At 38.4% G+C, this 67,564-nt stretch overlaps 1 protein-coding gene and 3 long non-coding RNA genes across 13 annotated transcripts; 2 read left to right on the forward strand and 2 right to left on the reverse strand.

Annotated features, from left to right (window-relative positions):
• On the forward strand, nucleotides 17,575-27,459 carry LOC107609177. Of its 10 annotated transcripts, none has more exons than XR_002351531.1 (11): nucleotides 17,575-17,764; nucleotides 17,866-18,895; nucleotides 19,069-19,269; nucleotides 19,539-19,881; nucleotides 20,009-20,904; nucleotides 21,003-21,281; nucleotides 21,372-21,487; nucleotides 21,597-21,663; nucleotides 21,921-22,147; nucleotides 27,049-27,156; nucleotides 27,262-27,459. It is a non-coding gene; the product is annotated as an uncharacterized LOC107609177 (long non-coding RNA). The 10 variants fall into 10 exon arrangements; XR_001613090.2 differs by having other exon boundaries at nucleotides 17,576-17,764; nucleotides 21,372-21,454; XR_002351530.1 differs by having other exon boundaries at nucleotides 17,576-17,764; nucleotides 20,009-20,208; nucleotides 20,344-20,904; nucleotides 21,003-21,454.
• On the reverse strand, nucleotides 22,356-25,713 carry LOC110265196. The gene is made up of 3 exons (XR_002351537.1): nucleotides 25,288-25,713; nucleotides 25,042-25,188; nucleotides 22,356-22,496 (listed from the first exon to the last, which is right to left on the reverse strand). It is a non-coding gene; the product is annotated as an uncharacterized LOC110265196 (long non-coding RNA).
• On the forward strand, nucleotides 23,830-24,542 carry LOC110265197. The gene is made up of 2 exons (XR_002351538.1): nucleotides 23,830-24,248; nucleotides 24,285-24,542. It is a non-coding gene; the product is annotated as an uncharacterized LOC110265197 (long non-coding RNA).
• On the reverse strand, nucleotides 56,963-57,566 carry LOC110264611 (transcription initiation factor TFIID subunit 4b-like). The gene is made up of 2 exons (XM_021106729.1): nucleotides 57,530-57,566; nucleotides 56,963-57,325 (listed from the first exon to the last, which is right to left on the reverse strand). The coding sequence occupies exons 1-2, from the start codon at nucleotides 57,532-57,534 to the stop codon at nucleotides 57,010-57,012; spliced, it is 321 nt and encodes a 106-aa protein (XP_020962388.1). The 5' UTR covers nucleotides 57,535-57,566; the 3' UTR covers nucleotides 56,963-57,009.

Below are 67,564 nucleotides of genomic sequence, written 5' to 3' on the forward strand. Positions count from 1 at the left end.
GAAAAGTAATCGCCAATAACGCCCTCGAAGCCATCATAGCCCACGTTAAGAGTTACGTTAACTAAGTTAACGTGAACTCTAATGTGGAAGAAGAAAATGAAGCCAACGTTAGTGACACTCACCTTTGTCACTAAGGTTAGACCAAGCTCATATTGGCCACGTTAAGAGCCACATTAACTCAATTAACGTGGACTCTAACGTGGGGAAGCAAAAGAATGGCCAACGTTAGTGACACTCACCTTTGTCACTAACGTTGGACTAAGCCACTTTGAGCCACGTTAACTTAGTTAACGTGGACTCTAACGTGGAGGGAGCAAAGAATTGCCAATGTTAGTGACACCCACCTTTGTCACTAACGTTGGAATGAGCCACTATGAGCAATGTTAACTCCCACGTTAACTTAGTTAACTCCCATTATTGCTTTCTTGATGGCTTTACTGGTTACTTCCAGATTCACATTGCTGCTGATGATTAGGAAAAGACCACATTCACTTGTCCTTTTGGCACCTTTGCTTACAAAAGGATACCATTTGGGCTATGCAATGCACCTGCTACTTTTCAGCGGTGTATGACCAGTGTCTTTTCCGATCTATTGGAGAATTGTCTGGAAGTCTTTATGGATGACTTCAGTGTTTATGGAACTTCATTTGATTATTTCTTAGAGAACTTGGCCAAGGTCTTAGCTAGATGTGTTGACACTAACCTTGTCTTAAATTTTGAAAAATGTCACTTCATGGTAAGACAAGGTATAGTGTTAGGACATGTAGTATCTAATGAAGGCATTTCTGTAGACCCGATGTTATCACCAATTTACCTCACCCCTCATCTGTGAGGGAGGTCCATTCCTTTTTGGGGCATGCAGGATTTTACAGGTGCTTTATCAAGGATTTCAGCAAGATTGCTTTGCCATTGTCATGCCTGCTCCAAAAGGATGTGGATTTTGAGTTTGACAGTGCATGTGTGAGTGCATTTGAGGAGTTAAGGAGAGTTCTTACCACGGCACCAATTGTGCGAGGGCCCAACTGGACGCAGCCATTCGAGATAATGTGCGATGCGTCAAACCATGTTGTAGGTGCCGCGCTTGCACAACGCGATGGTAAACTCCCTTATATCATTGCTTATTCTTCAAAAATATTGGATGCGGCACAATCCAAATATATCACTACAGAAAAAGAACTCCTAGCTATTGTTCATGCTTTAGATAAATTCAGATCTTATTTGCTAGGGTCCAAGATAGTGGTATACACAGATCATGCAGCTTTAAAGTACCTATTGACAAAGAATGAGTCGAAACCTAGGCTCGTACGTTGGATCTTGCTCGTTCGACATTGAGATTAGGGATTGAAATGGGTCTCAAAATTTGGTTGTGGATCATTTGAGCCACCTTGAGAATCTGAAATATGACCCATTTCCAATTGATGACTTATTCCCTTTTGATAGTTTGCATGCTGTGTCGGATAGCCTTCCTTGGTTTGCACCAATGACGAACTACTTGGTTGCTAAGATCTTCCCTCCTAACTTTTCTAAACACCAAAGGGATAAGTTGAGGAGTGATTCCAAATACTACATTTGGGATTACCCTCACTTGTGGAAGAGGAGAGTGGACCAAGTAATTCGAAGATGTGTCCTAGAATATGAAATCCAACCCGTTCTTGAAGCTTGCCATTCGTTCGAATATAGCGGCCACTTTGGCCCACAACAGACAGCTAAAAAGGTGCTGGATTGTGGATTCTAGTAGCCAACCTTATTCAAGGATGCTAATCGATTCTATGTGTCGTGCCACCAATGTCAGAAGTCGGGAAATACGTCCCAAAGGGATGAAATGCCTCAACAACCGATGTTGTTCTGTGAGATATTTGATGTGTGCGGCAAAGACTTTATGGGACCATTTCCCAACTCAAGTGGGTATCTATATATTCTGTTGGTGGTTGACTACGTGTCAAAGTGTGTAGAAGCAATATATACCCACCTTGATGACGCAAATACCGTGATTTCTTTCATTAGAAATAACATTGTATGCCGCTATGGGTCGCCACGAGCAATCGTGAGCGACCAATGTTCCCACTTCTGCAACAGGAAAGTAGAGGCACTGCTCAAGCGCTATGGGATATTGCACAAGATTGCAACTGCTTATCACCCCCAAACCAACGGACAAGCAGAGGTATCCAACCGGGAGATTAAGTGAATTTTGGAGAAAGTAGTGAATCCACAAAGGAAGAATTGGAGCTTCCGGTTGGGAGATGCACTATGGACGTATAGGACCGCCTACAAGACTCCGTTGGGGATGAGTCCCTTCCGGATCGTCTATGGTAAGGCATGCCACCTTCCGGTGGAAATTAAGCATAAAGCCTATTGGGCGGTAAAGCAGTGTAACATGGATTTCACCAAGGCGGGTGTAGCCAGAAAATTACAACTAGAGGAGCTTGAGTGTCTTCGGAACAAAGCGTATGAGAATGCCCGGATCTACAAGGAAAGGACTAAGGCATTTCATGACCACCATATCCGGAAGAAGGATTTTCAAGAAGGTGATGAGGTTCTCCTATATAACTCGAGGCTTAGATTCATGCCTGGCAATCTCCGTTCTAGATGGGAAGGACCCTTCAAGGTGAATAAGGTAAAGTCCTATAGAGTGGTGGAATTGTTTGACCCTAGAAGCGAGGCAACTTTCAAGGTGAATGGACATAGAGTGAAGAAGTACCATGGCTACAAGTCTCTAAAGGAGCTAGAGATGTTCCTACTTACAGATGCACCTAGAGGAGGAGAAGCTTAAGTGACTGACCGTCCAACTTAAGGACGTTAAAGAAAAGTGCTCGGTGGGAGACACCCCACCGTGGTAAGATCTTCCTTGTGTATACCTTCTTGCTTCTAGCTTTAGATTCTTGTGAATTTTGTGATTCTTGGTGTTGTTGAGTTCTTAGGAATGCTAGCTTTGTTGATTTTGTTGAATTGTTAGGATATTCATATAGGTTTCATTATTCTTGGTATGGATGAATTGTTAAAGTTAGAGAAAATGCTTTGTTTGAATATTGCATGAATTTGTGAGTGTTTTATTGACTATCTAGCTTAAACACCTACCAAGAATGTGTTAGAATAGCTCTCTCTATGTTGTATATAAAAAAGGGGGATGCACGCGTAAGCGTGCAGAACGTGCGCGCGTCCCTTGCATTTTTGCAAGTCTGGGCATCTGACTCGAGAGTTGCGCTCCCAATGCGCAATCAATGCACGAAACGCGCAGGAACCTACTCACGCGTACGTGTGAAGCGCGCCCACGCATCCCTTGACCCCAACCCTGTCCACGCGTACGCGCATACGATGCATATGTGTCGGTTGGTCTGCGTGCCATTCTTGGTACATTCGACCCAAGAGTTACGCAAACATTGCGCAAGTATTGCGCCCAACGCGCAACTCCTCGTCATGCGTGCGCGTACTTGATGCTCACGTGTCGTTTTGCCATCTTCCATTCCACGCATGCGCGCACATGACGCATACGCGTGGGTCGCCAAGCATGCATTCCCTCAGTACTTGGCACCCGAGACTTGCGCGAGCATTGCGCAAGTATTGCGCGAAACGCGCAGTCATTCCACCCTTGCGCGCGCTGTGACGCGTACGCGTCCCTCGCCTGCTCCCCTACCCATGCGTACGCGTGGGTGGCACTCGCGCGTCTCTCTCATTTCCTTCATTCCACACGTACGCATGGTGTGTGCGTGCGCGTCGATCTTGCGACGCAGATAATGAACTAGCGCGTCCTATTTCAAACCATTTTCCCCTTCCTTCCTTTTTCCTTCCTTTCTTCTTCTTCTCCTACTTTCTTCTTCCCTCTCCATCATTTCTCTCACCCACCACCATCAGTGACTTCACCCACCGGCAACCACCACTTCCGGCGGTCCCATTTTCTCTCTTTTCCCTGTTTTCTTTCCCTCTTACTTGCACTTCATCTTCTCTACTCCACTCAAGGTCATATTCTTTTCCATTCTTTTTGTTTTTATTTTATGCTTTTCTTTCTTCATTGAATATCTTTACTTTCTTTTAATTCTCTTAGTGGCATTTTGTTAAATTCTCTCTTGTTTATTTGCTTTCTCCTTTTACCTTGCTATTTTCTATGGATGATGAATTCTGTTATTACTTCTTGCTTTGATGGGTTAATTTGTTTGTGAATCCATTGTGATTATGTGATGTTGTTTGATGATTGGGTATATCTATTTGGGGTATTGCACCTTTGAATTCACTCATTGTGCTTATGATTTGCATGTTGCCAAGTAATTGTTGAATTGCACCTATCATATTTTTAGTCAATTTTGACACTATGCTTTCACATTGGTGCTCTTCTATCAATACGCTTGCCTTCTCATTACGCATTGCCCTCTTTGCATTTCATTTTGCCATTCATAGGTGCATACCCATGACTTGCTTCTTTGGATTATATTGCAAGAATTGAATTTCACCCCTCTCCAACTCCACTTCATTCCTTTTGTGTGCCTTAATGTCTTAGAGCTAGATTGGGTATTTGAATTCTTCACGCTCTTATCTTTCTTGCATATGTCATTTGGGGTTGTTAGCAATGCTTGAGTTTATTCCTCTCATGCCTCATTTGCATGCCTTTTTCACTCTTGCATCCCATGCTAGTGCATTGCTCTGTTTTCACTAGTTGTCTTGCTTGTATGTTACAGATGTCATGTTTGCACGATACCTTTTTTTTGTGGCACTCTTTCTCACTAGCATGTTATAGTTCAAGTGTGGTCTCTTTGAGTTTAATATCTTCTTTTTTCTCACCTTTTTCAGATGGTCATAAAAAAGGATAAGAAAAAAGCACAGAAGAAGCCGCCTTCCAAAAGGTCACCTCAAAAAGCCACCACCAAAGCGCAACATGCGCTCAAGGCCAAGCCTCTCCCCAATAAGGCGCGAAGCATCATTAAGATTGATGACCAAGAGAAGGACAACCCGGTGAGAGATTCCACTAGGTTTTCCAACCGCTATTACGAGCTAATGTTCCCCATCGTGATTGCACGGAATTACCATTCTGAACCCCTTCTCAACCCTCCGGGTCATGTAGTTCAGTTTATCATACCTCGCATTGAGCGATGGGGATGGGGCTTTCTCATGAGAAAACCACAAGAAGCTAATCTCTCGTGGGTGGTAGAGTTCTACACCAATTACTTTTCACCTTCTCTTCAGACTGTCTTCATGCGCCGGAAGCAAGTTTCAGTTTCCGAGAAAGCTATTCAAGAAGTACTCCGAGGCCCACCCGTACCGGATGAGATAGATGGTTACCAAGAGACCCTCCGACAGCGCGATGAATTTGATTATGTTTTTGATTGGGATGCTGTCTGCCGGGTTATTGCCGAACCGGATGCATTTTGGACCCAAGGACACCTCAAGCCCTGACCCAAGGGCATTCTTGCGTGCTTTCTGACCATCGAGGCTCGAGCATGGACCCAAATCTTGTCTCATTGTGTGTTTTCCAGCACTCACGAGACTGTGATCACCGCGGACCTTGCCTTGCTAGTTTGGTGTATACTCACAGAGCGGCCGGTCAACATTGCTCGCCTCATCCACCAAGACATGGGTCATGTTCATGCCAAGGGTAACCTACCCTTCCCGGCCTTAGTGATGGAGTTAATTGCTGCTGCTGGTGTTCCCCGAGAGACTAAGGATCGGAGAGCGATAATTCTGGTAGAGGGTGACTTCGTCCCAACCAAAAAATATCTCAAGCCTCCAGTAGAACACAGCACCCTTGAGATAGTTGCCCCCTCGGTTACTCCCACCACTTCTTCTACATCACAAGGATCTTCCCATCAAAGGCTTGAAGACCTCCACAAGAAGATAGATAGATATGAACGGCGGATCCAACGCCGATATGCTTACATCAAGAAGCTTTTGAGTTGTGTGACTTCTTCTGTGGAAGAACCAGAGATCTCCACATCCACCTCGTACTTAAGTGAAGAAAGCACTCACGAACAGGATAGTGGAAGTTCCAAACCCGACCACCCCTTGCACCTTGCTAGTAGCACGGAGGACCGTGCTAATTCTTAAAGTGTGAGGAGGTCGTTCGACCGATCTCCGTGGGTAATAATCTCCTTTTCTCAACATCCATGGACTTTATTTCTCTTTTGTTTTGTTAATTATGACACCTTGCATGTTTAGTTAGTCTTTCTTGTTAGGACTACTTGGTTAGGGTGATGGTTTCTTTTCCAAGAAATTGTATTTTCAGGGTACCCTACGAATTTTGAAAAAAAAAATTTCATGATAAACTTGCTTGAAGAATGTATTTTGGAACATAGTGTTTGAGATAAGAACACAAGCATGTGAGTTTTGAGCCTTATTGTGTGGTTATATCTCCTAACCACTATTTCCCATTCTTGTGTGCATTATTCTCTCTCTATGATTGCAATCCTTGCTTTGTCTAATTCTATATATCCATTACTTTGTGTATGAATGCATTTATATGATTGAGGCCATCATTTAAATAGTCACTTTTTCCAAACGGCCTTAACCTTTTTATTTACCATTTCTAACCAATTTTGAGCCCATGATAAACCCTTTTTGTTCTTAAATAAAGCACATCAACACCCTAAGTAAAAAATAATAAATGTCCCTGGATTTGGATCCTTGATTAGCTTAGGTAAGTGAGGGTATGTATTATTCAAATGGGAGGGTGTAATTGGGAACTTGGGTAGATGTAAAGGTGTGTCTTTGTAGTTGTAATCAAAAATTCTTGGAATTAAGAACATACTCATGTATTGAATGATTGAACGATATGCATTGACACTTTTGTACATGAAACCCCAAAAAGGGGACAAACAAAGAAAAAAAAAGAGAAATTTGTGTATATATGAGAATGAAGGAAAAAGAATGTAAGAAAAAAAATGTAAGAAAAAGAAATAGAAAAATAGAAGAAAAAAAAATATGAAAAAAAAAAGAGAAAACAATAAAAAGGGGACAAAAATGCCCCAAGGTAAAGTAATAATAACAATGCATATAGGTTGTGAACTAAAGAGAATACATGAGTATATGAAAAGTGAAACCCATGGGTAGCTAGGTATTGTATTAGAATTGTATAAGTTGTTTTATGTGTTTGGTGAGATCTTAGGTTAATCAAGGATTCAAATTTTAAGCTCACTTGACCATATACATCCCTACCTTTACCCCCTAGCCCTATTACAACCCACGAATAAAACCTCATGATACTTGTATGCATGCATTGAGTAATTGTTGATTGTTAGATGAAAGATAAATCTTGAGCGAATAGAGCGGATACACTTCAGGTGAGGGTTCGATGCTCAAACCCTAGTTATCGGCTTTCACAAGCGTTCATCTAACAAGTTATATGCACTTCATATTGATGTTCAAATTGGTAGGATTTATGGACTACATGTCATTTTCACCCTATATGCTCATATGTGCTCTTGGAGGATAGATTTACCCTTAACCAAGTAGGTAGATGCCTTTACATTAGTTGCATACATTCATCTAGGTGATTTGCACTTCATGAACCCTTTCTTCCCATGGTTTTTGGTTATTTTATTTTTAGCATGAGGACATGCTTAATTTAAGTGTGGGGAGGTTTGATAAACCCCAATTTTGTGGTTTATATTGTGTAGAATTTGAGGGGTTTTGTCAATATTTTCCGCACTTATTCACAAGAATTGAATGGTTTTGTGTTCTCTTCCTAATATTGCTTCACGATGAAAAACATACTTCTTTTGCCTTAAAATTTCCATATTTTGATCCTCTTTTATTACCATTCGATGCCGTGATATGTTTGTTGAGTGATTTCAGAGTTTATAGGGCAAGAATAGCCTAGAAGAGAGAAAAAAAGCATGCACAAGTGGAAGGAACATGAAGATTTAGATTTTGGGGAATTCAGCTTCAACGCGTACGCGCACCTCACGCGCACGCATGGGTGCGGAAAGTTGGGAATGGCGCGCAAAGATTGGCGCATCCGCGTGGATTAGGAAAATACCCAAGAATCCTAAGGGAAAAGGGGGGGATCATCCATTACACACTTAGACATAATTTTAGCTAGTTTTTGGTTCTTTGTTCTTCTAGAGAGAGAAACCTCTGTTCCTCTCTAGATCTAGTTTGATTTGATCTTCTCTTGTTGAATTCTGAATTGGATCTTGTTGATTTCTGGTTTTGATTACTTAATTTGAATTCCTTAGTATAATTTTGTTAGATCTTGTGTTAGATTCATGTTTTCTTGTCAATTGTCATTTTTTACCCATTTTGTGAATCTTGTGGATCTTGAATTGTTAATATTACATTGATGATTTCCATGATTAATTGGGTTGCTTGAGTGATTTTCCGTTGATAATTGTTAGTGGGTATCTTTTAATTTCAATTTAATTGTATTTTGAATATGTCTTTTAGTAATGCTTACCATGTGTTTGATGAAATGTTTCCTCTGATTATGGAGTAGTTTTCTTTACTCTTGGCCTATGCTAAGGGAATTGGGAAAACTTGAGTCATTGGGTCTAATGGATTTGATGATTTGAGAACCCTTAGTGGTCAATTTGATAACCATTGACACTAGCCTACTACTAAGTCAATTGGTAGCTAGATTGGACTTTATGGATTGATGTTGACCAAACCATTTAATATACTTTAAGTATAGAAGTAAACCTAATGAGTTTGGTTCCTTATGATTGTCAAGATATGGTTATTAGACATGGATAGTGATCCCAATTCCTATGCCTAGCCAAGAGTTGCTTTTATTATTCATATTTGAAACCCAAAAATTCCAATTGATTTGTCTTAGTTATAGTTACTTGTTTAGTTTTAAAGTAGAATTATATTGGATGTTCTCTTATTAGTTTGGATTTGCTTATACCTTGCTTTAGTTACTTGAATTAGTTTCTTGCACTTTAAGATTTCTTGCTTGTTAAGTCTCTTAGTTTAAATTTCTTGCTCATGACTTGCGACCCCGGAATTCTAACCAATGTTGATGCACATATTTGCCCATTCCTTGTGAGACGACCCGAGGTTTGAATACTTCGGTTACTTTTATTGGGGTTGAACTTGTGACAACTAATTCCTTAAAATTTGATCCGAGGGTCGATTATCGGTTTGAACTATACTATTATGAAATCGATTTGAGAAATTCTAGACCGGTATAACCCTTGGCCCATCAGCTGTTGATTAATGGTTGCGATTATGTTGACTCCCGGGGTGATGAGTCCCAGGCCGCCGTGAGGTTGGTAATTGATTAAGAGGTAAAAAGAATTGAATTAAACACATGTTAGGAGTATCATGTTGGGAAGGAAACGATTAAAAGTTTTAACAAAATAGGGGAACATAGGGAATGTAGACAAAGTTATTAAGTCGGGGTCATGAAAGTAACAACTTTAAACGAAATAAAGGAACAGAAACCAAGTTACTAGATCAGGGACGTGTCAGGTAGTCAAGTCTTGTTCTAGCCCTTATGAATAGAACCTCTTCAAGTTTGCCGCGTTCCATGTCCTGGGCACCTCTCTCACGTCCAGACGTTCTAACTTGTAAGCCCCTTTGCCAATCATCTCTCTTACCCTGTATGGGCCTTCCCAGTTGGCTGCTAGTTTCCCTTCTCCAAGGTTAGAAGTCCTATATCGTTACGTTGCAAAACCAAGTCGTTTGGTTCAAAGCTTCTCTTTAGCACCTTAGAGTTGTACCTTAGGGCCACTCTCTGCTTCATTGTTATTTTTGATAAATGAGCCATTTCCCTATTCACGTCAATCAGGTCCTTCTCTACTACTTCCCCGCCTCCACCGAGGAGCAACCGTGGGCTCGGATCCCCTACTTCCACAGGGATCACCGCATAGACTCCATAGGTGAGCTGGAAAAGCATCTCCCCAGTGGAGGATTGTGGCGTCGTCCTATAGGACCACAGGACCGAGGCAAGCTCGTCTACCCACACCCCCTTCTTCTGGCCGAGTCGCTTCCTGAGGCCTTGGATGATGACTTTGTTCGTTGTTTCTACCTGACTGTTGGTCTGTGGATGCTCTACCGACGAGAACCTCTTCTCTATCCCCAGACCGAAAAGGAACTCTCTAAACTTCTTATCGGTGAACTGCATCCCGTTATCCAATATCACGACCTCTGAGATTCCAAACCTGGAGATTACCTGCCTTCACATGAATTTTTGGTAGTTTGGCGATGATATACTAGCCAGTGGTTCCGCCTCAACCCACTTAGTATAGTGGTCAATGGCCACGATCAGGTATTTGACCTGTTAAGGGCCTACCGAAAAGGGTCCTAGTAGATCAACTCCCCATTGACAAAAAGGTCGGGGGGCCATCAGTAGGCTCAACTCCACTGCTGGGGTCTTGTAGAAGTTAGCATTTTCTTGGCATTTTTTGCATCTCTTTACTAATTCTTGGGCATCCATCATCATCGAGGACCAATAGTAATTGGCCCTGACGAGCTTCCTTGGCCAGGGCCTTTCCCCCAATGTGGTGGCCGCAACATCCCTCGTGGACTTCGCTCAGAACGTAGTCCATCTAGTCGGGACATAGGCATTTTAATAGGGGCTGGCTTAGCCCTCGCTTGAACAGCTGGCCTTGTATTGTCACATACTTGGCCGCTTCCCTTCTTATTGTCTTTATAGTGTTCTCGTCGTCAGGGAGTTTACCGACTTCCAGGAAGTTAAGGATTGGGTCCATCCATGAGGGGTTGTTCGCTGCTCGAGTCACGTACAGGGTCACCGTAGGTTCCTTTATCATCCCTTGGATCAAGGACCGATTTCCCAACCCTGGCTTCGTGCTCACCAGCTTTGATAAGAGGTTGGCCTGCACATTCCTTTCTCTTGGGACATGCTGTACCACGACCTCGTCAAAGTCCCCATTCAAGATTTTAACCCTTTCCAAATACTTCTGTAACAAGGAATCTCTAGCTTGGTAGGTCACGTTAAATTGGGAAGTGATGATTTGAGAATCACTGTTTACCTAGACTCGCGTCGCCCCGACTTCTTTTGCCAAGAGCAGGCCTCCTATCAAGGCTTCGTACTCTGCCTGGTTATTCAAGACCGGGAAGTCGAACTTAATGGACTGCTCGTAAACCACCCCCGTGGAGCTTTCAAGGATTATTCCCATTGCCTTAAATGTTTGGTTAGAGGCTCCGTCGACATGGAGCTTCCACCGCATGTCCGGGTTCTCTCGGGAATCCCCAGTCACCTCTACTAGGATATCTGCCATTTTCGGAGCCTTGATCGCATGCCTGGGCTCATACTGCAGATCATACTGGGATAGCTTGATTGCCCATGTCATCATCCACCCTACCAAGTCGGGCTTCTGCAAAACTTGGTGGATTACTTGGTCAGTCCTCACGGTGATCCGGTTCCCCTGAAAGGCTAAAAGTACTGCCTCAACCTTCGAGACGAAGTCAAGAGCGCATAAGCCAACTTTTCCATCTTGGTGTACCTTAACTCTGCACCTTGTAGTGCTTTGCTAATGAAATAAACCGGTTGTTGAACTCTGTCTTCCTCCTGGACGAGAACGGCTGCAAAGGCCTCGTCCGTCACCGCCAAGTACAAGAATAGCACCTCCCAGTTTTTTGGCTTGCCCAGGACTAGTGGGATTGAGAGTATCTTCTTGAAATGGTTAAAGGCTTCTTCGCAGGCTGGGGTCCATTCGAAGGCAATCCCTTTCCTCATGAGGTTGAAGAAGGGGAGAGCTTTTGCTGCCGATGCACCAAGGAAACGAGATAGGGCCGTGAGCTTGCCGGTCAATCTCTACACGTCTTTAACGTATCCTGGTTGTTATTCGCAGGACGGCTTCGCACTTGTCTAGGTTGGCCTAACCCCCTCTGAGTTATCATGAAGTCGAAAACTTTCTCGCCTCCATGGCAAAGGCACATTTGAGGGGATTGAGTCTCATATTATGCTTGGGAAGAAACGTGAAGACGGTCTCTAGGTTGTCGACTAGGTCCTCTGGTTGGCTGGTTTTCACCAAGATATCGTCGACGTAGACTTCGACCGACCTGCCGATGAGGTCCCTGAACACCATGTTTATTAGCCTCTGGTAGGTTGCTCCTGCGTTCTTCAGTCTGAACGGCATCACCCTGTATTAGTAAGTCCCGCCTGGCATTATGAACGCCATTTTTTCCTCATCAGGTCGGTGCATCGGTATTTGGTTATATCCAGAGTATGCATCCATGAAGCTCAGGAACTGATATCCTGCCGCCGCATCTACCAGGGCGTCAATGTTGGGGAGGGGAAAGGAGTCTTTGGGACAAGCCTTGTTGAGGTCCGAATAATCAACACACATCCTCCATTTCCCGTTGACTTTTTTGACAAGGACTACATTCGACAACAATGTCGAGTATTCAAGTTTCCTGATGTAACTAGCTTCTAACAGGCCGGCCGTTTGCTTGGCCACCTCGTTAGCTCTCTCTTGGGATATCTTCCTTTGCCTTTGAGCAAAGGCCTTGGCATCTGGCTTTATGGCGAGCCGGTGAGACATGAAATCGGGGTCCACCCCAGGCATGTCGGCTGGGGCCCAGGCGAATAGGTCATCGTTTGCCATAATGGCATCCATGAGGGTTCTTTTAGATTGTGGGGGAGGTTCCTGTTCACAAAGGTAAATTTGTCCTCTATGTCCCCGAGCCGGAACTTCTCCAAATCTCCTTCGGGCTCGGGTCTCGGCTTATCGTCCACTCTAGCGTCTAAGTCGGCCAGAAAGACCCCGGATGCTTCCTTCGACTTCCTTCTCAAGGAAAGGCTGGCATTGTCACATGCAACTGCCATTTCTAGGTCTCCCCTGAGGGATCCAACGGACCCGTTGTCGGCGACAAATTTCATTAAGAGAAGCTTGGTGCATATCACGACGGAGAACTCATTGATCGTCTTCCCCCCAGGATGACATTGTAAGCTGTGGAGTCTCTTAGGACTACAAACTCGGCCATTACCGACCTCTTTCTTTCTCCTTCACCGATACAAATAGGGAGGACGACTGTCCCGTTGGGTTTTATGAAGTTGTCTCCTAGGCCGACGACACCGTGCTGGTTGGTTTTTAGGTTGGTCTCATGGAGTCCTAGGGCGTTGAACACATTTCTGAACATGATATTAGAGTCGGCCCCAGTATCCACGAGGATCCACTTGACCAGACTCGTTCCGACCCTTGCCGTTATCACCATGGGGGGATTTTCTGAGATGTTGTTAGTCTGCTGGTCCTCTGGTCCGAACGAAATCCTCAGGAATTCCTTGGACGAGGGTCTATGGTTCTCCGACGACACGGCTAAGACTTTGGCGTCCTTCTTGGTGGCGGACCTTGACTTGGGGGTTCCGTCTCTCCCAACCACCACGTTTATCATAGCGAGGGCGTTGTCGGTGTCCTCGCTAGGTCCCTGTTTCTGTTTCATGGCTCGACCACAGATCTTCCTCGGAATGTTCTCGCTCCCTTCTCTTGGGCTCCCTTATGAACTTGGAAAACTCGATTAGCTTTCCTTCGTAGATGGCTTGCTCCAAGGAATCTTTCAGGTCAAAGCAATCCTGTGTTTTGTGGCCAAATCCTTTATGGTAGTCACAGTACAAGCTATTGTTCCCGCCTATTCTATCTTTTAGTTGCCTGGGCTTCGACAGGATGCCCTTGTCAGGGATCTGTTGATAGACTTCCTCTATTGGGGCTGTAAGGGGATATAGTTTGTGATCTTTTCCACTCAAGGGAAAGGTTTGAAAAGTTTAGCTGATCCCCCGCCCTTGGAGGGTTCTTTTGCCCTTTCCCCGTGTCCGGGTTGACAGGTGGGGGGGGGGTTGACCGGCTATCGCTTATTGGCCGCCACGACCTGGCTAACCTCCTCATCATCAATATACACTCTCGCCACGTTCTAGATCTCTTGCATTGTCCAGACGGGCTTGGTAGTGAGGTACTTTCTAAAGTCCTCATTTAACAAACCATTCGTCAGGCATAGACTGGACACTGAATTGGTCAGGCCGTCAATTTCTAGGCACTCATCGTTGAATCTGTCGAGAAACTTCCTAGTCGGCTTACCGGCTCTTTGGGTGATCCCCAAAAGGTTAATGGGATGTAAAGCTTTGGCGATGCGTGTGGTGAACTGTGCTAAAAAACTGCGAGTTATATCTGAGAAGGTCGTAATAGACCCTTGTGGAAGCACATTGAACCACCGAATTGCTGGTCCTGCCAAGGTCACGGGGAAGAAACGACACCTCACCGCATCGCCAACACCCTCGAGGTTCAACCTGGCCTCAAAGGCTATTAAGTGTTTCTGAGGGTCTTGGATTCCATCGTATCTCATGTCCGTTGGCTTGTCAAAGTGTTTCGGTAGCCAGACCTTGAGGATGGAGGGGTGAAACAGGGTCGCTCCCTTGATTATAGGGTCATGCCGCCTTCTCGGCCTCTCTTTGTTCTCGCCTTAGCCCTCCGACCCGTCATGGGTTGAGGGAGATCGAGCGTCTGCTCTGCGCCTAGTACGATTCCTCTGGGGGCTTCTTCCCCGGGCTTCCGATCTCCTAAAAGGAGATCGGGTACGGGAGATGCTCGGGCTAGGTCAGTAACGATCCTTGGCCGCCAGCTCTCTCTCAAGATTTTGCACTCGGTGGCGTAATTCCTGCATGATCCTTGCGTTGTCACCACCCGTACCACCGAAGGGGTGTCTTTCATGGGAGCTGGAAGGAAGGTCGTTCCTATGAGAGGGGGTCCTCGTACGCTCGCGAGAGGAAGCCATAGAGGCTATTCTACTAATCAAGCGAGTTCCCTCCTCCTCGCGCACTTCCTCCTCTTCCTGCTAATCGACTGGGCCCAACAGAAAATCCATTCACGCCAGGCTTCTCCACAGATGGTGCCAATGTTCGGTAGCTCGGGGGCTCAAACGGGTCAGATCTCAATGTAGTGAGAGAGTGGGCAACTGAGAGGTGGATGCTAGAGAGCTCAGGTGAATGACTCCTCCGGTCCAGCGGGTTGAAGAAAAGGTGGGGCCACCTGTAAAAGGGCTCCGACACTCAAGTCAGTATTTGTACAAGAAGTGGCAATTAGGGTTAGAGTAGATGACGTATCTCTTGGAGGTAGAGCCCTCGCCTTATATAGCCTGTATGAAGTGGGTCCCACGCGAGCAGACCATCTTTCTTGGAAGTTTCCTTTCCAGCTGTCAGGGTTCACGCAGGAGGGGTGGCCTTTGGGTCACACCCCGGCTCGAGTTGCGATAAACCGCCGAGTCAGTCGGACGCCCAGTCCTGGACCCTTGGTTACCGTTGAACTAGGCCGGAACATATTTAATAGTAAAAAATGCAGTACATAGATAATACAGCGATAGGAACATGGCTTGCATGCATAAAATTTTGATAAATAAAAAAATAATAATAACACTTGCTAAAATAATTGTGGTCAATTGATTGGAACTTAGTTGATTAATCAAAAAATTCTAATAATTATTATTACCTCTTAATAATTGACTTGTTAAAATAATTTACTTTAACTCATTAACATAGATTAAATAGCAAACGATAGATAAACCTAGCTAGGAAGTATTTCTAAATTAAACTTATTTAATTGTCTTCACTTTGTTGCTTTAGTTTTTTAAATTTACTTCTTTAATTTCATTATTAAGTTGTTCTTTAAATTCATTTTTTTTCCTCAAAATCTCCGATCCCTTATTTTCATAATCAATTTATATGTTCTCCTTATAAGAGATAATTCAAACCTTAAAATTCTCAGTTATACATTTTTAAAGGTTTAAAAATCTTTCACTTTTTCTAATTGATCGTAAAAATTTGGTATTTAGAGTGTACTATAATAATATGAAATCAATTTAAAGATTTAAATTCTGAATGACAAATTTTTAGGTTTTAGAAATGGTGGTTTTTTTAGGTATTTATGGCCATTTGAATCGTCATTATTATCAGAAATGGCGGTTTTAGAAAACGACGTAATTCTGGGCGCCATTCTGGTTATTACGGCGGTTTTTAGAAAACCGCCACAATTTTTTTGGGTTAAAATGGCAGTTTTTAGATAGGTTAAAACAGCGGTTCAAACCACCATTATTTTCAAATAAAACGGTATTTTTTTGTTGGTTAAAACGGTGGTTCAAACCGCCGTTATTTCCAAGATTAAAACGGCAGTTTTGGTTGGTTAAAATGGCGATTCAAACCGCCGTTATTTCCAGAATGAATATGACATTTTTACCCTCATAGAGTAGCATTTTGGTTGGTTAAAATGGCATTTTTAGTTGGTTTAAATGGCGGTTCAAACCGCTATTTTTACCGAGTTAAAATGACATTTTATGTTGTTTAAAATGGCAATTACAAAACGCCCTTTTTACGGATAAGTGAAATTTTTTTATCATTTACAAAGACAAATTTTAACCGTCATTTTTATCGCATTAAACAAATAATTTTTTTATTAAACTTTTTCAATAACAAAAAATCAATACTCATAAACAAAATATTATATAACTCATAAATAATGTATTAAACATAATACATTATTTTTTAGTATTAAAAATTAAAAGTAGTAACCCCTATACAAATAAAGTATCTAACATAACATAATTTTTTAATTATAAATGTCTTAACATATAGCTCTTAATACATAAAATCTCCATCATAACTTTTGGTACACTTTGTCATGATAATCTCTGTCCTCACTCCAATCTCTCTTTTGTCTTTGATTATTTGCTTCTAGAGTGATTATTTTCACGCCCAACTTTTGCCTGAAAGAAAATCATGTTCATTTTAATTAATTTTCATTTCACAGCTTGGTTTATTATTATTATTATTATTATTATTATTATTATTATTATTATTATTATTATTATTATTATTATTATTATTATTATTATTATGCCTAATTTATTATTACCAGCTATCTAGGAGATTCTGGAATGAAACACAAACTAATCAACAAGCAAATGCAAAGTGCTAACCCTTCAAAATTTTCAAGCAAAGCCAATAGAATTAGACTATTTTTCTTCACAATTAAAGCAAGATTTATATATATAAATTAATGATATTGTTACTTAATTACCTGATAATTCTAGTTAAATATATATGCAATTAAAGAGAGAATATTAAAAGTAAAAGGGACATTGGATAGGGGAGCTATAAAGCTACACAATATATATGTAAAGTTACAACAACTCTAGCAGCAAAATATGAAAATAAATGACGACAAATGTTTCAAAAAATGGGTACGAACAAAATTTCCAAACCTGTATATTCGAATAATTGCAGACTGGATCAGACTCTAGTTCACTCAAAGTAGTCAGTCCAGTAGCTATGACATGATGAACATGAGAATTGAAAACTGGTAATGATTTATGATAATTATATCTCTTTTTTGATATTTATATAAATAATTAGTATCTAACCTGAATACCTCAAAGTCCTGTTACAAAATAATACTTTAATAAAATTATCAATATAATGAAGGAAACAGGTCTACAATTAATTAGTGATCAGTAGTTATTCTTGTTCTTCAAGTATACTGAGTCTAAAAAGCCAAAGTCATATCTTCAAGTATATCTTTTATTTACAGAAAAGGAATCTATGGACTAGTTAGTGCATTCAAAATGTTCCCTCAATCATAGTGCAACAACAATGAATGCAAGCATGAATTGAGTTAATTAGCTAAATAATCAGCAATTCAGTATAAAAAAAGCCACAACACTTACTACCTGGCATTTGATGGTGACATTTTGCACCCTTGATGTGGCTCAACGCTTGAATCTATTTGTGAGCAAATCCATTGACATGAAGACGGTCATGCTCTTTGGCATTCTAAATGGCATCTCCATTGGATTTCTCAATTTGAGCCTTGGCTTCAATTCCATTGGATTCTACCAGGTTAATTAATTTAATTATTTCAATATATTAATTAATACCATAAGTCAATAATAATATTAAGTTAAAAGTCATAAACACTAAAATATGATAATGTGTTGCAGATGACAACACTGACAATAATACCATTCACAGTGCTACTAGAAACTGTTTTCCTAAAGAAACAATTCAGGTATTAAAAACTGATAGTAAAAAATAATTGAATTTGGAAATTAAAGGGCAATTAATGCTTAATTTACTTACTGCAAAACCTTATGATAACATTGTGCAGCCAGAAAATAAAGTTCTCTCTATTCCTATTACTTGTTAGAGTTGGGATTGCTTCATACCAGATTATGTCACAACGGTTTCTTGAAATTGATGCGGGACGCTACAACAAATCCAGCTAAGCTATTAACACAAAACAATTACATGTCTTGAAATAATGTTTAAAAAAATTATCTAAGATGAAATGAAGTGAAATGAAATAATTGCATCTCACTTTTTCTTCTCATGCTGATCCTTGACAAGAAGTGCAGAACCAAAAGCACCTTTTTCAATTTGCTCAAGTATTTTGTACTGCTTGATGAACGGACTCTTGACGGTTTAGAATTTCACTAATGAAATCTCGTTGTAAGTATAGTTTCTAAACCAACAAATAATCCTTTCATATAAAAGATTGTTTGTCACAAGTACACTACAAGAAAAAAGATTTTTACCGACAAATTTTTAGCGGCAATAATATTATTGCCGTAAATTCTCTTCTCAAAACCAATTTTTAGTGGCAATTATATATTTGCCATTAAAACTACAGATTATAATGGCTATTTCAACTATTGCCACTAAAAAAAAAGCTAAAATTTTAAAAATAAAATAACCTAAATCGTAAAATGCAAAATCAACTCTCCGTGCCTCGCCACTCTTTCTCACACAAACAACTCTCTTAGTGCCTTATTCTCTCTGAGAAATGATAACCATACACCAATCTTCTTCTTCTCGCTCTTGCTCTCGCTCTCACATCTGCATCATTTCATGTTCTTCATCCATCAAATCTCTTTCTAGTATTCATCTCAATCTTAATCGTCCTCTGATTCCTTTTCTCAGACAAGCCTGTGTTGATTTCGATTGAAATCTCAATCGCGCTCTAGTAATTAGGTATAAGTTCCTTAATTCTCTCTCAATTCTGATTATTGTGCTCCCAATTCGTGTTCTACTGCATCCTTTTCCCGTATCTCTTATCAATTTTTTGGTTTATGTGAGTTAACTTTTCTCCCACATTGGATTCTACTATTCTTAGTTTTGATCCCTATCACATGCACTTATTGCAGGTTGAACTCGTCATTTAGAAAAATAGCAGCGGTGGTGGAGGAGAATGGGAATCATGGCGGTAGAGGGAATAAGAATTTGAGCTTGAGTGGCGGTGTCAATGGTGGATATCAGAAAGGAAAGAAGAAAGAGATGCCGGTGAAGAATCTCATGGCCGAGAGTCGGTGTAGGAAGAAGCTTAATGATAGGTTGTACATGCCTAGGTCTGTTGTGCCAAAGATTAGCATGATTTGTGATTTGTGAAGCCTTTTGATATTTGGACTATTGAGTGAGAACAATAGTTATAATTGTTGATTTGTTGAAGTGTTATATCAATTAGCTGATGTCAATGCCTTGGTGTCTTGTTAAATTACTGGTGACATAGATGCTCATGACAAGTTCTAGCTCAGATTATGCTGTTAATTAGTTAATGCATTCTTTTGATGTGTTAAGGATTTAGGGATTACATTCTAATGTATTTCATTGTTTATAGATGGATAGGGCTTCGATACTTGAGGATGCAATCGACTACTTGAGGGAGTTACTGCAGCGGATTAATGATCTTCACAATGAATAGGAGGCAACTCCACCTGGTTCTTCGCTACAATTTTCCACCACAAGCCTTCAACCTTTGACACCCACACCTGCAATTATTATTGTTTGACCGCAAACTTTCCCAGCAAATTGTATTCAAAGGATAATTCTGGTTCTGGTAGATCGAACATCAAAAATAACAGACCCCTGCTCTTTTCAGCCTTTGGTTTATGATTTTCAACCAAAAGACCCTGAAGATCCATATGATGCACTAGCAGTTCTATCTGGTAGATCAGTGTCAGGTCAGATTTTTACAACTTTATATTTGATTGTTCTTTATTTCATCACATGTTAATGTTATCATACAAGATTGTGATCAGTGTTGAACATAAACTATCACAATATAAAGAGTCTTATCCATACTCTTAGGAGCTGTCCTGGTGAGGAAGCTGAAAAAATTGCCAAGAAGCAAATGTCGGCTAGTTGGATATTCAAAAGAAGATGCTGAAAAAGTAGCAACTGAATTCAACAAAACATGGGAAACAAGTTTGAGAGTTGGTGTTAATGATTGCCATCACTATACCAACGCTAACACTACATATCTTTCCAGAAGTAGTTCATTTAGATAAGTTAAACATCATTATTTAATCTTGTCTTATTTTTTTCTATTAAGGTGAAAGAACGTATAAGAAAATATTTGTTGAATTGATTTTATGTAGAGTTGAATAATTAATTTGACCATGAAGTATATAATATTTTGGTAGGTTTAGTGACGTAACTGACCGGGGAAAAATATGTGCTAAAATGTTTGAAGAACATCGTCACTTAAATTGGCACGGTTAAGGAGGTGCATCAGTTGGGCTTGGGTGTATTAATTAAGCATGTGCTTTGAACATTGAAAACTCAAAAGTCTGAAAGGAATGAAGCTGATAGCGCTTGCCATAATTAATATCTTGGGAATGTCACTAATTAAGTTCAGTCAAAGAGAAGCAATTATGGTTATAAGCAATGGCTCTAAGCTTAGACAACATTTACTATAATACCAACACTAACACCAGCTTAAACATAATTAGAATATCTCTCATGAAGAATTTATCACCCCCAAGACAGCTTCATTGAAGATGATTCATAAGAAACCTTTTCAGTTCACAAGTCACTAGTGGTTTCAGATTTTGGAAGTGAGGAATCAGAAGTAGTAGTAGTAGAAGTAGAAGAAGAAGAAGAAGAATTGTTTCCAGGAAGAGATGCTGATTCTGTTCCAGATTCTGTCCCAATTGAGATAGTGACAAAAAGTGACATATTAGATAGAGACAAAAACTCTGATGGTAACATCTCACGTCATAGCTATAAGACTATATAGTTTAATTTGTTACATCATTATTATTCACATGCACAACATAGTTCTTGATTCTACTTTATGCAGAAGATGATGAGGTTGGTGTTGGACTTGTGAAGAATAAGAAGGTGCAAGATTCAAACAAGATCACAAGGGATGATGATGAGAGATTTTTCTATGTGCATGCTGGTCATACTATTACACAATTGGACAGTACTAATAATAAGAACCTTATTGTTGAGGAAAAGGATCATAATAATAAATATGATGAGGCAATATTTGGAGATTCTTACACATGAGCCTGTTGCTCAATTTGGTGTTATCTTTTTGCTTTTTGCATTGGGATTAGAATTTTCAACAACAAAGGTTGACTTGTATACTTATATATTCAGTTAGTTTATACTCATAATTTTAGCTCACCATATTTTTTATGAACCTGTCTATTTATGTTTATAGCTTCGAGTTGTTCAAGCGGTCGCAATTCTTGGCAGTCTACTTCAAATTTTCTTATTTATGTGCTTGTGTGAATAACAGCTACGGTATGTTTGATATTTTCACAATACTATTCAAAGGTGATTTGATTCTAATTAAATACACAAACTAAATTTTGGATTTGGGTCCATTTGCTAATATATAGTTGAAATTGTTTTGTAAATGAATTCACTTAAATCTTTCTTGCAGCTATGTGGTGGTAAATCATCTGAAGGAATATTTGTTGGTGCATTTCTTTCTGTCTTCGACAGCAATGGTAATTTCTTGAACACATTATTTCTACTTGTGTTAAATTGTCAAGGAGAAATTTATGTGGTATGACCTGGTGATTGGACTAGTGTAGTATAATGAAGTTACTTATTTAATAAATTTTGAAGAATTTAAGCTTTATTTATCACTTTAATTTTTATGGTATTATTCTCCCTGAAGTAACACCAAGACTTCTCTTCAGATATTTTATTTCTGCATTAAAGTACTGCTACTTAACACTTTTATTTCTTATTTGACACATAGATCTTGAAATTCTTGATGGAAAGGAATAATTTAACATTAGAAGAAAGTGGAAATTAGGACTGTCCAAATCAAAATTGTATTATATGAGCATACAACCCCCTCAATCTCAATCTTGATTTCATCAAGAACAAGAACAAGAAGATGGTTTCTGGTTCCTCAATATCTCCAAGGATTAAGGCTGCTACTTGTAACGACCCAACCTCCAGAACGTCATGATCGTACTGAAAGTAAGGCGTTACCAACCTACTTTCCTTTATTAACTATTTTCTATTGAGCCTTTAGTTCGATATCGCGATTTAGTTTTATAGAAAATTCCAGAAAATTTTGTTTTTGTTTTTTAAAAACATATATCAAGATCACCAGATGATAATAATCACAAAATTATTAATAATAATATCTGTCATACAAAAGATTTCAAAAATAAAACTTAGATACAAATCCTATCCCTCAGTACAAAATAAAAATCTTAAGCAATAGGGGCGAGGGAACTCTATGAAAGCAAATTAACTCACACTTAACTCATAAACAAATTCTATAATCGCCCCAGCTTCACACTGTGTCTTTGAACCTGTGTCACTGAAAGGGTGGAAAATTTTGGGGTGAGAACAAACCACACGTTCTCAGTAGGGAATGAGAATGTCGTAAAAGTAATGATTAATATGCAAATAATTAACTCTAGTTTCCAATGTAGTTTTCTTTATCAAACCTTTTCAAAATTTCTTAAGACTTACTTGAAACCGTTTAAATCCCTTTCTTTAAATCATATTACTTAAATAAAGTCTCAACCGCATTAGCAATTCTTCAGCTACAAATAGCATTCCTCAACCATCACAATAACTAAGTACATCAGTAACATAAATAATATACCCAAACCTCACTTCACAAATACCATTCCTCAATACTTCACTAAGTTCAAAGCATCAACAAAATATCTAATCAAACACACAAACAAGTCACTAAGACAAGCAGCACAATCACAAAGAAACAAGAATAGCAACACGATCAAATGCATATGCACAAACAATATGATGCATGTCTGTCCTAAGCAGGCCATGAGCTCACGTGTCGGTTGGCTGCCCGCAATCCCGACATTTACCCAGTCACGAGTAATCCCGATTTTCCGGATACGATTTTCCGTTCCTAAATAAATGCGCATATAATAATAGCTGCTCATCTGAGACAGCCTCTGCTTACTGTAGGAAAATATATATATACTCTGCTCTGCTTTGGGGAAGCGGAAAATAGCTGTAGGTAACTTAGTTTCTCTACAGAAGCTCTGGGTTGCATGAAGCAACTAATATATATTAAATATAACTCTGGGTTGCATCAAGCAACTAATATATATATATATATAAATATAGCTCTGGGTTGCATCAAGCAACTAATATATATATATAAATATCTCTTTATTATATTACTCTTCTCTTTATATCTCTTTACTCTGTTCTGGTTTCTCTTTTCTCTGTATCTCTTTACTTTTCTCTTTATCTCTTTCCTTTATATCTATGTTACTCTTCTTCTCTTTATCTCTTTACTCTACTCTGATTACTCTGTTCTTTGTATTTCTCTATTCTGCTCTGATTTCTCTGCTTAACGTATATATTTAAGGCTTATGTAAATTTTGGTATGAATAGTTAGCCTGTCCCAAGTATAGGTTCATTAAGTCTATACTGAAACAGTTTATCTTTTTATATTATACCTAACCCTAGTCGCAACTCAAGAACTAACTATGTTGCCCTAGTTCATTCACTAATCTCTGTCTATTTTTCTGTCATTAAAATTTTACAGACTTTTCTTTGGTAAATCGAACTCAAAATATTATAATTCCTTTCTTAACTAAATAAAACTCAAGTAATATAATTTTCCAAATTCAAAGCTTCTAAAATAACTTTTTAAATGAAACCTCAGATTTTCATAAAATTTCGGCAGCACCTCCCCTAAAACTCGGACTTAGCCACCCTTACGGGTTCCCTCTTTCTCAACATCTCATCGAACCTTTCTCAACAATTATCACAATAAATCAATCAGAAATTTAACAATCCGCAATAGTTAATAATTCAGCCATAATCCGCAACTTCCATATACTCCATCTACCCAACTTCAATTTGATCAATTCATAAATTATTTTAACCAAAGGATTAATAATTTTGCACTTTCCAAACACCCAAAACACATTATCACCTAACTTAAGCAGAATCTTAGCAATATTGATACCAAAACACATAGTATGTATTATTTACATAATTCCAGTTCTCTTATAATATGTTCACCCAAAAATTCTGCTCCATATAATTCCCAATTATCACAAGTTATCCTTATACTTTTAGAGTTACTGTTCTTATCTTTAAATTTAGATTTCATAAGATAAATTTAATAATCAAGCTTCAATCTGTTAACAGTTCTCAAACTTAATTCTAATTAATCATGAACCAACATTAACAACTACCAAAACCAGTTCCAACCAGTCACAAGTCAATTTCATAGCCATTCCGATACATCAAATAACTAAAAACAACAACAAGCACTTACTCTCCATAACCAGAATACAGCCACATAACTCAACTAATTCAGTATAATCACATAGAATCAGAACTTTTCAACAATCCCATCAAAATAAAAAAATTCAAGATCAAAATCTCAGCCAACTCATCACAAGAAAATCAGTAATTCAAAATACAATTCACAACCAGATTTCAACCAATTCAGCAATATCACATAAGATCAGAATTTCCAACAAATCCACTACCGTTACACTATATCAAATAACCAGCACATCATTCAATTCAATATAAATCCGTCAAAGATCATAATTTCAGTCAGTTTCCAACCATCAAGCAAACCAGCTTATGGCAACCAGCTCAACATAATCAAATAACAGGATTCTCAAGAATTCCAAACAATTAGAAAATCGGTAATAGTTACAGCCTCAAATCAAAATCAATATTACCAGTTTAATCACCGTTCACAACCACATTTAATTCGAATCATCGCAATAGCTAACCATTCTCAAACACATTTCAAGTCATTCTTGTCAATTAAGAAATTCTTAACTATTATTAACCATTTGCACTTATCCAATAACTTTGTAGGCATTCTAAATTAAAAACGTTAAATCCCCTACCTCAAAGTATCGAAATCCATAGAAATTGGGAATGCTGCACTCATGAACAACAACCTTAATAGCAGCCATATCATCTCAAAGTAGTAGCAGCAATAGTTTGGCATCTCCGATCAACGGCAGCAGCATTATTTCTGATCATTCTTCACTCTTGCAGTAGTAACCACGGTGGCAACAAAATAGAGTTCAAATTCAATGGAGTTGGAAATGGAAATGAGTTAAATAGAATTGGAACTACAAATAGCTTACAATAAAATAACGGAGCAGCAACAACAGGATTCAGGGCAGCTCCAGTGACGGTAATGGCTGAGCCAACATAAACAGTAGCAGAAACAGGGGCTGAGCAAAGGACAATGGTTCCAACCTTCGTGAACTCTCTCCCACCGCAGATGGGCTTTCTAACAGCAACGGCTTCTGATCACAGCACAACAACCTGGCGCGGTGAAGATCCTTTCTTCCTCTACTCTGCGTGTATTCCGCGATGTTGGTTATAGTAGCATCCAGCAAACCCTCCTCCAGCGGCGGCTCCTTCGACGGCACCAAGGCACGACGGCGACGGAAGGCCCGACGGTACAACTTCATGCCACTGGGTCGCACTCCTCCTTGCATCACTGATTCGCGTCCTCCTTCCTGAACGTCGTGCGTTCTCTCTCTCCGCTGGTCCTTGACGGCGACGGCTCCAAGGGAGATGACGAGCAAGGACGGCGGTGGCTCCTCGTGGTGGTCGCCCTCCTCTATTCGGTGACGTCAGTGGCGGGACGGGCTTGGTGGGAGGCAGAACGACTTCTGTGCAGCGACGATCGGCGTGGCTTCGACGGTGATGCTCCTCGCGGTTCCACAAACGGCAACGACGAATCCGATCGTGACGGGAGGCGCGACAGCGCGGGCGGAGCTGGACGGTGGCAATGCGACGGTCACGGCAGCGGCGGGGCAGCAGCTCTTCCTTCTCTCTTTCCTATGCTCTTCGTGATCTTTCTCTCTGCGTTTCTTTCTTCTTTTGTGTGTGTGTGGTGTTTAGGAAGAAAGGGGGGTGGAGGCTGCGTTCAAAAGCTGAGGAAAGGGAAACATTAGGGTTAGGGTTTCTAGGATTTAGGAATTAGGGTTTATGATTCAATTTGGGAATTAGGGTTAGAAATTAGGGATTTTATAAAAGAATATAGATAGATATGAATAGATATTTTGATAAAATTGGAGGGTAGAATAATTTTAAAATCAAATGTACTCTATTAAAAATATTTAGGAACATTATTTATCATCATATTGCTAAGTTCAATCAATTCTTTCTAATTTAAAATATAAAATGAACATATTAATCACATTTTTATAAAATATAGTTGAAACTCAATATTAATTATTCAAATTGAATGATATAATTTTCTATTATTTTTCTATCACCGAAACTTTAATTTCAATTTATAAAATAACTAATTATGATAAAAATTGTGCATAAATATTAACTAGCTTAAACATAAAGTATTTATAAAAATTAATCGTTACAATAAAGGTACTTTCTTAATTATTTGGGTAAAGTATATTTTTTGTCCCTGAAGTTTGGAAAAACTTTCAAAAATACCCTTAGGTTTTATTTTGTTTCAATTTTGTCCCAGAAGTTTTCGATTTGCATCAACTATACCCTGGCCACTAATTTTTCAAAAATTGTAAGACCAATGCAACGACAATTTCATAAGAAGAACCTTCCAACAAAGCAAATCAAGCATAATTTTCATACATTTTTGTTGGATTGATCTTAATTTTTTTGAAAATTTAGCTATAGGGGTATATTTGATGCAAATAAAAAATTTTTGGGACAAAATTGAAACAAAATAAAACTTAGGAATATTTTTAAAACTTTTGTCAAACTTCAGGGATAAAAAGTATACTTTACCCTAAATATTTTATTTTATCAATAATAATTTTATCATGTATTTTTAAGATATAAATTAGAAAAATCTTTTAGATTTTAATTTAATTTAATTTAATAATTTTTTATTTTATTTTTGTAAATGAAAGTGGAGAATAGAATAATGAGGATTTAAAGAAGACTGAAGTGACATATGACACCTTTTCCTTCTTATTAAGTCAAGATTGATGATCAGAATTTCCGCGGCCATGCAAAAGGTTTTAAATTTTTCTTTTGGCATATTGAAGTAATTGATTTTTGTATTTTTCGTATTTTTTTAGGAGTTTAATACTTACAGATTACAAATCCTGTTTCTCATGTAGCTCATCCGGATTGGTTGCATAAGAAAGTTTGTGCAAAAGAGGACAAGTTTCGTCAACGAAAATTAGTTGATGTCTTTAACTCATTTAAATACTTATATAGGCATTTTTTGTTGTTTAGATTTGTAACATAATTTATTATTTTTTAAGAAAAATTTGTGTATTACTATTTTGAATTTAATGAAATATATCATTTTGTTGTAATTAATTTTAGTATATTTATATTATACATAATAATAATAATTGTTAGCATAAATAATTGAGATTTTAGAAAAAAAAAGTAGTTTATTGCTTCTAAGAAAATGAGTATAATATAACTAAAAAATGTCTTAAGATTTAGTGGCAATAGTAATGGCAATTAAAAGTAAATAACATTACAATTTTAAAATTATTTTTAGTGGCCATATAAATTGCCGGTAAAATGGGTTTTGGCGGCAATAGTAATAGCTGCTAAAAATGAATAACATTGTAATTTTAGGATTATTTTTTGTGGCCATATAAATTGTCAAAAAAATGGCTGTTAATAGGTATATACTTTTTGTGGCCATTAAAAAGGTCTTTATCGGTAAATGTTATAATTACCGCTAAAACCTTTTAGTGGCAAAGCATAAGACGGCTGATGTCTAATTGCTGGTAAATGTATTAGCGGCTATTTTTATTGCCGCTAAAAGCAAAATAAATGGCCGCTAAAAGTAAATTTTTTTTAGTGGTAACAAACCCCTAAATTTATAAACCGAAGTATTGAACCTCGGGTCGTTCTACCTAGGAATTGCAATAAAGTGTCTTGTTATTGGTTATGAGATATTTTAGGGTTTTTGAGATAAGAGACATAAAATGTAAATGGCAAAGAAAATAAACTAACAACTAACAAGGTCTTGGCAAGGTTTGGTGGTCAAGGATCTCTATCCTAATCACTAACCACAACATGAGAATTGGCAAGGATCAACCCCATTAAGTCATCCCCTAACTAATAAAGGAAAGTTAAATGAGCTATGTCAATCCAAGTCCATAAGTCCTAGTTCTACATTAAATCAATTAGTGAGATCTAGTGTTAATGGCTCCCAATCGTCAATCACTTGGACATTAGTAACTCAAGAGTTCCTAAGTTACCTTCCCAAGCCAAGAGCATAAAATTCTATTCTAAAATCCAACCAAGCATTTCATCAAACACTTGGAAGGCATAAAAAGAAAGCATAATAAAATTGCAAGGAAAGTAAATCTACACTACTCAATTGCAAGGAAAGTAAATCTACACTACTCAATTGCAAGGAATTAAACAACAACAAATCAAATGAACAATAAAACGAACATGAAAACATAAATTGCATTAAAGAGAAATACAACAACAACAAAGCCTTATCCCACTAAGTGGGTCGGCTACATGAATCAAACGACGCCATTGTGCTCTGTCATGTGTCATGTCTACAGAGAGACCATTTACATGTAGATCTCGTTTGACCACTGATGAGCGGATAATTTATATGCTTTTTGGCATTGTTTTTAGTATGTTTTTAGTATGTTTTAGTTAGTTTTTATTATATTTTTATTAGTTTTTAAATAAAAATCACATTTCTGGACTTTACTATGAGTTTGTGTATTTTTCTGTGATTTCAGGTAATTTCTGGATGAAATTGAGGGACTTGAGTAAAAATCTGATTCAGAGGCTGAAGAAGGACTGCAGTCTGCAGATGCTGTTGGATTCTGACATCCCTGCACTCAAAGTGAATTTTATGGAGCTACAGAACCTCAATTGGGGCGCTCTCAATTGCGTTGGAAAGTAGACATCCAGGGCTTTCCAGCAATATATAATAGTTCATACTTTGCCCAAGTTTTGATGACGCAAACTGGCGTTTAACGCCAGCTTTCTACCTTATTCTGGCGTTAAACACCAGAAACAAGTTGCAAAGCAGAGTCAAACGCCAGAAACAAGTTACAAACTGGCGTTTAACTCCAACGAAGACCTCTACACGTGAAAGCTTCAATGCTCAGTCCAAGCACACATCAAGTGGGTCCGGAAGTGGATTTCTGCATCATTTACTTAATTCTGTAACCCTAGTAACTAGTTTAGTATAAATAGAACTTTTTACTATTGTACTAGGGGTCTTTTTCCCTATTTTCGAATTCATATGCCATTTGGGGAGGCTGGCCATTCGGCCATGCCTAGACCTTGTTCTTATGTATTTTCAACGGTGGTGTTTCTACACACCATAGATTAAGGTGTGGAGCTCTGCTGTTCCTCGAGTATTAATGCAAAGTACTATTGTTCTTCTATTCAATTCATGCTTATTCTTATTCTAAGATATTCATTCGCACACAAGAACATGATGAATGTGATGATTATGTGACACTCATCACCAATCTCACTTATGAACGCATGATTGACAACCACTTCTGTTCTACATGAAAACAAGCTAGAGTGTGTATCTCTTAGATTCCTGGTCCACGACGCATGGTTGCCTTTCCTGACAACAGAGCCTTCCATTCCATGAGATCAGAGTCTTCGTGGTATAAGCTAGAATCAATTGGCAGCATTCTTGAGATCCGAAAAGTCTAAACCTTGTCTGTGGTATTCCGAGTAGGATCTGGGATGGAATTACTGTGACGAGCTTCAAACTCGCGAGTGTTGGGCGTAGTGACAGATGCAAAAGGATCACTGGATCCTATTCCAACATGATCGAGAACCGAAAAATGATTAGCCATGCGGTGACAGCGCATTTGGACCATATTCACTGAGAGGACGGGATGTAGCCATTGACAATGGTGATGTCCAACATACAGCTTGCCATGGAAAGGAGTATGAGTGATTGGATGAAAGCAATAGGAAAGCAGAGGTTCAGAAGGAACAAAAGCATCTCCATATGCTTATCTGAAACTCTCACCAATGAATTGCATAAGTATCTCTATCCTATTTTATTTATATTTTAATTATCTTAAATCCCATAACCATTTGAATCTGCCTGACTGAGATTTGCAAGATGACCATAGCTTGCTTCAAGCCGACAATCTCCGTGGGATCGACCCTTACTCACGTAAGGTTTATTACTTGGATGACCCAGTGCACTTGCTGGTTAGTTGTGCGAAGTTGTGAAAAAGAACTAAGATTATGAACGTGCGTATTAAGTTTTTGGCGCCGTTACCAAGGAATGAACAGTCACGATTTCGTGCACCAAGTTTTTGGCGCCGTTGCCGGGGATTGTTCGAGTTTGGACAACTGACGGTTCATCTTGTTGCTCAGATTAGGTAATTTTATTTTAATTTTAAGCTTTTTGTTTTTATTATTCTTATTTTCAAAAAATTTTCAAAAAAAAAAAATTTAATTATTCTATGTTCTTCAAAATTTTTAAGAATGAATTCTAGAGTTTCATGAGATATGTTGAATCCTGGCTGGCTGTTAAGCCATGTCTAATCTTTTGGACCGAGGTTTCAACTATCCTGAGAAGAGCTTCTTTATCTTTCTCAGCAATTTAGCTGTTGTATGTAATGTTCTGCTGAAGTTTGGCTGGCCATTGGCCATGTCTAGTGTTTTGGACCGGAGCTTTCACTGAAAGCTTGGCTGGCTAGTAAGCCATGTCTAATTTCTGGACCGGAGTTTTAGACTAACATTGCATGAATCCTGGAATTCTCATTAAGAATTTTGAAATCCTTATTTTTATTTTTCAAAATAATTTTCGAAAAATACCAAAAAAATTTACAAAATCATAAAAACCAAAAATATTTTGTGTTTCTTGTTTGAGTCTAGTGTCAAGTTTTAAGTTTGGTGTCCATTGCATATTTGTAATTTTTCTTTTTAATTCTCAAAAATTCATCATATGTTCTTCATGATCTTCAAGTTGTTCTTGATGATCTTCTTTGTTTTGATCTTTGCATTTTCTTGTTGTGCATCTTTTCTTGTTTCTCATATGCATTTTCAATTTGTTAGTGTCTCAACATTAAAAATTTTTAAGTTTGGTGTCTTGCATGTTTTTCTTTTCTTAAAAATTTTCAAAAACATGTTCTTGATGTTCATCTTGACATTCAAAGTGTTCTTGGTGTTCATCTTGACATTCAAAGTGTTCTTGCATATTTTTCTTGTTTTGATTCATAATTTTTATATCTTGTGTCTTTTTTGTGTTTTTCTCTCTCATTAAAAATTCAAAAATAAAAAAAATATCTTTCCCTTATTCTCTCATAAATTTTCGAAAATTTGAGTTGACTTTTTCAAAATTTTTTAAAATTTAGTTGTTTCTTATGAGTCAAGTCAAATTTTCAATTTAAAAATCCTATATTTTCAAAATTTTTTCATTTTTCTTTCATATTTTCGAAAATTCAAATTGATTTTCAAAAATCTTTTTCTTATTTTATTCCTTATTTTTCAAAATCTTTACTAACAATTAATGTGATTGATTCAAAATTTTTTTTTGAGTTTGTTACTTGCCTATTAAGAAAGGTTCAATCTTTAAATTTTAGAATCATATCTTTTAGTATCTTGTTAGTCAAGTAATCAATTTCAATTTTCAAAATCAAATCTTTTTTAATTTTAAATTCAAATCATTTTCAAAATGATTTTCAATCATATCTTTTTCAATTTCAATCATATCTTTTTCAAAATCAATTTCAAAATCTTTTCTAACTTCTCACCCTTTCAAATTTGATTTTCAAATCTTTTTCAATTAACTACTTTAATTTTTGGTTTATTTTTAAAAGTTTTCTATTTCAATCATATCTTTTTCAAAATCACCTAACTGATTTTCTCTCTCTAATTTTCAAGAACTCCTATCCACTTTTTCAAAATTCTTTTTAATTAACTAATTGTTTCAAATTTTAATTTTAATTTCATTTTTCTTTTTAATTTTCGAATTCTAACTAAATTTTAAAATAAAAACAAAAATATTTTTCCTTTTAGTTTAAATTAAATTCGAATTTTCTCCCCCCTCTCTCATCTCCTTCTATTTATTTATTTATCTACTAACATTTCTCTTCTACTCATAATTCGAACTCCATCTTCTTCTCTGTGTTTGAGTTTTTCTCTTCTCCTCCTTCTATTCTTCTCTTCTTATACTCACATAAGAAATCTCTATACTGTGACATAGAGGATTCCATATTTTTTTTTCTGTTCTCTTCTTTTTCATATGAGCAGGAACAAAGGTAAGAACATTCTTGTTGAAGCTGATCCTGAACCTGAAAGGACTCTGAATAGGAAGCTAAGGGAAGCTAAAGCACAACTCTCTGGAGAGGACCTGACAAAAATTTTCGAAAAAGAAGGAGACATGGCCGAACCTAATAACAATGGTGGAGATGCAAGGAAGATGCTTGGTGACTTTATTGCACCCTCTTCTAACTTCTATGGAAGAAGCATCTCACTTCCTGTAATTGGAGCAAACAACTTTGAGCTTAAGCCTCAATTAGTTTCTCTAATGCAACAGAATTGCAAGTTTCATGGACTTCCAATGGAAGATCCTCATCAGTTTTTAGCTGAATTCTTGCAAATCTGTGACACTGTCACGACCAATGGAGTTGATCCCGAGGTCTACAGGCTTATGCTTTTCCCTTTTGCTGTAAGAGACAGAGCTAGAACATGGTTGGATTTACAACCTAAGGATAGCCTGAACTCTTGGGATAAGCTGGTCAGTGCTTTCCTGGCCAAATTCTTTCCACCTCAAAAGATGAGCAAGCTTAGAGTGAAAATCCAAACCTTGAGATAGAAGGAAGGAGAATCCCTCTATGAAGCTTGGGAAAGATATAAGCAACTGATCAAAAGGTGTCCTACTGACATGCTTCCAGAATGGAGCATCATAAGTATATTCTATGATGGTCTGTCTGAGTTGTCAAAAATATCAATGGACCATTCTGCAGGAGGATCCCTTCATGTGAAAACCCCTGCAGAAGCTCAGGAACTCATTGAAATGGTTGCAAATAACCAGTTCATGTACACCTCTGAGAGGAATCATGTGAACAATGGGACGCCTCAAAAGAAGAGAGTTCTTGAAATTGATACTCTGAATGCCATATTGGCTCAGAAGAAAATATTGACTCAGCAAGTCAATATGATTTCTCAGAGTCTGAATGGATTGCAAGCTGCATCCAATAGTAATAAATAAGCATGTTCTGAAGAAGAAGCTTATGATCTTGAGAACCCTTCAATAGCAGAGGTGAATTACATGGGAGAACCCTATGGAAACAGCTATAATCCTTCATGGAGAAATCATCCAAATTTCTCATGGAAGGACCAACAGAAGCCTCAACAAGGCTTCAATAATAATGGTGGAAGAAATAGGTTTAGTAATAGCAAGCCTTTTCCATCATTTTCTCAGCAACAGACAGAGAATTTTGAACAGAGCCATTCTGGCCTGGCAACCATAGTCTCTGATCTATCCAAGACCACACTAAGTTTCATGAATGAAACAAGGTTCTCCATTAGAAATTTAGAGGCACAGGTAGGTCAGCTGAGTAAGAAGATTACTGAAACTCCTCCCAGTACTCTCCCAAGCAATACAGAAGAAAATCCCAAGAGAGAGTGCAAGGCCATAACCTTACTTGGTGTGGCCGAATGCCCAAAAGAGGAGGAGGACGTGAATCCCAATGAGGAAGACCTCATGGGACGTCCTTTCGACAGAAAGGAGTTCCCCTTTGAAGAACCAAAAGAATCTGAGGCTCATACAGAGACCCTAGAGATTCTATTGAACCTCCTTCTGCCATTCATGAGCTCTGATGAATACTCTTTCTCTGAAGAGGATGAAGACATCACTGAAGAGCAAGTTGCTAAATATCTAGGAGCAATCATGAAGCTGAATGCCAAGTTAATTGGTACTGAGACTTGGGAGGATGAACCCCCTTGTTCACTAATAAACTGAATGCATTAATGAGGCAGACATTACCTCAGAAGAAACCGGATCCCAGAAAATTCTTCATACCTTGTACCATAGGCACCATGACCTTTGAAAAGGCTCTATGTTGGGGTCAGGGATAAACCTCATGCCCCTCTCTGTAATGGAGAAACTGGGAATCTTTGAGGTACAAGCTGCAAGAATCTCACTAGAGATGGCAGACAAATCCATAAAACAGGCTTATGGACTAGTAGAGGACGTGCTAGTGAAGGTTGAAAGCCTTTACATCCCTGCTGATTTCATAATCCTAGACACTGGGAAGGATGAGCATGAATCCATCATCTTTAGCAGACCCTTCCTGGCCATAGCAAAAGCTGTGATTGATGTTGATAGAGGAGAGTTGGTCTTTCAGTTGAAAGAGGACTACCTTGTATTTAAGACTCAAGGTTCTCCTTCTGTAACCATGGAGAGGAAGCATGAAAAGCTTCTCTCAATACAGAGTCAAACAAAACCCCCACATTCAAACTCTAAGTTTGGTGTTGAGAGGCCCCAACCCTGGTCTGATTATCTGTGAGGCTCCATGAGAGCTCACTGTCAAGCTATTGGCATTAAAGAAGCACTTATTGGGAGGCAACCCAATGTTATTTAATTATATCTATTTATTTTCCATTGTTATTTTATGCTTTCTTTAGGTTGATGATCATGTGAAGTCACAAAAACAATTGAAAAATAAAAAAGAGAATGAAAAATAGCATTAAAAATAGCTCACCCTGGAGGAAGAGCTTACTAAACGCCAGTAAGAGTAGCAGAATGGGTGTTAAACGCCCAATCTGGCACCATTCTGGGTGTTTAACGCCAGAAACAGGCACCAGACTGGCGTTAAATGCCAGAAACAAGCACCAGACTGGCGTTTAACGCCAGAACAGAGCATGGAATTGGCGTTTAACGCCAAGAATAGGAGACAAGCTGGCGTTAAATGCCAAAAACAAGCAGCAAGCTGGCGTTTAATGCCAGACATGCATTCTAAGGGCGTTTTGCACACCTAAATGGAGCAGGGATGCTAAATCCTTGACCCCTCTGGATCTGTGGATCCCACAGGATCCCCACCTACCCCACCTCTTCTTCTCTCCTCTTCACACCTTTTCATAACACTCTTCCCCAAATACCCTTCACCAATCACCTCCATACTTCTTCCCCAAATACCCTTAACCACTCACCTCCATCCACTCTTCCCCATAAACCCCACCTACCTCCAAAATTCAAATTCTTTTCCCTCCCAAACCCAACCCTAATGGCCGAAACCTACCCTTCCCCTATTCCTATATAAACCCCTTAACATTACTCCATTATCACACATCACAAACACTACTTCCCCCCATTGGCCGAATACACTCTCTCACTCCATCTCCTCAATTTTCTTCTTCTTCTACCATTTTTCTTCTTCTTTTGCTCGAGGACGAGCAAACATTTTAAGTTTGGTGTGGTAAAAGCATTGCTTTTTATTTTTTCATAACCATTAATGGCACCTAAGGCCAGAGAAACCTCAAGAAAGAGGAAAGGGAAGGCAGTTGCTTCTACCTCTGAGTCATGGAAGATGGAGAGATTCATCACAAAGGTCCATCAAGACCACTTCTATGAAGTTGTGGCCAAGAAAAAAGTGATCCCTGAGGTCCCTTTTAAGCTCAAAAAGGGCGAATATCCAGAGATCCGACAAGAGATTAGAAGAAGAGGATGGGAAGTACTCTCCAATCCTATTCAACAAGTTAGAATCTTAATTGTTCAAGAGTTCTATGCAAACGCATGGATCACTAGGAATCATGATCAAAGTATGAACTCGAATCCAAAGAATTGGCTTACAATGGTTCAGGGGAAATACTTTCAGTGCGGAAAATGTAAGGTTGGCGTTCAACTTGCCAATGATGCAAGAAAATGCACGCCCCTACACTAGAAGGGTCAACTTTGATCAAAGGTTGGACCAAGTCCTCATGGACATATGTGTGGAAGGAGCTCAATGGAAAGTTGACTCAAGAGGCAACCCGGTTCAATTGAGAAGACCGGACCTAAAGCCTGTAGCTAGAGGATGGTTGGAGTTCATCCAACGCACTAGCAACCAATCCGAAGTAACTGTGGATCGGGCCATCATGATCCATAGTATCATGATTGGGGAGGAAGTGGAAGTTCATGAGATTATACCTCAAGAACTCTACAAGGTGGCTGACAAGTCCTCCACTTTGGCAAGGTTAGCCTTTCCTCACCTCATTTGCCACCTCTGTAATTTGGCTGGGATTGACATAGAGGGAGACATCCTCATTGAAGAGGACAAGCCCATCACTAAGAAAAGGATGGAGCAAACAATAGATCATGGACCTCAACAAGAGCATGAGGAAATTCCTCACCATGAAATCTCTGAGATGCCTCAAGGGATGCACTTTCCTCCACAAAACTATTGGGAACAAATCAACACCTCCCTAGGAGAATTAAGTTCCAACATGGGATAACTAAGGATGGAACACCAAGAGCACTCCATCATTCTCCGTGAGATTAGAGAAGATTAAAGAGCTATGAGGGAGGAGCAACAAAGGCAAGGAAGAGACATAGAGGAGCTCAAGAACATCATTGGTTCTTCAAGAGGAAGAAGACGCCACCCTCACTAAGGTGGACCCGTTCCTTAGTCTCCTTGTTCTTATTTTTCTATTTTTCAGTTTTTGAGCCCTATGTTCTATTTATGTTTGTGTCTTTACTACATGATCACTAATGTCTAAGTGTCTATGTCTTAAAGCTATGAATGTCCTATGAATCCATCACCTTTCTTAAATGAAAAATGTTTTAATTACAAAGAACAGGAAGTACATGAATTTCGAATTCATCCTTGAAATTAGTTTGATTATTTTGAGGTGGTGGCAATAATTTTTGTTTTCTGAATGAATGCTTGAATAGTGCATATGTCACTTGAATTTGTTGTTTATGAATGTTAAAATTGTTGGCTCTTGAAAGAATAATGAAAAAGGAGAAATGTTATTGATAATCTGAAAATTCATAAAATTGATTCTTGAAGTAAGAAAAAGCAGTGAATACAAAAGCTTGCAAAAAAAAAAGAAAAAAAAGAAAATGGCGAAAAAAAAGAGAGAAAAAAAAAGAAAAAGAAGGCAGAAAAAACCAATAACCCTTTAAACCAAAAGGAAAGGGTAAAAAGGATCCAAGGCTTTGAGCATTAATGGATAGGAGGGCCCAAAGGAATAAAATCCTGGCCTAAGCGGCTAAACCAAGCTGTCCCTAACCATGTGCTTGTGGCGTGAAGGTATCAAGTGAAAAATTGAGACTGAGCGGTTAAAGTCGAGGTCCAAAGCAAAAAAAGAGTGTGCTTAAGAACCCTGGACAACTCTAATTGGGGACTCTAGCAAAGCTGAGTCACAATCTAAAAAGGTTCACCCAGTTATGTGTCTGTGGCATTTATATATCCGGTGGTAATACTGGAAAACAAAGTGCTTAGGGCCACGGCCAAGACTCATAAAGTAGCTGTGTTCAAGAATCAACATAGTGAACTAGGAAAATCAATAACACTATCTAAATTCTGAGTTCCTATAGATGCCAATCATTCTGAACTTCAAGGGATAAAGTGAGATGCCAAAACTATTCAGAGGCAAAAAGCTACTAATCCCACTCATTTAATTGGAGCTAAGTTTCATTGATATTTTGGAATTTATAGTATATTTTCTTCTTTTTATCCTATTTGATTTTCAGTTGCTTGGGGACAAGCAACAATTTAAGTTTGGTGTTGTGATGAGCGGATAATTTATACACTTTTTGGCATTGTTTTTAGTATTTTTAGTATGTTTTTAGTATGTTTTAGTTAGTTTTTATTATATTTTTATTAGTTTTTAAATAAAAATCACGTTTCTGGACTTTACTATGAGTTTGTGTGTTTTTTTGTGATTTCAGGTAATTTCTGGCTGAAATTGAGGGACTTGAGCAAAAATCTGATTCAGAGGCTGAAGAAGGACTGCAGATGCTGTTGGATTCTGACCTCCCTGCACTCAAAGTGGATTTTCTGGAGCTACAGAAACCCAATTGGCGCGCTCTCAACTGCGTTGGAAAGTAGACATCCAGGGCTTTTCAGCAATATATAATAGTCCATAATTTTCCCGAGTTTAGATGACGCAAACTGGTGTTTAACGCCAGATTTCTGCCCTATTCTGGCATTAAACGCCAGAAACAAGTTGCAAAGCAGAGTCAAATGCCAGAAACAAGTTACAAATTGGCGTTTAACTCCAACGAAGACCTCTACACATGAAAGTTTCAATGCTCAGCCCAAGCACACATCAAGTGGGCCCGGAAGTAGATTTCTGCATCATTTACTTAATTCTGTAACCCTAGTAAGTAGTTTAGAGTAAATAGAACTTTTTACTATTGTACTAGGTGTCTTTTTCCCTATTTTCGAATTCATATGCCATTTGGGGAGGCTGGCCATTCGGCCATGCCTAGACCTTGTTCTTATGTATTTTCAATGGTGGTGTTTCTACACACCATAGATTAAGGTGTGGAGCTCTGCTGTTCCTCGAGTATTAATGCAAAGTACTATTGTTCTTCTATTCAATTCATGCTTATTCTTATTCTAAGATATTCATTCGCACACAAGAACATGATGAATGTGATGATTATGTGACACTCATCACCATTCTCACTTATGAACGTGTGATTGACAACCACTTCCGTTCTACATGAAAACAAGCTAGAGTGTGTATCTCTTGGATTCCTGGTCCATGACGCATGGTTGCCTCTCCTGACAACAGAGCCTTCAATTTCGTGAGATCAGAGTCTTCATGGTATAAGCTAGAATCAATTGGCAGCATTCTTGAGATCCGGAAAGTCTAAACCTTATCTGTGGTATTCCGAGTAGGATCTGGGATGGGATTACTGTGATGAGCTTCAAACTCGTGAGTGTTGGGCGTAGTGACAGACGCAAAAGGATCACTGGATCCTATTCCAACATGATCGAGAACCGATAGATGATTAGCCATGCGGTGACAGCGTATTTGGACCATTTTCACTGAGAGGACGGGATGTAGCCATTGACAACGGTGATGCCCAACATACAGCTTGCCATGGAAAGGAGTATGAGTGATTGGATGAAAGCAGTAAGAAATTAGAGGTTTAGAAGGAACAAAATCATCTCCACACGCTTATCTGAAACTCTCACCAATGAATTGCATAAGTATCTCTATCCTATTTTATTTATATTGTAATTATCTTAAATCCCATAACCATTTGAATCTGCCTGACTGAGATTTGCAAGATGACCATAGCTTGCTTCAAGCTGACAATCTCTGTGGGATCGACCCTTACTCATGTAAGGTTTATTACTTGGATGACCCAGTGGAATTGCTGGTTAGTTGTGCGAAATTGTGGAAAGGAACTAAGATTATGAATGTGCGTATTAAGTTTTTGGCGCCATTATCAAGGAATGAACAGTCACGATTTCGTGCACCAACCACCTCATGGATGGTCTTCTTAGCTCTTTCTCTGCCTTTCGCCCCTTGTCCATCTTCCATCTCATCCACCTTCCTGAATGGATGTTCTATCGGTCTTCTTCTCACATGTCCAAACCACCTAAGATGTAATTCAACCATCTTTTCTACAATGGGTGCTACTCCAACTCTCTCCCTTATATCTTCATTCCTTATTTTATCCAATCGCGTATGACCACTCATCCATCTCAACATCTTCATCTCTGCCACACTCAGCTTATGTTCGTGCTCCCCTTTAGCCGCCCAACACTCCGTACCATAAAGTATAGCCGGTCTTATAGCGGTGCGATAGAATTTACCTTTAAGTTTTAAAGGTACTTTTTTGTGGCATATAAAACCAGATGCACTCCGCCATTTTGACCACCCTGCTTAGATCCTATGATTTACATCCTATTCAATCTCTCCATTATCCTGTATGATGCACCCAAGATACCTAAAACTTTTAACTTTTCGTAGGGTGTTTTCTCCAATCTTCACCTCTATATTAGGGTTTTCCCTTCTCAGACTAAACTTACACTCTATATATTCTATCTTGCTACGGCTTATGTGCAGACCATACACTTCTAAAGCTTCTCTCCATAACTCCAACTTCTTATTTAGGTCTTCCCTTGACTCTCCTATAAGGACGATATCATCGGCAAAAAGTATGCACCATGGCACAGGCTCTTGGATGTGCTCTGTGAGTACTTCTAAGACTAATGTGAATAGGTATGGACTTAAGGATGATCCCTGATGTAATCCTATACTAATAGGAAATTCTTCTGTCACACCACCTTGAGTCTTCACACTAGTTGTGGCCCCATCATACATGTCTTTAATTGCACGAATATATGATATCCTTACCCTCCTCTTTTCTAAAACCTTCCATAAGACCTCCCTTGGTACCCTATCATACACTTTTTCCAAATCAATAAACACCATGTGTAGATCCCTTTTATTACTACGATACCTCTCCATCATCCTTCTTAAAAGGTATACCGCTTCAGTGGTAGATCTGCCTGGCATGAATCCAAATTGGTTTTCTTTTACTTCTTAACTCCACCTATGTTACACTTGCGGTACCTAGCCGGTCCCAAGTCCGGATAAAGGAGGAGGGTTGTGTTAGGTCTTCGACAACCAACATAAAAATATAGTCGAACCCCCATGACATGAATCAAAGGCATTAAAGAGAAATAAAAGAACAAAAGTGCATCAACATAAAAGTAAAGGATTACAAAAATTAAATGTAAAACTAGAGAGAGGAGAAGTAGAAGAAGAAGAATTGATAAAGGAAAAGTAAATCTAAGCATGAAATTAACCTAGATCTAAGAATTCCTAATCTAGATCTAACCTACTCCTAATTCTAGAGAGAAGAGAGAGCTTCTCTCTCTAGAAACTAACTAAAGCATGATAAAACTAAAATAAAACTCACTAACTAACTAGATGCCTCATCCCTCCTCAATCCTTGGGTTAAATAGCATCAGAAATGAGTTGGATTGGGACCAAAATGCCTTAGAATTCGCTGGCCATGAGTTGCATTAAGTGAATCATGTGCAACCATTAGTGTGTATGCGTACCATGCACGTGTGTGCCCCTATGCGTGGTGAAACTATGGCAAATCTTATATCATTTCGAAGCCCGGATGTTAGCTTTCCAACGCAACTAGAACCGCATCATTTGGACCTCTGTAGCTCAAGTTATGGTCGATTAAGTGCGAAGAGGTCGGCTTGACAGCTTTTGGGATTCCTTCATTTCTTCATGAGTTCTCCATTTTTACATGCTTTTCCTTCATTCCCTTGATCCAATCTTTGCCTCCTAAACCTGAAATTACTTAACAAACATATCAAGGCATCTAATGGAATCAAGGTTAATTAAATTTAGCTATTCTAAGTCCTAAAAAGCATGTTTTCACTCTTAAGCACAATTAAAGGAGAAGTTATAAAACCATGCTATTTTATTGAATAAATGTGGAGAAAGATGATAAAACTCTCTAAATTTAACACAAGATAAACCCAACAAATGGGGTTTATCACTGCTCCATGTCGTCAACAAGTAATTGAAAACTTCACCCTCCTGAACACAAAGTTCAGCACAAATCAAGCATGTTAGACCCTTGCACATTTATATTGAACCGTAATTCGAAATTCAAAGTAAATAAATAAATGAAATGTAGTTAATCAGATACTGATAAAATCGTGATCTGGATCTGATTTTATTGAAGAAAATAAGATTGAAGTGGAGGAAGAAGACTCAGAGAAAGTGAATTTTTCATATGAACAAATACAAAACCTAAAATTGAAAGAAAAACCACAGAGTACAAGAGAGTACATATTGTTATCCACTATTTATAGCTATTAGAAAATTAACCTTACTAAAACCTAACTCATGGTAAATAAATTAACTATGGTTATGAGGTAATTACTATTGCTAGCTTTAACCTATAATCAAAGTAAACTTTTCTATCATTCTAACTAAAGAATTATTCAACCATAATCAGTTATAGCTTTATTTTGTGAGCCATTAGATACCAGCTTAATATCATCTCCAACATCCTCCCTCAAGTTGAAACTGATTGAATTAGTTGCAAGTTCAGCAACATTATTATCATCCTCCCTTGAATTAAGACTTGTTGAAACCTTTAATCTCTTATCATCCATAGAATATCCTCCCTCAAGTGGGGCGTGTAAGTCAAGCATGCCCAACTTGAAAAGTAAAGGTTCAAAGACACCCGGTGATAACGCTTTAGTAAGTAAATCAGCCATTTGATGAGCTGATTTAATAGGTAGCAATTTCAGCACCCCTGTTTGAGACTTTTCACGAACAATGTGACAATCTACTTCAATGTGCTTGGTTCTTTCGTGAAAGACCGGATTAGCTATAATATACAGCGTAGATTGATTGTCACAATAGAGATTGATTGGCTGAGGATGAGATAGATGGCAGTCATTAAGAAGTTAAAGAAGCCATTGACCTTCCCAAGTTGCTTGTGCCATGGCACGATATTCAGCTTTTGAGGAAGAACATGCTACAGTTGTTTGCTTCTTACTCTTCCAAGACACTAATGAAGAACCTAGAAAAAAACAATACCCAGTTATTGATCGACGAGTATCGGAACAAGTTGCCCAATCCGAATCAACATAACCAGTCAATTTGAGATCATTATTTGAAGAGAAGAAAAGACCCTTAGAAGGAGATTTCTTGATGTATCGAAGAACATGTAGTGCTGCCTTGTAATGGTCATCAGTTGCACAATCTAAAAATTGGCTGAGCTTTCCAACTGCAAAAATAATGTCTGGACGAGTATTGGTGAGATATAGGAGTCATCCGAGCAGTCTTCTATATTATAATGGATCTGGTAATCTTGTGCCACTCTCCTTAGAAAGTTTCCCATTATACAGCATAGGAACTAAAGCAGGTTTAGCTTCCAACATACTATATTCCTCAAGCAAATCAAGAGTGTACTTACGTTGATACAAGGTAATTCCTTTGGAACTACGAGCAACTTCCATTCCAAGAAAGTATTTCAACCGGCCTAAGTCCTTAATACTAAATTCAGTATCAAGAGCCCTTTTAATAGCTTCGATTTTAAATAAATTATCTCCAGATAAAACAAGATCATCAACATAAACAATAATAATAGCCAAGCCAAGCTTAGTGTGCTTGATGAACAAAGAATGATCATGAGGAGACTTGATAAAACCATGTTGTTGAAGAAAACCACTTAATCTTAACTTCCCTTGACAGCTTGCCTGTTTCAAGCCATATAAAGAACGATTCAACTTACAAATAGCACCATTTGGAACATCAAGACCTTGGGGAGGTTGCATATAAACCTCTTCTTGCAACTCACCATGCAAGAATGCTGAAGAACGATTCAACTTACAAACAGCACCATTTGGAACATCAAGACCTTGGGGAAGTTGCATATAGACCTCTTCTTGCAACTCACCATGCAAGAATGCTGTATTAACATCTAATTGGTGAAGTTTCCAGCCATGGACAGCAGCAAGAGTAAGAATCAGTCGTAAAGTGGTGATTTTTACAATTGGACTGAATGTATCAAAGTAATCATAGCCAACTCGTTGACGAAAATCTTGAGCCACCAGACGTGCTTTGTGGCGTTCAACACTACCATCTGGATTAAACTTCACTTTAAAAACCCACTTGCATCTAATGATGCGCTTTCCAATAGGCAAAGAAGTAATAGACCAAGTCTTATTCTTCTCAAGAGCGAGCAATTCCGCACTAATTGCATTTCTCCAGTATTCGTGCCGCACAGCTTGTTCATAAGTCTTTGGCTCAACTGTTGTGGTTATTGCTAAGGAAAAGGCTCTATGGACAGGGGACAGCTTCCTATAATCCACCATATGAGATAGACTGTACCGCTTGGAACATGATTGGTTACTAGAGCTTCCTATTCTAAGTAACATACAATGATAATCTTGAAGATAAGAAGGTGGTTTATGTGTACGAGTTGATCGTCTAAGATCCTGATTATGCATGTTATCATTTGAATGGGAATTAGATGATGCACTATTTGGTGGACTAGTAGAAGCTACATGTGAATCAGTGAGTGATGTATGGTCACTAGGCTCATGAAAAGAATCAGTAGTTGCATGAGATTGATGAAATGCATTTAAGGAATCATAAGTAAAAAGATCAAATCCATTAAAATTAGAATCAGCAATAGGTAGAGAAGAGGCATTTATGGATTCTATAAGCATGTCATCATGAAAAGATTTATAAGGAAAATAGTGTTCATAAAAATCCACATTTTGAGACAAAAATAGTTCTCTAGTGTGAATATCAAACAGAATATATCCTTTTGTGCCAGCTGGGTAGCCAAGAAAAATACTCTTTCTTGCTCGTTTATCAAATTTTTTTCTTCCATGAGTTAACGTTGAAGCAAAAGCCAAGCATCCAAACACTTTAAGGTGACTAATGTCCGCATCCTTACCAAATAAGGTAGCATAAGGGGTTTTATTTTTTAAAACTGGAGTTGGAAGTTTATTAATTAAATGAACAGCTAAACCAATAGCGAAATTCCAAAAAGTTTTTGGCAAGGATGATTGAAACATTAATACTCTTGCAATGTTAAGAATATGTTGGTGTTTCCGCTCAACAATACCATTTTGTTGAGGTGTCTCAACACATGATGTTTGATGCACTATACCATGTGAATTATAAAAAATATCAAGTTTAAACTCAGGACCATTGTCAGTTCGAATAATCTTTACTTGAGAATTAAAATGTGTTTTCACATAGGCAACAAAATTTTGGACCAAACTGCTGGCTTCTGACTTTAATTTCATGAAATAAATCCATACAAATCTGGTTTTATCATCTACTACAGTTAAAAAATATTTATAACCTTGTAGAGAAATGAGTGACATTGGCCCCCATATATCAAAATGTATTGAATCAAAACTGTTTAAACTTGTTATTTCACTAAGGGTATATGGTAACCGTTTTTACTTCGCATAATGGCAAAATCACATGGTAAGTAGATACAGGAAACTGCACACAAGGATATATTTGTTTGAAAATTGATGAGCGAATAATTTATACGCTTTTTGGCATTGTTTTTAGGTAGTTTTTAGTATGTTTTAGTTACTTTTTATTATATTTTTATTAGTTTTTAAATAAAAATCACATTTCTAGACTTTACTATGAGTTTGTGTATTTTTCTGTGATTTCAGGTATTTTCTGGCTGAAATTGAGGGACCTGAGCAAAAATCTGATTCAGAGGCTGAAAAAGGACTGCAGATGCTGTTGGATTCTGTCCTTCCTGCACTCAAAATGGATTTTCTGGAGCTACAGAAGCCCAATTGGCACGCTCTCAATTGCGTTGGAAAGTAGATATCCTGGGCTTTCCAGAAATATATAATAGTCCATACTTTGCCCGAGTTTTGATAACACAAACTGGCGTTTAAACGCCAACTTTCTACCCTATTCTGGTATTAAACGCCAGAACTGGCATAAAAGCTGGAGTTAAACGCCCAAACTGGCACCAAAGCTGGCGTTTAACTCCAAGAAAAGTCTCTACATGTGAAAGCTTCAATGCTCAGCCCAAGCACACACCAAGTGGGCCCGGAAGTGGATTTCTACATCATTTACTCATTTCTGTAAATCCTAGGTTACTAGTTCATTATAAATAGGACCTTTTACTATTGTATTTTCATCTTGGTTATTCTGGTTCTCCCTCTGGGGCCAAAGCCAATGACCACCATTATCACTTATGTATTTTCAACGGTGGAGTTTCTACACCCCATAGATTAAGATGTGGAGCTCTGCTGTTCTTCATGAATCAATGTAAAGTACTACTATTTTTCTATTCAATTCATGCTTATTCTTATTCTAAGATATTCATTCGCACACAAGAACATGATGAATGTGATGATTATGTGACACTCATCACTATTCTCACTTATGAACGCGTGCCTGACAACCACTTCTGTTCTACATGATAATAAGCTTGAATGTGTATCTCTTGGGTTTCTAATCTAATATTAAAACCTTCGTGGTATAGGCTAGAATTATTGGCGGCCATTCTTGAGATCTGGAAAGTCTAAACCTTGTCTGTGGTATTCCGAGTAGGATCTGGGATGGGATGACTGTGACGAGTTTCAAACTCGCGAGTGTTGGGCATAGTGACAGATGCAAAAGGATCAATAGATCCTATTCCAACATGAGTGAGAACTGACAGATGATTAGCCATGCGATGACAGTGCATTTGGACCATTTTCACTGAGAGGACGGCCGGTAGCCATTGACAACGGTGATCCCCAACATATAGCTTGCCATGGAAAGGAGTATGAATGATTGAATGAAGACAGTAGGAAAGCAGAGATTCAGAAGCAACAAGCATCTCCATATGCTTATCTGAAATCCCACCAATGAATTACATAAGTATTTCTATCTTATTTTATATTTTATTTATATTTTAATTCTCAAAACCTCATAACCATTTGAATATGCTTGACTGAGATTTACAAGATGACCATAGCTTGCTTCAAGCCGACAATCTCCGTGGGATCGACCCTTACTCACGTAAGCTTTATTACTTGGACGACCCAGTGCACTTGCTGGTTAGTTGTGCGAAGTTGTGAAAAAAGAAGTGAGATTACAATTGTGCATACCAAGTTGTTGGCGCCATTGAGATCACAATTTCGTGCACCAAGTTTTTGGCGCCGTTGTCGGGGATTGTTCGAGTTTGGACAACTGATGGTTCATCTTGTTGCTCAGATTAGGTAATTTTATTTTATTTTTAAAGCTTTTTTATTTTCAAAAAATTTTCAAAAAAAAATATAAATTATTCTATGTTCTTCAGAATTTTTAAGAACGAATTCTAGAGTTTCATGATGATCTGTTGAAGTCTGGCTGGTTGTGAAGCCATGTCTAATCTTTTGGACCGAGGTTTCAACTTATCATCACAAGAGCTTGTTGATTTCTATCAATCTTGCTGTTGAATGTAATGATCTGCTAAAGCTTGGTTGGCCATTGGTCCTGTCTATTGTCTAGTGTTTTGGACCGAAGCTTTCATTGAAAGCTTGGGTGGCTAATAAGCCATGTCTAATTCCTGGACCGGAGTTTTAGACTAACATTGCATGATTCCTGGAATTCTCATTAAGAATTTTGAATTCCTTATTTTCTTTTTCCAATTAATTTTTGAAAAATACAAAAAAAAATTTATAAAACCATAAAATCAAAAAAAATAATTTGTGTTTCTGGTTTGAATCTAGTGTCACATTTTAAGTTTGGTGTCTTACATATTTTTATTCTCTTGCATTTTTTGAATATATGCATTATGTTCTTCATTAATCTTCAAGTTGTTCTTGATGATTTACTTGGGTCTGATCTTTAAATTCTCTTGTTTTGTGTCTTTTGTTGTTTCTCATGTGTATTCTCAAGTCGTTAGTGTCTCTAATATGAAAATTTTCTAAGTTTGGTGTCTTGCATGCATTGTTTATCTGATCTTAGTTTTCCATGATTAGTTTCATTTTGTTATTTTTCATCATTAAAAATTCAAAAAAAATTTCAAAATTTTGTCTTTTCAAGTCAATAATACAGAGAATTGAAGATTCAGAACACTCAGCAGAGGAATTACAGAGAAAAGCTGGGCATTCAAAACGCCCAGTGATGAAGGAAAACTGGCGTTTAAACGCCAGCCAGGGTACCTGGCTGGGCGTTAAACGCCCAAAGGGTAGTATTTTGGGCGTTAAACGCCAGAATGGATACCATTCTAGGCATTTAACGCCAGGATAACACAAGGGAGGTAGTTAGTTTTTAATTCAAATCTTTTCCAAATCATGTTTTTTCTATCATATCTTTTTCAAAATCAAATCCTTTCCATTTTTCTCTCACTATTTTCAAAAATCCTTGCTACCAATTAATGATTTGATTCAAAAATTTTAAGTTTGTTACTTCATTGTTAAGAAAGGTTCAATATTTGAATTTTAGAATCATATCTTTTAAATTTCTTGTTAGCCAAGTTATTAATTTTAAAAAAAATCAAATCTTTTTAAATTATTTTTCAATCATATCCTCTCAATCATATATTCTCAATCACCTCTTTTTCAAAATAATTTTCAATCATATCTTTTTTATTGCCAATTTCAAAATCTTTTTCAAAATCACTTAACCACTTTCTCACTTTTACTTTTCGAAAACCATCAACCACTTTTTCAAAATTTTTTTTAATTATTTTAAAAATTTTTAGTTTTATTTAAAAATTTGTTTTCGAATATTTTTCCCCCTTCTCACTATTTTCTACTTAAGAGTAACACTTCTCCTCTATAGCAATTCGAACACTCCCTCTCTATAAGTTCAAATTCTCCTCTCTACCTTATTCTTCTATTCTTCTTTTCCTCTGACACATTAAGGAATCTCTATACTGTGACATAGAGGATTCCATACTTTCTTGTTCTCTTCTCTTTCATATGAGTAGGAACAAGGATAAAGGCATTCTTGTTAAAGCTGATCCTGAACCTGAAAGGACCTTGAAGAGAAAAGCTAAGAGAAGCTAAAGCACAACTCTCTGGAGAGGACCTAACAGAAATTTTTGAAAAGGAAGCAGACAAAACAAAAATGGCCGAACCCAACAACAATGGTGGAGATGCAAGGAAGATGCTTGGTGACTTTATTGCACCCTCTTCTGACTTCTGTGGAAGGAGCATCTCAATTCCTGCAATTGGAGCAAACAACTTTGAGCTTAAGCCTCAATTAGTTTCTCTAATGCAGTAGAATTGCAAGTATCATGGACTTCCATTGGAAGATCCTCATCAGTTTTTAGCTGAGTTCTTCCAAATCTGTGATACTGTTAAGACTCATGGGGTTGACCCTGAGGTCTATAAACTTATGCTTTTCTCTTTTGCTGTAAGAGACAGAGCTAGGATATGGTTGGACTCACAACCTAAGGATAGCCTGAACTCTTGGGAAAAGCTGGTCAATGCCTTCTTGGCAAAGTTCTTTCCACCTCAAAAATTGAGTATGCTTAGAGTGGAAGTCCAAACCTTCGGACAGAAGAAAGGCAAATCCCTCTATGAAGCTTGGGAAAGATATAAGCAATTGATCAGAAGATGTCCTTCTGGCATGCTTTCAGAATGGAGCATCATATGTATATTCTATGTTGGTCTGTCTGAACTGTCCAAGATGTCATTGGACAACTCTACAGGTGGATCTCTTCATCTGAAGAAGATGCCTGAAGAAGCTCAGGAACTCATTAAAATGGTTGCAAATAACCAGTTCATGTACACTTCTGAAAGGAATCCTATGAATAATGGGACAACTCAGAAGAAAGGAGTTCTTGAGATTGACACTCTGAATGCCATATTGGCTCAGAACAAAATATTGACTCAGCAAGTCAATATGATTTCTCAGAGTCTGAATGGATTGCAAGTTGCATCCAACAGTACTAAAGAAGCATCTTCTGAAGAAGAAGCTTATGATCCTGAGAACTCTGTAATGGCAGAGGTGAATTATATGGGAAAACCCTATGGAAACACCTATAATCCTTCATAGAGGAATCATCCTAATCTCTCATGGAAGGATCAACAGAAGCCTAATCAAGGCTTCAATAATAACAATGGTGGAAGAAACAGGTTTGGCAATAGCAAACCTTTTCCATCATCTTCTTAGCAACAGACAGAGAATTCTGAACAGAGCCATTCTGGCCTGGCAACCATAGTCTCTGATCTATCCAAGACCACACTAAGTTTCATGAATGAAACAAGGTCCTCCATTAGAAATTTGGAGGCACAGGTGGGTCAGCTGAGTAAGAAGATTACTGAAACTCCTCCCAGTACTCTCCCAAGCAATACAGAAGAAAATCTCAAGAGAGAGTGCAAGGCCAAAACCATGACCAACATGGTCAAACCTGGAGAGAGTGAGGAGGACGTGAGTCCCAGTGAGAAAAGCCTCATGGGACGTCCTCTGGACAGAAAGGAGTTTTCCTTTGAAGAACCAAAGGAATCTGATGCTCATACAGAGACCATAGAGATTCCATTGAACTTCCTTCTGCCATTCATGAGCTCTGATGAATATTCTTCCTCTGAAGAGGATAAAGACATCACTGAAGAGTAAGTTGCTAAATATCGAGGAGCAATCATGAAGCTGAATGCTAAGTTATTTAGTACTGAGACTTGGGAGGATGAACCCCCCTTGTTCACCAATGAACTGAATGCATTAATGAGGAAGACATTACATCAGAAGAAATCGGATCTCGGAAAATTTTTTATACCTTCTACCATAGGCACCATGACCTTTGAGAAGGCTCTATGTGACCTGGGGTTAGGGATAAACTTTATGCCACTCTCTGTAATGGAGAAATTGGGAATCTTTGACGTACAAGCTGCAAGAATCTCACTAGAGATGGCAGACAAATCAATGAAATAGGCTTATGGACTAGTAGAGGACATGCTAGTGAAGGTTGAAGGCCTTTACACCCCTGTTGATTTCATAATCCTAGACACTGGAAAGGATGAGGATGAATCCATCATCCTTGGCAGACCCTTCCTAGCCACAGCAAAAGCTGTGATTGATGTTGACAGAGGAGAGTTAGTCCTTAAGTTGAATAATGACTACCTTGTATTCAAGACTCAAGGTTCTTCTTCTGTAACCATGGAGAGGAAGCATGAAAAGCTTCTCTCAATACATAGTCAAACAAAACCTCCACATTCAAACTCTAAGTTTGGTGTTTGGAGGCCACAACCAAACTCTAAGTTTGGTGTTGAGAGGCCACAACCAAACTCTATGTTTGGTGTTGAGAGGCCCCAACCCTGCTCTGATTATCTATGAGGCTCTATGAGAGCTTACTGTCAAGCTATTGACATTAAAGAAGCACTTATTGAGAGGCAACCCAATATTATTTAATTATATCTAATTATTTTCCATTGTTATTTTATGTTTTCTTTAGGTTGATGATCATGTGAAGTCACAAAAATAACTGAAAAATCAAAAACAGAATGAAAAACAACATTAAAATCAGCTCACCCTGGAGGAAGAGCTTACTGGCGTTTAAACCCAGTAAGAGTAGCAGAATGGGCGTTAAACGCCCAATCTGGCACCATTTTGGGCGTTTAACGCCATAAATGGGCACCAGACTGGCGTTTAACGCCAGAAATAGGCACCAGACTGGCGTTTAACGCCAGAACAGGGCACCAAGTTGGCGTTAAACACCAAGAAAGGGAGAAAAGCTGGTGTTAAACGCTAGAAACAAGCAGCAATCTGGCGTTTAATGCCAGAATTGTACTCTAAGGGCGTCTTGCATGCCTAAATGGAACAGGGATGTTAAAGTCCTTGACCCCTCAGGATCTGTGGACCCACAGGATCCCCACCTACCCCACCTCTTCTTCTCTCCTCTTCACACCTTTCCATAACACTTCCCCAAATACCCTTCACCTATCAAATCCTACCCTCTCTCCCATATACCCCTCATCACTCCTTCAATTTCACACATCCCAAACACCTTATACCCCCTTGGCCGAACTCACCCTCACCCTCCATCTCCTCCATTTTCTTCTTCTTCTCCTTCATTCTTTCTTCTTTGCTCGAGGACGAGCAAACACTTTAAGTTTGGTGTGGTAAAAGTATTTCTTTTTGTTTTTCCATAACCATTTATGGCACCTAAGGCCGGAGAAACCTCTAGAAAGAGGAAAGAGAAGGCAAAAGCTTCCACCTCCGAGTCATGGGAGATGGAGAAATTCATCTCAAAGGTCCATCAAGACCATTTCTATGAAGTTGTGGCCAAGAAGAAGGTGATCCCTGAGGTCCCTTTCAAGCTCAAAAGGAGTGACTATCCAGAGATCCTCCATGAGATTAGAGAAGATCAAAGAGCTATGAGGGAGGAGAAATAAAGGGGAAGGAAGAGACATAGAGGAGCTCAAGCACTCCATAAGATCTTCAAGAGGAAGAACTAGCTGCCATCACTAAGGTGGACCCGTTCTTTAATTCCTTGTTCTTTATTTTCTGTTTTTTGTTTCCTATGCTTTATGTTCTATCTATGTTTGTGTCTTTATTACATGATCATTAGTGTCTAGTGTCTATACCTTAAAGTTATGAATGTCCTATGAATCCATCACCTTTCTTAAATGAAAAATGTTTTAATTACAAAAGAACAAGAAGTACATGGTTTTGAATTCTATCTTGAAATTAGTTTAATTATTTTGATGTGGTGACAATACCTTTTGTTTTCTGAATGAATGCGTGAACAGTGCATATTTTTGAATTTATTGTTTATGAATGTTAAAAGTGTTGGCTCTTGAAAGAGTGATGAAAAAGGAGAAATGTTATTTGATAATCTGAAGAATCATATAATTGATTCTTGAAGCAAGAAAAAGCAGTGAAAATCTTGTAGAAAAAAATGCAAAAAAAAGAAAAAAAAAAGAGAAAGAAAGAAAAAAAAGCAAGCAGAAAAAGCCAATAGCCCTTTAAACCAAAAGGCAAGGGTAAAATAAAAAGGATCCAAGGCTTTGAGCATTAATGGATAGGAGGGCCCAACGGAATAAAATCCTGGCCTAAACGGCTAAACCAAGTTGTCCCTAACCATGTGCTTATGGCGGGAAGGTGTCAAGTGAAAAGCTTGAGACTGAGCGGTTAAAGTCGTGATCCAAAGCAAAAAGAGTGTGCTTAAGAACCCTGGACACCTCTAATTAGGGACTCTAGCAAAGCTGAGTCACAATCTGAAAAGGTTCACCCAGTTATGTGTCTGTGTCATTTATGTATCTGATGGAAATACTGGAAAACAAAGTGCTTAAGGCCACGGCCAAGACTCATAAAGTAGCTGTGTTCAAGAATCAACATACTAAACTAGGAGAATCAATAAAACTATCTAAATTCTGAGTTCCTATAGATACCAATCATTCTGAACTTCAAAGGATAAAGTGAGATGCAAAAACTGTTCAGAGGCAAAAAGCTATTAGTCCCGCTCATCTAATTGGAGCTAAGTTTCATTGATATTTTGGAATTTATAGTACATTCTCTTCTTTTTATCCTATTTGATTTTCAGTTGCTTGGGGATAAGCAACAATATAAGTTTGGTGTTGTGATGAGCGGATAATTTATACGCTTTTTGGCATTATTTTTAGGTAGTTTTTAGTATGTTTTAGTTACTTTTTATTATATTTTTATTAGTTTTTAAATAAAAATTACATTTCTGGACTTTACTATAAGTTTGTGTGTTTTTCTATGATTTCAGGTATTTTCTGGCTGAAATTGAGGGACCTGAGCAAAAATCTGATTCAGAGGCTGAAAAAGGACTGTAGATGCTGTTGGATTCTGACCTCTCTGTACTCGAAATGGATTTTCTAGAGCTACAGAAGCCCAATTGGCGCGCTCTCAATCGCTTTGGAAAGTAAAGATCCTGGGCTTTCCAGCAATATATAATAGTCCATACTTTTCCCGAGTTTCGCAAACTGGTGTTTAAACGCCAACTTTCTACCATATTCTGGCGTTAAACGCCAGAACTGGCATAAAAGCTGGAGTTAAACGCCCAAACTGGCACCAAAGATGGTGTTTAACTCCAAGAAAAGTCTCTACATATGAAAGCTTCAATGCTCAGCCCAAGCACACACCAAGTGGGCCCAGAAGTGGATTTCTGCATCATTTACTCATTTCTGTAAACCCTAGGTTACTAGTTCATTATAAATAGGACCTTTTACTATTGTATTTTCATCTTGGTTATTCTGGTTCCCCCTCTGGGGCCGAAGCCAATGACCACCATTATCACTTATGTATTTTCAACGGTGAAGTTTCTACACCCCATAGATTAAGGTGTGGAACTCTGCTGTTCTTCATGAATCAATACAAAGTAGTACTATTTTTCTATTCAATTCATGCTTATTCTTATTCTAAGATATTCATTCTCACACAAGAACATGATGAATGTGATGATTATGTGACACTCATTACCATTCTCACTTATGAACGCGTCCCTGACAACCACTTCTGTTCTACATGAAAATAAGCTTGTATGTGTATCTCTTAGGTTTCCAATCTAAGATTAAAACCTTCGTGGTATAGACTAGAATTATTGGCAGCCATTCCTGAGATCCGGAAAGTCTAAACCTTGTCTGTGATATTCCGAGTAGGATTTGGGATGGGATGACTGTGACGAGCTTCAAACTCGCGAGTGTTGGGCGTAGTGACAGACGCAAAAGGATCAATGGATCCTATTCCAATATGAGTGAGAACCGACAGATGATTAGTCGTGCGGTGAGCGCATTTGGACCATTTTCACTGAGAGAATGGACGGTAGCCATTGACAAACGTGATCCCCTAACATATAGCTTGCCATGGAAAGGAGTGTGAATGATTAAATGAAGATAGTAGGAAAGCAGATATTCAGAAGCAACAAGCATCTCCATACGCTTATCTGAAATCCCACCAATGAATTACATAAGTATTTCTATCTTATTTTATATTTTTTTATATTTTAATTCTCAAAACCTCATAACCATTTGAATCTACTTGACTGAGATTTACAAGATAACCATAGCTTGCTTCAAGCCGACAATCTCCGTGGGATCGAACCTTACTCACGTAAGGTTTATTACTTGGATAACCCAGTGCACTTGCTGGTTAGTTGTGCGAGGTTGTGAAAAAAGAAGTGAGATTACAATTGTGCGTACCAAGTTGTTGGCGCCATTGAGATCACAATTTCGTGCACCAATAATGTCAAATTTGCTTTGAGGTACATGACCCAATCTAAAATGCCATAAATTCTCAATAGAAAAGTTTGAAGTTTGTGTAACTAAATTTGCTGTCCTAATATTAGAAGGAAGTAAAATCTTGTCAATATAATTTTGCATGTCTAGAATCCTAGTACTCCTATTATATGTTGTATTTTCTATGTTGTCTTTTTGTGCTAACTCTAATGCAAGAAAATCTAGCATGTATAATCCATGTTTTGCTCTAGCTGTGCCAATCATCTTCAAAGAGGTCCGATTCTGTATCTCACAAATTTTGTCAGTAAAAACACATTTGCAATGCAGGCCTTCTGTATGTTTGGAAATAGATAAAAGATTGAAGTTAAAACTTAGTATGTACAGCACATCCGTGAGATAGAATGTAGCTGAAAATACCACAATTTCACTTATAGTTGCAGCTGTGTGTGTTCCATCTGGTAATTTACCAGAATTGGTCTAATATGTCTAAAATGTGTAAAAAATGCAATGAGTGTGATACATGATCAGTAGCTCCTGTATCAAGCAGCCAAGAATTTGAGAAAAAACTTTTTACTGACAAAAATCATGCAATATGAGAGCTCTTGCAAAGTTTATAAGTCTCTAAAGGTATACCTCCACTCCCTGCATTTGATTGACTGACATCTCTCATGTTTGCTCCTTGAAAAAATTGTGCACACTCCTGCCGAAGAAAGGTAAGCAGTGCATCTCTCAAACTCTGATTGAATTGGGATTGACCATCAGGTTCCTTGTCCTGCTTGACATTGTGGGTGCTGCTCTTTTCAATTCCAACAGCAATATGATTAGCCATAACTCCGTTGCTAGTCTCTCGTGGCCATTTCCGCCTTTGTAGATGGGTTGGAAATCCATGTTTGTGGTAACAAGTATCCACAAGATGCGCTGCCTTGTGACAATAAGAACAGGTCTTAGATGCTGAATTTCTTCCACCTCTACTTCCATGAGTTCCTCGTCCTCTTTCTCTAGAAATATTGCTTGGATTATTGTTGAAATTATGAACTGAATTTCCCAAACCTGGGTGTAGGAAGTAAACACTTGCTGGATCTGCAAGTAAATTGGTACTCGATTGTGGCTGCAAACTCGATAGTTGGCTTATAATGCGAGCTAGATTTCGAAGCTGAAAGCTCTCATGTGAGCCGTTCCTCAACATTAGGTCAGAAGGAGTGTTGGCTATTGATGCTAATTCAATGCTCTATTTGTATCCAAAAGCTTCACCTCTTTCACGATCCTCCACGCTCACCGCACCATGATAAAATCGTGATCTGGATCTGATTTTATTGAAGAAAATAAGATTGAAGTGGAGGAAGAAGACTCAGAGAAAGTGAATTTTTCATATGAACAAATACAAAACCTAAAATTGAAAGAAAAACCACAGAGTACAAGAGAGTACATATTGTTATCCACTATTTATAGCTATTAGAAAATTAACCTTACTAAAACCTAACTCATGGTAAATAAATTAACTATGGTTATAAGGTAATTACTATTGCTAGCTTTAACCTCTAATCAAATCAAACTTTTCTATCATTCTAACTAAAGAATTATTCAACCATAATCAGTTACAGCTTGCTTTTGTGAGCCATTAGATACCAGCTTAATATCATCTCCAACAGATACAAAAATGGCAGTTATAATTATTGATAAGGAATAATATACTACCAGCTTAGGTTACTCAATAACCTCGACGGATCATAATTTGCAATAAAGACAGTTCTCTCTTCTTATTTTCATACATGTAACTAGTTTCTTGAACTTTGGTGCCTGAACTTGAAACTGTTATCCCCCTTAACCTAATAGCTACTTGTATGTGGAACTGCTGCTGCATACTGAGTGTCTATAACATCAATCACCCTGTTGGCTATAGCGCTGGCATAGACTGAAGAACCTTCTATTATCTGCCTCAGTGAAACAGGCCATAGTTAAATACAGAAGTATAACAATGTGATTCAAAAGATTTATGATTGCCCTTGTTAGTTTCATGTCAAAAAGAAATATCAACCTTGCTATTGAACAAGAAACTGTAATATTCACCAACATGTCCACCTTAAATAATATAAAAAGAGAACATGGAAACTCTTTTCATTAATATTTAGTTATCATATTCCCTTCAAGATAATATAATTCTATTAGAGTTCAATCCAACAACAAAGCCGCATTTTCATCCACAACTTAAGATATAGTTTTAGGATGTCAGTTTGGTGAATACTTAATATTATATCTAAAGTTTACATCCATCTTGCAGTTGAATTATTTGACAACTGAAATGACAGAAAAAAACGGTTTAAGAGAAAACTCACCTGAAGTTGTAAAATTAGTAGAACCTTTTTTGTCCCCTTCGTGATTATCTTTAGTACTTTTCCCAGATGCAGAAGATTTGCGACCTACATCTTTAGCTGGTTGAGAACCAGATGACGTGTCCACGCCTTCACGTTTCTGCCTGGCTTGCTCGGCCATAGGTTGCCACTTTGAGAGCATGTCGTCTCCCCCAACAGCAGCACTAGCAGCAACATTTGCTACATTTGTCCTCATCTTGTCATCCTCTTCCTTGTTCACCTGCAGCTTACTAAATATTAATGAAAAGAGTTTCCATGTAGATAATGGAAAAATATAAGAATGGGATAATAAAAACCTTTGATGATTTATTACGACCCTCATCATTGTCCATGTCACCATCAGCTCATGCATTACCATCCATCTATATTTTAAAATGGACTGAAATTAAGAAATAGGCACAAGTATCAAATGCCAATAAGTGCAAAATACCCACGTCATTTGTTTTTGAAGCTTCTCTGCTTCTGCCTGTCTGTTCCGAGGGTTACCTGAAACTGAAGGTCGATCTCGGAGGAGATCTGCTGTTGTGGTTGGAGCTGTTTGCGTCTGACTTGCTGATCCTTGAGATGTTGCTGATCCTTGATCACCAGAGGGTGGTGGTACCTGCAAGAGACTCCAATGCTTAAGTTAGCACGGGCTTTGAGTAGGTTTTCTGTGTAGAATCGGAGTATGAGTTATACATAGGTGCTCTAGTGTATTTATAGTAGTGTGGAGTGACCTCCCTTGAGATAAGTTTGTTATCTTATCTTATCTTTTGTGGGTGAGTCCCCTTATCTTTAACCAGCCGCCTTTTAAGTGGGCTGTTATCTTCTACTTTGGGCCTATTTGGGCCCTTATAGCAATTTGGTCGAGCTCTTTAGGAAGAGGTCGGTGTCGACCAACCTTTATAAGAGTTCGGTCGTTTTTGTCTTCGTTCAAACCGGTTCGCCTAGCTCAACCTAGGGTATGAACAGTGCCCCTGCTTGAGCTCGATCTTCCCCTTGAGGTTGTGTTTTCAAAACTTTGACCCCTTTGAGGAAGTCGTGCTCGAGCATCTTTTGACTTTGGTTGATATTGAGTAGTTTCTCCTCGTGCGAGTCTGGTATCACCTTTTTGAATGCAAGGCGTTTTCAACTTCTTTTAATTGCGGCGTGCCTCGTGCGTTTTAATTTTCCTTGGGAACGCGCGATTGTTTTTAAAGCTCATTGATTAGGTTTTTAACCCTTTTACCGTTTCATTTTCCCTCTTTGTTTCGAAAAGAGAAGAATTTAAATTTAGCCGTTTTCTCCTACCCCTTTCTGTTTTGATTTGTTCTTCGCCCTTGCCTTCCAACCTGCTTTTTTCGTGCATTTCTTTTGTTCAGTAAAGAAGAGCTTCTTTTCCTCAAGGTTGCTCCTTTCTTGGATTTTTGAAGCTTTGTTGGTGAAGATTGCTCGTGGCTTACTGCTTGTTTTAGCTTCTTCCTCAGGTTAGTATTTTACTTTATACCTTTCTTTTTTACATGCTTTATTTGTCGTCGTTCTCATCGCTTTTACCCTTGCATGCTTTTCCTTCGTACAAAGTTTTGATCTTTGTTGAACTTCTCTTGAAAAAGGTTGAAACATGCAAACGTGATTCTCGTGTGCTCTTATTTTTTTTATAGTTACAGTCTTTTTATCTTTGCTGTTTGTATGAAGAAATGCTGGTACTTAGGTTAAAACTCCTTGTATTCTCTTTCTGTTTGAGAGGGTTAGGGCTCTGACTTTTTGCATCATTTTCTTTTCTGAGTTTTGCTCTGTTGTTGCCTCCAAAGGGTGCCCCTGGGCTTTTGGTGTTGATCCTCTATTTTTTGCGAGTCCTGGGGTTCCCTTTTGCTGCCATATCTAACACTTGTTGATTGTTTCTTTATCGTTCTCTTATTGTCCCAGTTGTTTGGTAGTGACCTTTTTTCTTTTTTCTTACTGTAGGTGTAGTTGCTATATGTCTACCCGTAGGAATATTGTCGAGATGTCCACCAAAATCCTTGCTGGCATGGCTGACTCGCTAGACTCTATAGTCCTGATGTGTGTTACTGTGGCCGATCCGGAGTACTGTGTGAGGCTTAGGAGGTTCCATAGGATCTATAGCAATAGGGATAATGAAAAGAATTATGAACTGTTGTCGCCCGATCCTGAGGAGAGGGTTAGTTTCCCTCCCTTAACTCAGGGAGAACGCCCCTTCTTTTATGCTTATGACTATTTCTTTAGTCAGCTGAATATCACCATCCCTTTTACTGCTTTTGAGACCGACCTCTTATGGACTTGTAATATGGCCCCTTCCCAGCTTCATCTGAACTCTTGGGCCTTCATTAAGATTTTTCAGCTGTTGTGTCAAGAATTAGGTGTCTGACCTACCATATCACTTTTTCTTTACCTTTTTGTATTGACAAAACCTGGAGTGGCCAAAAAGAAAGCTTCTTGGATTTCCTTCCGAGCTACCCAGGGGAGGAAATTATTTTCAATGTTTGACGAGTCCTTTTGGGATTTTAAAAACTATTACTTCAAGGTCCGAGCTGTTGAGGATGCTCGCCCTTTCTTTTTGGATGAGAATGATGATCCCACCTTCCCTTTATGGTGGTAAAAAGATATAGTAGCTCCCAAATATTCCTGGGAGAGTCTAGATGAAGTAGAACAAGCTTTTGTGGGTGTTCCAGAGGAGCACTGGGGGGAACCTCCTCATCTGGACACAAAGAGGTTTTTGGGAGATCCTTCCCTCCTTCGTGCTGAGCTAGGTAGTGTCCGACTTCTTTCTTTGTAGAAATGCTTTTCTGTTTGCTATTCGTGGTTTGTCTTTCGAATTCTACTATATAACTATTTTCTTGGCTTCTTTTTTAGAAATGGTGAAATATTCAGACTCCATGAGGGCTTTCCGAAAGGCCAAGAAGGCGACAGCTGCCCAAAACTTAACGGCGAAGACATTGGGGGAAGGATCTTCTCAGGTGCCCCCGAAGAAGCCGACTTCTGACTCTCAAGGCCTGAGAAAGATCATCCCAACCCCTAGAGTTCGAACAATTCCATCTGATCTATTTCAGGCGACTTCTGGTCCTGCCTCCTCTCCTAATGCTGCTAGCCTACCTCCCAAGTGCCAAAAGACTGTTGGGACTTATAATCTTGATGACAAAGAATTTGATGGTGTGGCCTTTGCCACAGAATTGACTGCTCCACATGGTAAAGTCCCTCTGGACGACGTCTCGATCCTTCATCACCTTGACTTCATAACGAGCAATAGTATTCAGATGGCCAATGTTGGCGCGGCCTTGTCTCGGGTTGTTAAGGAGTCCCCTGTCCGTGCTACCAAGGCCTTTCTAGAGGATGCCCGGGCTGAATTTGATAGGGTGAAAGGTCTAAAGGATGAGCTCGATGCCAGGGTTGCCAAGTTGGAAATTGATGTGGAGAAAGAGAAGGAGCGTGCTACTAGGGCGGAGGCAGCTGCTAACTTGACTGAAGAGGCTGCAAAAAAGTATAAGGAGAGCTATACTCGGACCTACGGCGAGTTGCTAGAGACTAAGGAGAGGCTTCAATCTGCCCAATATGATTATGCCGAGCTTCAAGGTCATATGGTGAGTAGTATGACTGACATATATGAGATTTTGAAGGCTTAGGTCCGAGTTCTTGCTCACGAGGCCGATCTCTCCTTGTTTAGTATGGATAACATGGTGGAGGATGGCAAGATTTTACCTGCCCCTGATGATGAGGATGAGGGTCCTCTTCCTGCGCCACCAGCCAAAGCTTCGGCAGCTTCAGCTTCTTCCATTCCTTCAGAGGTTGACCCTCCTGAGCCTGACGTGGAGATTCTAAACGGGCCGGATGGAGTTGTCAATGCTACTCCGATCTCGACCATGCCTCCTTCTCCTCCTGCCAAGGATGTTGCCACTAGGGCAAATTTGGATCCCCTATAACTTTTTATGCTTGTGTACTGTAATAGTCCGACTTGTGGACTTTGAACTTGTTTATGTTTTTGTAACTCTCTTATAGTTGACTCTTCTGACATTTGGTTGCTTCTTAGCAACCTTTGTTTAGTTTAAACAAACACTTTAAACTCTTGGGCTTCCATTTAGGTGGATGATAAACCACTATTTTATGGTTTATCTTGTGCTCAATTGAGTAGTTTTTATCAACTCTTTACCCACTTATTCATACTATTTGTATGGTTTTACATTTGCCTTCCTAATTATGTGCTTTGATTGAAAACATGCTTCTTTGGCCTTAAGTTCCCTATGTTTAATCCTCTCTTATTACCATTAGATGCCTTGATATGTGTGTTAAGTGATTTTAGAGATTACAGGACAGGAATGGCTCAGAGGATGGAAAGGAAGCATGCAAAAGTGGAAGGAATACAAGAAGTTGGAGAAATTGTTAAGCTGTCCAGACTGACCTCTTCGCACTCAAACGGCTATAACATTAGCTACAGAGATTCAAATGACGCGGTTTCAGTTGCGTCGGAAAGCTAACGTCCAGGGCTTCGATTTGATATATAATATGCCATAGTTTCCTTGACTCTAGGCAACGCGAACGCGTGCTCCACACGGATACATCGCAGTGACGAAAATCAGCGTGACAGATTTCTTCTCCAGCGATTTCTGGGCTGTTTTCGACCCAGTTTTCGGCCCAGAAAACACAGATTAGAGGCTATAAAATGGAAGAACACATTCATTTATAATCATCAGCTAATAATTCATAGTTTTAGGTTTTAGATGTAGTTCTTAGAGAGAGAGGTTCTCTCCTCTCTCTTAGGATTAGGATTTAGGATTTCTTTGCTTTTAGGATTGTTTCTTTTTATCAGCTTCAATTTTTCTTTTATTTATTTTCCCAATTTAATTTATGAATATCCATGTTAGATTTGATTTCCTTTATTAATGCAATTTGAGGTATTTTCAGATTTAATTTTGCTTTGCTTTATTTTTATGGATGCTGTTAATTTAATTTAGAATTTTCCCTTTTGGCTTTGGTTGAGTCATTGGAGACACTTGAGTTATCAAACTCATTGTTGATTGAAAATTGGAATTCTTCAAGAATTAATTCGAGTTCCAATAACTCTAGCCTTTCCCAAGGAAAGACTAGGACCTGAGGAATCAAAATTAATTCATCCACTTAACTTACTTTCATAGTTAGAGGTTAACAAAGTGGGAGAAAAATCCAATTCTCATCACAATTGATAAGGATAATTAGGATAGGACTTCCAGTTCTTATACCTTGCCAAGAGTTTTATTTTATAGTTATTTATTTATTTTACTTGTCATACTGCTTCCTTACTTTCAAAACCCCCAATTTACAAGACTCATAACCAATAATAAGAACACCTCCCTGCAGTTCCTTGAGAAGATGACCCGAGGTTAAATACTTCAGTTATCAATTTCAAAGGGGTTTGTTACTTGTGACAATCAAAATGTTTGTATGAAAGAACTTTTGTTGGTTTAGAAGCTATACCTGCAATGAGGCTTTATCTGCGAATTTCTAGACGACGCAAAAGTTCTCTCTTCAAAATGGCGCCGTTGCCAGGGAATTGTAAACGTGTACCTTATTATTGGTTATTGTAAATATTTAAAAAAAATTTATCTTATCTTATCTTAGTTTTAAATTTCAAAAATCAAAAAAATTTTTTTTTTCAAAAATCATATCTTTTTCACAATATTTTCTTTTTATTAGTTTTTGTTTTTATTTTCTCCTACTACTATGAACTCTCACCCCTTTGGCTATGAGTCTGGTTACAATTATGTTGTAGGAAGAGGAGATTATAATGACAACATGCACCATGGTTGGAACAATCAAAGATGGGAGGAGCCACAAGGATTTGATCAACCCTCATGGCAACAACTACCTCCAATGTACTATCAACAACCATTCTGTGATGCATATCAAGGCAATGGCTATGGTGAGCAATCTTTTGATTATCAACAACCACCACCATATGCCTATGAACCCCCTCCTCAACATGACTTTGGACCACTATACTCACAAGCCCCTTTCCACCATTCACCTCCATATGACCCTAACTCGTATCCACCACACCAACCACCTTATGAGACATATGAACCATATATAGAACCACCCCAATTCCAACCCAATTACTCCTAAGAACCACCACCTTAATATTTGCCATCTCCATATCCATCAATCCAAGAGCACTATGATCCTACTTATGATAGCCGAGCGCAATAAGAATCAAGGGATCGTCTCACGGAAACAGTAAAAAAATTTCACGCAACCCTTCACCAATTGAATCAAGCAATAAATCAATTATCCTCTCGACGTTCGGACACTCAAGGAACCCCCATGGCTTCATGTGGACAATCTAATGTAGAACATAGCATGAAGGAGATACTAAAAACTCCAGTGGACAGTACGGAGTATGACTTTGTACCGGAACAAGTGGAGGAAGCTGTAATTATTGAAGAGGAAGAAGTGGTTGAAGACTTAGGAGATGCTGAACCCCCATGGGAAAGTCAAGTTATAAAGCCTCTTTCAAAGATGTTTGAAATTGATGTTGAGGAGGGTGTACAATCTCCAAGGCACACCCTGGTTGAAGACTTAGAAGAGGTTGATCAAGAGATGGAGATTCAAGAAAAGAAGGCACAACCTCCCATGCCCTTGGTGAGTAATGAAGAAGAGATTAAATTGGAAGAAAGCTACCAAGAGGAAGAGGTTGAAATTGAAGAAGCTTACAAGGAGGTGAAAGCTATTAGAGAAGAGCACAAGGGAGTGGAGCTTGCAAGTTCATTAGAAACACCTCTCCCAATGCCATTACCGTCCAACACAACGTTCAAGTGGGTGAAATTTCTATCCTTGACCTTTACTTTCCCACTTGAATATGGGATACTAGAGACGGATGGTCAACTTAGAGCTCTTTGTGGCATTAAGAGTAAGAGGAAGATGGTCAGTGGTAAGAATTGTCCTGCAAGGTTCATTATGGTTGGAAGCTTTAAGTTTAAACACAAAGGTTGGTGTAGAGCTCAATTGAATGGGTCTGGGAAGTTGTTTGGACGCTTCAGTGAGAATTTTAAGGCTGAGCCACCCAGATGGAATCATGATAATCAACTTGAAGACGGGTGTAGAAACAAGATTTGGGATTCAGGAATATATGAGGATCAACTTTGGGAGCTCAAAGCTTGTGAAGAACCCCATCAAGGCTTGAGGAATTCACTTAGTATTGATAGAGCTTATTGAAAGTCCAAGCATTGGTGGAAGTTTCAGGATGAGTTCAAGCACAAGCCGCCATGACAAGGAGCTCACCAAATGTCCAACTTAAGGACTTTAACTAAAAGTGTTAGGTGGGAGACAACCCACCATGGTATGATCGTTTCTTTTTCAGTTTTAATTCTAGTCTGTTTTGTTTGTTTTTATTTTATTTTATTGAACCTGAAATTATAAATAACTTTTGCATCAGCATCTGCATATTGCATTCTGCATTTTGCATAAAAAAAGGGGCACGCGACGCGACAGCGTAGCCAATGCGTCCGTGTCATATGTGCGTTGGGAAGAAAACAAGATTGAACAGAGAGTCATGCGAGAGCGTGGCTGGAGGCGTGCCTTTGGCACAAATTGATCCACGCGACCGCGTCGCTGACGCGTTCGCGTCATTTGCGAAAAATGCCTCCCATGCGTCCACGTCACCCACGCGAACGCGTGGCTCTGTAAAATCGACGTAAAGAGGTGTATGACAGTATGTTGGGCTGGAATGAGGCTGGAACCATGCTAGAAGAACAAGCCCTACCACCCGAACGCGTGCCCTATGCGTCTGCGTCATTTTTAAAAGACAGACCATCCACGCGATCACGTCAACCACGCGACCGCGTCACCAAAAAATTTGGCAAAAAGAGTTTCGAACAGAGAGTTGCACAAACGCGAGGCTGCACTCGCGCCAATCGCACAAATCAGGTCACGCGATCACGTGACCCACGCATCCGCGTCACCTGACCTTATCGCGCACCACGCGATCGCATCACTCACGCGTCCGCGTCGCCTGCGTCGCACAACTTATCCAAATCAGCGCCAATTATCCTATCTTTTCTTTTCTAACCCTAATTTCTTCTATCTTTTCTTTTTTTTCCTCTTTCTTTCTTACTTTATCTCTTTCACTTCTCATTCTTTTTCACCTTCATTCTATTTTACTTCATTTATTTGCATACTTTCATTCATTGTATTTTAATTTTGTGCATATTTTTACTTTTTTTTCTAAATTTATTACTTTTCTATTGGTGTTGAATTTTCTTATTTAACTGTTGCATCTTCTCTTGTATTATTTTGAGTGCTTAGTGACTTGTTTTATTCTGGTTAGATAATATTATCAATGCCAATCTTTTATACCTGTATTTCTTTTGCATTGACATGAATTTATATTATCTCTCCTTACCCACACTCTCTTCCCTATTGTTGCAAATTTTTGCACTCTTGATTTGCCAGGTACTTCTACTGTTTTCTCACTTGCATGTTGTAGCTACCATGTAATTGAGACCCTCATTTGGCATTAACCCAACCAAATTTTATTTGTCTTCTTATCTTTATTTCTGGGTTACTGTTATTATTTTTCTCTTCTTTCAGGCTGGCCACCGAAGATGGAAAAAGGGAGAAACTTCTAAAAGGGGAGACAAACAAGTCCATCTGCACAATCCTTGAAGAAAAGCATCAGTTGGAACAACCCATCCACCTGCACATCTCAGCATGCACCGAGGACGGTGCAATCTTTAAGTGTGGAGAGGTCGATACCGATCTCCGTGGGTTAGTACCTTCCTGTCTCAACACCAATGTTTAAATTATCTTTGTTAAATTAGTTGTTGTATTTGCATGTTTAATTGCATGTTTGTTTGATTTTATGCATTTAGTCACTACTTGGTTAAAGTAATAAATTTCTTTTTAGGACTCTATTTTTGAAAAATTTTACTAATTTAAATTGAAAAATTTTTTTAAATGTTAAAACTTGTTTGAAGTTGTATTTGGAACATGGTTTTTGAGCCAAAGAACACACAACCTGTGAGATTTTGAGCTTATTTACATGGTTACATTATTTAACCATAAATTTTTATTCTTGTGTGTTTTCTTCTCTATAATTGCAATCTTTGCTTTGTTCCATTCTATATGTCCATTATTTAGTGTATTTACATGCTTGCATATGATTGAGGCCATTATTTGTTATTAGTTCACTTATCTCAAATAAGCCTATCTTTTATATCACACTTGTTAGCCACTTTGAACTTTTTAACCCCCTTCTAATTCATAACCACATTACTAGCCTTAAGCAGAAAAACAAAATAAAAATCCCAAGTTGAATCCTTGGTTAGTTTAAGATAGATATTGTGTATAATTTAAGTATGGGGAATTTTATAGGAACATGGGATGGTATGAAAAAGTAGGGAATTAAATTGAATAAGTTATTTGAAAATTTGGGAAGCATGCTCATATGAAATCAAAATAATTAAATTACCATGTGCATTGAAAAAAAATATTAAGTAATTAAATAAGGGGATACAAAAAAAAGAGAAGAAAAGAAAAGAGAAGAAAAATAATATTACCCCAAATGCAAAATAAATCAATGCACATGGGACAAAATTCAAAAATAAGTTTGATACTTAAGCATGAAATGCAAAAGTGAAAAAAAAATTTTGGGTAGCCAGGTAAAGTATTTTAAATTATATAAAGTATGTATATGTTAGGTGAGATCTTAGACTAATCAAGGATTCACTTTATAAAGCTCACTTAGCTATATATATACCCTCACCCTTACCTTAGCCCCATTACAACCTTGAAAAGACCTCATGATGTTTGCATTGGTACACTAAATATTTGTTGATTGGTTAGATGAAGAACAAGGTTGAGAAAGCATGACTAGAGAAGAGTAGAGTGAATTACCCTATACAATTGAGAGACTAGAGTGACATACACTACCAGTGAGGGTTCAATGCTTGATTCTATGTTCCTTGCTTTCATGAGCTATCTTCTCACAAGTTTACTTGTCTTTTATTATATGATTTGAATTAATGAAATTTGATTTATGTTTGTCTTGAAGAGCTTATTTACTTTTAACCAAGTAGGTAGAAATATTTTGCATGTAGTTGCATTCATACAGATAGGTTGCATTTCATACATTCTATCATTCCTCTTCACTCCTTTATAGCTTCTCTTGAGTTTAGCATGAGGACATGCTAATGTTTAAGTGTGGGGAGGTTGATAAACCACTATTTTATGGTTTATCTTGTGCTCAATTGAGTGATTTTTATCAACTCTTTACCCACTTATTCATACTATTTGCATGGTTTTACATTTGCCTTCCTAATTATGTGCTTTGATTGAAAACATGCTTCTTTGGCCTTAAGTTCCCTATGTTTAATACTCTCTTATTAACATTAGATGCCTTGATATGTGTGTTAAGTGATTTCAGAGATTACAGGGCAAGAATGGCTCAGAGGATGGAAAGGAAGCATGCAAAAGTGGAAGGAATACAAGAAGTTGGAGAAATTGCTAAGCTGTCCAGCCTGACCTCT

This window comes from Arachis ipaensis, chromosome B07 (genome assembly GCF_000816755.2).
Source record: "Arachis ipaensis cultivar K30076 chromosome B07, Araip1.1, whole genome shotgun sequence".
Taxonomy (NCBI): Eukaryota; Viridiplantae; Streptophyta; class Magnoliopsida; order Fabales; family Fabaceae; genus Arachis; species Arachis ipaensis.